At 48.8% G+C, this 70,909-nt stretch overlaps 2 protein-coding genes across 2 annotated transcripts; one reads left to right on the top strand and one right to left on the bottom strand.

Annotated features, from left to right (window-relative positions):
* The first annotated feature begins 15,492 nt into the window (after positions 1-15,492).
* On the top strand, positions 15,493-60,898 carry LOC112105874 (ADAMTS-like protein 2). Its single transcript, XM_026655599.1, has 19 exons — positions 15,493-15,576; positions 27,828-27,920; positions 28,601-28,743; positions 35,858-35,933; positions 36,886-36,988; positions 38,729-38,874; positions 39,614-39,737; positions 47,643-47,723; positions 48,984-49,159; positions 49,486-49,915; positions 50,127-50,562; positions 50,996-51,102; positions 52,412-52,538; positions 54,149-54,362; positions 55,125-55,280; positions 55,804-55,974; positions 58,262-58,438; positions 60,548-60,692; positions 60,780-60,898. The coding sequence occupies exons 1-19, from the start codon at positions 15,493-15,495 to the stop codon at positions 60,896-60,898; spliced, it is 3,108 nt and encodes a 1,035-aa protein (XP_026511384.1).
* Positions 60,899-64,211: 3,313 nt separating this feature from the next.
* Positions 64,212-66,264, bottom strand: LOC112105857 (protein FAM163A). Its single transcript, XM_024198841.1, has 2 exons — positions 66,172-66,264; positions 64,212-64,607 (listed from the first exon to the last, which is right to left on the bottom strand). Exons 1-2 carry the CDS (start codon positions 66,262-66,264, stop codon positions 64,212-64,214), a joined length of 489 nt encoding a protein of 162 aa, XP_024054609.1.
* Between the last annotated feature and the right edge of the window lie 4,645 nt (positions 66,265-70,909).

The following is a 70,909-nucleotide window of genomic DNA, read 5'->3' as shown; positions in this document are numbered from 1 at the left end:
AAAGCACGGACTCATCACCCCACACAGCGATGAGATCCAAGACTTCCCGATCAGTCCATGCTGGGGCCCTCTTTCTATTCTGAGATTGCATGGCCATCTCTGCTGGAGAGCTCTGCATCGTTGCCAGTGCTGCTGAGCTCGCCACGATGTCCAAACAGGAAATGAGATTCAAACTGCCCAGACAGGAAAAGGAATTCAAATTTTCCCGGGGCTTTTCCTGTGTGGCTGGTCAGAGCATCCGAGCTCGGACTGCTGTCCAGAGCGTCAACAGAGTGGTGCACTGTGGGATAGCTCCCGGAGCTATTAGCGTCGATTTCCATCCACACCTAGCCTAATTCGATATGGCCATGTCGAATTTAGCGCTACTCCCCTCGTTGGGGAGGAGTACAGAAGTCGAATTTAAGAGACCTCTATGTCGAACTAAATAGCTTCGTGGTGTGGACGGGTGCAGGGTTTATTCGATGTAACGGCGCTAAATTCGACATAAACGCCTAGTGTAGACCAGGCCTCACACACACACACAAAGTACTACACAGTAAAACACAATGGTATGTGTGTTTATCCAAGGCTCTATAAAAGTTGTATTGTATTCTAGTGTAATAACTGAGGTGATTCTATATGATCATACAGAATTGCTGAACGCTAATGTATACACAATAAGGACCAAGGTCCAGGATCAGAAAAGCACTGGAGCAAGTGTTTTCCTGAAAAGGGATGCTTTACTTAATGGGGGCCAAACTGTGCCCTGACTTGCACCCCGTGAAACCCCATAGGAGTCAATGGGGGAGCATGGAGAGTTACTGAATCTGGTTAAAGCCATGGTTAAACTGTGTCCATACGGCACAGCCCCTCATTGGTTGCAGTGCAGAACTTCCATTAGTAGGTAAGTGCAATCTTGCTGGGTGTTTCTAGTTTTCAGTTTCTTTGCTGGAGGAGGCATCACTGCAGGTTTGGCCATGCAGTTTCTTATAAGAAATCACTGGAGCAGGTTGAAAAAATGACAATTATTTTTCACAGGAAACTATGATTTAAAAAATTCTGCTATGCATGGTAAATAATGTTACTATTTGCATGGAAATTCTTTAGCTTTTTTGCAAGTGTAGGCAGTCTGGGTGTTCTGCTGTTGAGCATACCTACATTAGTTGCAAACAAAACTGAAGAATTTCCATGAAAATCTACTTGCATAGACACAAGGTGCCCATAGTGATGACCTAGGGGTAGGACACACATGGGAGGGACTGTCACACCATAGCATATCCTGAAAATGATAAACTGACAGAACACACGACCAAGGGGACATTCAATGAAATTGAAAGGTGCTAGAAAAGGAAACACCTTTACAGAATGTGTCATTATACTGTGGAACTCACTGTCACAGGATGTCATTGAGAGCAAGAACTTGACAAGATTCAAAGTGGGATTGGATGATTATATAGAACTCAGTATCCAGAGTTGCAATAGTTAATGCCATTTAAAGAGAATTTTGGGAGGGTATAAAACTGCATGTTTCAGGGCTTGAGCAAATCTCTATTAGGAATGGGAGGAGACTTCTCCCATAACTGCCCACTGAGAGAGTTCTTACATCTTCCTCTGAAGCAGGTGGTACCGGCTACTGTCAGAGACAGGATGTTGAACTAGATGGACCATGAGTTTGATCTAATATGGCAAGTCATATATTACTGTGTGTGACACCCTGGCACCCCAATATTCACCACTGTCATGTAATTAGGACATGTTTTGTACAAAGTATGCCTTGTGAGGTATCATTCTAAAAGTCTCGATCTGTTAGACAGTAATATCTCATTGGATTGTATATGCTATCATTGTATGTGAAGTTATGAAGTTTGGCTATGTATGTGTTACTGAAACATGTTGTGAGGTTGAAAAAACACCCACAAGCAGGCTTTCAGATACAACAGTAAAAAGGCCAAACAATGTTAATGGCTTATTGAGGAAATGCACACAAGCACAAGGATTACCCCAGGAACTGTGTACAATAGAAACCTCTCAGAGATAACACTATACAATGGGGACTGTTTGACCCAGGTCACAGCAAAAGAGCTTTCCAGCAACTGGAAAGAAGATATAAAAGGGGGACAATGACATCATGAGGGTGCCTCATTCTCCCTACAACAACACACCTGGAAACAGCCGAGGAATAAAGACGGAACGGGGGGAAGTGATGGTCCCAGGCTAGAGGGATTTCTAGCCTGTGTATGAAAACTGGGAAACCCAAGCTGCAAAGCCAAAACAGCTTGTGCCTTAAGAATCTGCCAGCCTGTTTATCACCCAGGGTGAGAATTTGATAATTCATATCCTACCTATCTAGTATGTTAAGCTCAGTTTGCGGTTTTGTTTATTTACTAGGTAATCTGCTTTGATCTGTTTGCTATCACTTATAATCACTTAAAATCTATCCTTTTGTAGTTAATAAACTTATTTTATATTTTAATCCAAACCGGTGTGCGTTTGACTAAGGTGCCTGGGGAAAATCTCAGCTTGGTTACCACAAGTGTGCATGGTCCTCTTCAGATTGAGGGAGAGGCGTAGGGGGTGTTAAACCCATATACTGGCCAGATTTGAGCAGGGCAGGACAGTACTGCTCTGGGGTCGGAGACTGGGAGGCTGGTGGTTAGAGAGCCTGCATGTGACTGCAGCTGGGTGTGTCCCTACCTGAGTGAATGCTGGTGAAAGTGCAAGCTTGGAGGGCTTTGCAATTTGTCACAGCAGCACAGTGTGAGAGGGAGCCCAGGCTGGTGGGTCAGAGGGCTCAGTGGCACTCTGGGGGGAACCCATCACACTGTGTTCCTGTGAAAGATGCAGTTTCAGCTGGCCAAGTTGCCTAGTGGTAACATGCCGCAATGCTAGGCAGGAGATCCAGATTCAGTCCTTGCAGTGCTTTCTTGCAGCCCAGGAAGGATGGCCCTGTAGTTAAGGCCCTAGCCAAGGAGTTGGGAGACCTGCATTCAATTCCCTGCTCCGCCACCAACTTCCTGTATGATCTTGGGTGAGTCACTGAAACTATGGATCAGTTCTCCACTTGTACAATAGGGATAATAGCACTGCCCTACCTCAGAGGAGTGTTGTGAGAATAAATACATTAAAGACTGTGAGATACCCTGATGATTGGGTCCATATAAATACTTGAGCTAGGTAGATATTGCTGCAGGGATGCTGCTAAGGTACCACATTCATGCCCTGGGGAAGGAGCACCTTGCATTGGTTAATGTGAACCCCTTCACCAAATAAAGGGGTGCTGTTGACAAGAGGATTCTAGTAAAGGATGTGGAGAAGCTCCCAAAATAATGTGATTTCTAAAGTTGGAAAATTTTCCACAAAAATTTCCATTTTGGTTGGAAAAAAAATGTTGATGAAAATTTTTGACCGTTTTCGCTGTAATGTTCCAATTTTCTTTGAAAATCCAAAAATTGAAAACGGCCTCTCTTTTTGGTAAAAATCTTTGATTTTTGAACCAGAAAGTGAACATTTTCACTGGAAACCAAAACACATTTAGCTTTTAATTAAAAATAATGTCTTTTTTTTCTCCCAGAAAATAAAAATTCCTGAGTAAAACAATTGCCATTTTTTCCCAACCATCTCCAGTAACTTGTTATAAGAGACGACACTGCCAAAGCTGCAACGAGGCCTTGTCCAGCAAAGAAAATGAGGACAGGTCTACACCAAAAACACTGCATTGGCACAGCTGCGCTTAAGTGAGACGCTCGTAGGCCAATGGGAGAGAGCTCTCCCCTTGGCGCAGTAGCTATGCCAATGGGAGAAGCTCTCGCCAACATAGTGCTGTCTACACGGGGAGTTAAGGTCGGTATCATTGCGTCGCTTAGGGGTGTGAATTGTTCACATCCAAGCCAATGTAGTTATACCGATATAGGTCTGAAGTGTAAACCTAGCCTGAGACTCTCAGCCACATCCTCATTATTGAACAATGTCGAATGCAGAAGGACAGAGGCATTTCCAAGAAAGACTGAACCATATTTGAAACCAAGAGGAGACTATTTTACTAAGAAAGTCACTTTGGGCAATAGATTCCCTGGGCCTGATTCCCTCCTCTCCTGTCTTGGTGTGAATGTGGTGTGACTCATTCAGTGTAGAAGAGCCTGATCCAAAGCCTAGTGAAGTCAGTAGAAAGATTCCCATTGACTTCAATGGGCTTTAGATCAGGCCTCCTTCCTCTACTCATCTTACCAATAGGCTCCTGATAACATGTCCTTTCTTGAGATCCCTGCTTTAGGCAGCATCTGCTAGCACTGCCCATCTCCCCAAGTGGAGAGGAGTCTCAGTTTGGTATTGATCCAGCCCATCTCAGGCTGCAGGCATGCAGAGCCAGCCCTTCTCCTCCCCTTCCCCCCCCCTCCCCCGCTCTCCAGTTTTTGGCATGTTCTTTCCCCACTGGCTTTTGATTGCTGTTACCATCTTCCTCTTCCCACCCCTAACCCCACCTAGGCAAAGTGGGGACTGCAATGGCCCTGCATTGTGTAGCATGGATTATGGTTTCAGAACACACGTGTCCAGAGGAAAGGGGGAGCAGAGAGTTACAGAAGCTGTAAGGAAATGAAGAGTGGAAAGTTACAGAAGCTACAAAAGAGAGACCTCTGCCCCAATGGGGTAGTAAATTGGAGGCTGATGCTTTGAAAATATGAAAAGATATGGCCAGAGAACTTTATCATCCAGACCATTTGAATTCTCTTGTGTAGCTTTCCAAGCCCTTAGCCCCTTTAACTATGATCCCAGGACTTGGTCTCTTGAAGACTGTTTCCATCTGTGAATTTGCAGATTGGTTGTGGTGGGGAAAGGAAATTCCATCAGGCCTCATTAGAAGACACTCTGTTCCAGTCCTGGAGAACCCACAGTGACGGCAGCCATAAGCATTGCCCCCAGCTGCTGTCAGATCCAGTCGATAATGCAGCTGGGGATTCCATTCCCTGTCTGGCTGCACTGGGGAAGCTGATTCAGCTCCTGAGCCTTTATGAGAAAGCCAGTTGTGTGATACATTTCCCAATCCAATGGCCAAAAGACAAAATGTAAATCTTGGGGGCTTCCGAGGACAATACCTCATACAGAAACCTTTCACCTCCAGCAACCCTGATTTAAATGTGCCCTGAATTTCCACAGTGCATGGAGGTTGGTGGCCCCAGCTAACCTCTGATGGGGACACTATCAAAGTACAAGCTGTATATGAAAAAGCTCCTTGATTGTGGGTTAACAACAGCACCTTAGATTATGATTGCTATCAAAACTGAAAGAATTAAAATCCCTAATGTCCCTTTTATCATTTCTGTTCTTTGTTTACTCTCTACCCTTCACTCAGCTTGGGCACTGAATGAAATAAGTTCATTATTATTTACACAGCATCCAAAACACGCTTGGCCCTTTATTGACAAACAAAAGCCACAGTTTCTGCCTCAAGCACTTAGGCTAAGAATTTAAAAGCTTCTCAAAAATGTTGGAAACCAAATTTCCATTAACTGGGCACCCAAATCCAGGAGGCAGCTGTGAAAATCTCAGATTTACAGTGTAAATAAAGACCCTTTATTTCTCTGAAAATGCTGAAAAAAAGGAGGACAGGAGATGCAATTACAAGAAGATAAAGATAAACATTTTTTGACAATTTCTTTTTTCACTGACAAAAAGCATTTTTCAGGGCCCCAAAACATTCATTGAATTCAGGTTGAATTCGATAAATGGCTTTCGTTGAAAAAATTTTTTTTTTAAAGAGTTGAAACATTTTGTTTGAACCATTTTGTTCTGAAACATTTCATTTAAAAAAAGTCAAAATATTTTGATGTTTTGAAATACATTTTGGTCAATATTTAAAAAAAGAAGTGAAAAACACCACAAACAGCTAACTCATCATAAAAAACTTGGGGGGGGGGGAATTATTTCAAGTCAACAGAAAACATTTCAGTTGATTCAAAGTGTAATTTCTTCAAGTTTTCAATTTGATGAAATCTTTTAGGAAAATCCAATTTCGGTTTGAATCAAATTGGAATTTTTTCAAAATTTTCAGTTTGGGCCTCTGAGCAGAAAAATCCATTATTTGCTCAGCCCTATTTACGAGAACGAGAGTTGGTTTTGGTGGCTCTGAATAGGTCTTGGCAGTTTATTATTTTTACTAGACTGGTCAATTTCACATTCAGATTCTTATGCACTAGTTGTGTGGGTTTCCCAACATAGCAGGGAAATCTTTAAATAATAAAACAATATTTTACCATTGAATCATTTTTTAAAAAGTGATGAAAATGTTTGGCTTTATACTAGGTTTTGTAATCCCTTTTAAAAAACACAACCTAAACTTGAGACCCACACAGCTTGGAAGTGTTCTTTTAACATTTGTCAATAGATACACCACCACACATCATCTCTGTCTCTGATCAGGAGAGGCCCAGGAACTTCAGCTCATGACTGCATTGGAAAACCTGGTGGGGGGATCAGGACTGGAATAGCAGAGGGTGTTGCAGGTCATGAATGAGGGCATGTTGAACGGCATGTGGAGAAAGCTTTGCATAACACCTGGACATGCTCTGCCTGGTCCCTGATGTGCACAAGTGTAAAATCCTCCAAATCCCCTCCCCTTCTAAAATGCCATTCATCAGCCTGTTTGTTTTTATTGCTTCCCTCCACCAAGATAACTTCTTTATCTTTTCTCTTCAAGCTGTTTCTTTGAATGAGTCAGGTGCTGGGACATATTTTTGGAAGCCTCTGGGTCATTCTGTTCAAATGAAAACTGTGTCCTTTGTGCTTCTCAGAAGCTTTTCTCATTCTCGCTTGTTGGTAGCCCATGAGCTGGCTTTATAAGGTACTATGCCTCGCTGAAACAGCAAGAGAACTCCCTACATGAAACTGCATTCATCAGTGATCAGTTGGCTTTTCCCTTCATCGGACTGGCTAATCAAACAGACTGTCTGCTGAGCTCTGACTGTATTCTCTCTGTTTGTCTCATCACACGGCCGGTTTATTTCAGCTTGGAAGCAATGTTTGGCCATTGTAGAAGTCAGTTAATAGAACTGCTGTATGATTTTTAAACAATCATCCCCTTGTTTTCTCTGGGCGAGTATGAATTAGGTGTCCTTGACTTCCCCCCAGTTCCAGCAAACTGCTTTAATCTTGGGTTCCCAGTACCGCCTCCATCACTAGGATCCCAGCTGACATCCTTCAGTAATTTCTCTTTTCTCACTCCGTCCTGAGGCCGAGACCCTCAGTGGGGGAGAAATGCTGAGGCTCAGATCAGCTTCCCACACTAATTGTACCACATCTGGCATGCAGATCCACCCTTCGCTCCAGACCCCAATCCCCTTGCTCCGGAACACCTGATTCCATTTTGCACTGCCTCAGCCCTCGCTCTGGCGCTGGTGTGACAGCAAGCTGGCTACCGGGGAAGGCGCAGAATGGCGCACAAGCATACAGAGGCATAAAGGATCACCTGAATGGTTGTGATGGTATCACAACTGCTCTCCAAGTCGATGGGGAAAGTTCATATAAGAAAGATTTGTTACAGGATAAATATTCAGCTTGATTCATTGAGCCACACAATTTCTGTTAACTGGAAGTGCTCAATAACCCAGCGCATTGTGCAGAAAATATATTCTTAGGAGGAAGATTTAGCTGGTTCTAGAGTTTGCATTTAGTGGAGATTGATACATTGAGAGATGGCAAGACCAGAAGACATCATTGTGATCATCTTGTCTGAGCTCCTGTATAACACAGGCCACAGAACTTCCCCAAAATAATTCCTAGAGCAGATCTTTTAGAAAAACATCCACTCTTGGTGTAAAAGTTGTCAATGATGGAGAATCCACCACAACCTTTGGAAAATTGTTCCAGTGGTTAATTACCCTCACTGTTAAAAATGTACGCCTTATTTCCAGTCTGAATTGGTCTAGCATCATTGGCTACATTGTAGAAATAATTGGATACAGGACAGAAACCAACATTTAAAATGGTCTCATAGAAAACTGAGTATGTTACTGCCTGATGATTAGGGCCCTACCAAATTCACGGTCCATTTTGGTCAATTTCACGGTCATAGGATTTAAAAAATTAGAAATTTCATGATTTCAGCTATTTGAATCTGAAATTTTATGGTGTTGTAATTGTAGGGGCCCTGACCCAATAAGGAGGGGAGGGTCACAAGGCTATTGTAGGGAAGGTTGCAGTACTGCTACCTTTACTTCTGCATTGCTACTGGCGATGGCTCTGCCTTCAGAGCTGGGCAGCTGGAGAGTGGTAGCTGCTGGCCTGGAGCCCAGCTCTGAAGGCAGAGCTGCCAGCAGCAGCGCAGAAGTAAGGATGGCATGGTATGGTGCTTCCACCTTACTTCTGCGCTGGGCCCTCAGTCAGCCGCGGCCACTCTCTGGTCACCCAGCTTTGAAGGCAGCAGCACAGAAGTAAGGGTGGTATGGTATGGTATTGCCAACCTTCTGCGCTGCTGCTGCTGGGGTGCTGCCTTCAGAGATGGGCACCCGACCAGCCAGCCGCCCAGCTCTGAAGGCAGCACAGAAGTAAGAGTGGCAATACAGCAACCCCCCTAAAATAACCTTGCAACCCCCTGCAACTTCCTTTGGGGTCAGGACCCCCAATTTGAGAAACGCTGGTCTCCCCAATGAAATCTGTATAGTATAGGGTAAAAGCACACAAAAGACCAGATTTCACAGGGGGAGACCAGATTTCATGGTCTGTGATGCGTTTTTCATGGCCGTGAATTTGGTAGGGCCCTATTGATAATGAGATTTAGCTGGTAACCACTCTGGGGTTCAAATAGCTTTATTTCCCTTGAGCAGGGCTGGGAAGTGCTTTTATTACTAGACAGTAAACTCCAAGTGGCATGAAATGTCTGACTTTGCCAACCAAGGAGCGCTATGTCACTGCATTAACTGATCAGGTATTGAAATGGAATAGGCAAGGGTGGTGATTCATCAGAATCTGGCATTCCATTCCTCAGCTGGTTAAGCAGAAGAGTTAAAACCCCCAAACCCAATTATAAACCCAAGAGATTGGTTTCCAAGCTGAAATGTACACAAAACCCACCCCTCTATGTCATGCACATGTACACCTCTACCTCGATAATGCTGTCCTCGGGAGCCAAAAAATCTTACCGCTTTATAGGTGAAACCGTGTTATATCGAACTTGCTTTGATCCGCCGGAGCGCGCAGCCCCACCCCCCCGGAGCACTGCTTTACCGCGTTATATCCGAATTCGTGTTATATTGGGTAGCGTTATATCGAGGTAGAGGTGTATTTGAGCAAAGAAAACTCCAGCCTAAGTAGCAACATTCAAAGCATTCCCTACAGACGGAGAAACACTGTGAAATTGCAGGGGGCTCCTTGCCTCTTGTTATGAACTCAAACAGGCTCACTTTACCAAATTCATTATCTTCTGTCATTTTTTCCCTTGAAAATGGACACGCTGTGAGAGGCAGGTGGCTGCGAAATAGAATTTGATATTATTAATGATTATATTGATGTATTTCTGGGTACTGCTCTAGTTCCTAAGCATTCCAGTCATGGAGCAGGACCCTATTGTGCTAGGTGCTGGACAAACCCAGTACCAAGAAACAATCCCTGCCCTGAAGAGCCTGGTGTTGAAGAGGAAATAGCCAGTTTGTACAATTTTGTGGAACATACAAATATTTGAGGAACACAAAATCAAATGGCAACGTTTGCCCCCAGTTTCATGCAGCTCTCATCTTGAGGAAGCTCTCAGGAAAAGCCCTTGGAGTGGGGAGAGCTGGCCTGTTAATCAGGGAGGGTCGCTTCTGCCTTTGTTGTGTTGCCGTCTGGCGGTCAGTGAAACCTATTTCAAGGCCTGGTGGTTAAAGCCAAATGTCTCAAAAACAGTAGTTTCAGCTTTCCATTTGAACAATGCCCAGGCCAAGAAGACAAGTAGATCCAGGTGAAATTAAACATCAATTTTGGTGGGTCACCACTGATGCCCAATCATAATCCACAGGACCTAGGGATACCCCTGGGCTGCACGCTCAGCTTCCATCGCCACCTTGAACAAACCAAAAGGAAAACAAACCCCAGGGGCAACATCATACAGAAGCTTGCGGGAACATCATGGGGAAGCGACGCCCACACGCTCCAAATACTTTCACCTGCCTTGGTCCATTCCACAGCAGGATACCGTGCCCCAGTTTGGAATGGAAGCCCACACACCATCTTAGTGGACATCGAAATTAATGCCGCTCTTCATGTAATTAGCGGCACCCTCCTAACAATGCCACTTCCATAGCTATCAGTATTGGCTGACATTGCGCTGGCAAATATTTGTCAAGATGCTGTGACAGTTCGGGCGTACATAAAGACCATGGCAAATACCACAGTACTGCTCCACCATGACCTAGATCATCCCCCTCGCCACCGACTAAAATCAAGAAAACCCTTCCGGTCTCACTTCTCCTTGCAGAAGATAAGGACGTTCACAGAAGATGGTCTGAAGCCTGAGCAGCTGCCGATGTACCAAGCAAAAATCTAATTGACAACCCAACTGTGCAAGTGCCGGGCTTCCCCTCCCCATGGCGCATATGGACAGCTCTAAACTGTAACTGCCCCCGACATGGAAGATGCGCACACGTACTCCATAGATGGAAAGTGAGGGAATCGCTGAACTGTGTCTGTGGCATGGTGCAAACTATCGGACACATCACGGAGGGTTGCCCAATTTATGCTCATCCTAGAAGTGCAGCAGCCATTCATATGGCTGCACCCTCTGCTCTGGACTGGATGAGAGACCTTAAGATCCAACTGTTGCCATATGAAAGAGAAGTGTCAGCATCCAGCCCATCTCACTTTGTGAGCCAGATCTTTCAACTGCTATGACTCAGCCCTCTGTGAGCACTGTCAGAAGCACAACAAACAGAGGCGTTCTCCCTGGGCTCTGTGATGCTCACATGGTGCTCCTGCTGAAGTCAACAGGCATGCTCCTGAGGGCAGTATTGAGCCATTGGCTGTTTATGGGCTGCCCAAAGGCCACCTGACCGGACAGCTGTTTGTCTTCAAAAACCTTGATGTGTGACCCTCAGAAACATTTTACAATAATAGCCTTCTTATGCCATTGGAAGAAGAGCAATAAAAGATGGGGTTTGGAAAAGTAATATGCATCTGTGATGTTAATAATCCCATATTTCCCAAAATGGTAGTGCCAGGATCTTGGCTCCTAGCCACTGAATGTAGACCCAGTAATGCCAGCATTGCAGTGCAGTTAAATCCACGTGTTCATGCCATAATTCTTAGTCCCACTTTCTAAGACCCCAACTCAGCCAAGCACTTAAGCATTTGCTTCATACGATGGGATTGCTACCATACTTAAAGTTAAACCATTCTTTGCTGAATCAGGGCCTAAGGCATCAGATCTGGAGACTATGTCCCATCCCTCAAGTGCCAGGATTCAAACTCCCAGGAGCCGAGTTCGGTCCAGTTCCATCACTTCAGGAAAGCAAATAATCCTCTAGCAAGAATGTTTCTGTACAGGCCTTAGGAACACACAATCCACTCTCATGTAGGGTGTGTGCGAGGGGAGCCCCATTTACCATGTGAGATTTTAGCAATGCCGCAGCATATGATTCCAGTTATAAAGGGGCTGATAATCTGTGTAGGCATGCAGTTAATCTCTGTTCCTTTATAAGAACAGATTTACTAGGTGATCCCAGCTGTGATGTTAGAGCTTCTTTCATTCATAACGTGCTCACGTGCCACCTACCAACCACCCAACCTTATAGGAAGTGTTGTAATGCCATTCTTCACATTCTGGGCATGGGGCCATTTCCCTGCTACCTCATCTGATAGTGGAAGTGCACTGTCTTTTGGCCTGGACATGAGCCATCAATAACCCTCCAAGCTGCAATGTATTATTATCCAGTTGCTGCTACATGGTTCAGTGGACAGGTCACTGTACGGGGACTCTGCAGATTGAGTTCTATTCCCAACTCTGCCACTGACCTGCTGAGTGACCTTGGGCAAGTCACCTCACCTCTCTGTGCCTCAGTTTCCTCTCCAACCCTTTGTCTATCTTTTCTATTTAAGATTGTAAGGTTTCTGGAGCAGAGACTGTCTCTTATTATGTGCTTGTACAGTGCCTAGCAGAACAGGGCTGCAAACTCAGTCAGAGCCACAATACAAATAATTAACAAACAATCATTAATCAATAACACTCTTATATAGTAGATTTGAAAGAGCTTCTCAATCTTTAACGTATTTACCCTCACAATGCCACAGGAAGGCATAGCACTGCTATTATCCCCATGGTACAGACAGGGATCTGAGGCACAGAAAGACTTTCCCAAAGCCACACAGGAAGTCATCGGTGGAGCAAGGATTTGAACACAGGTCTCCCAAATCCTAAAGTAGCGCCCAAACCACTGAACCAACCTATCTCTATAAAATTACATAATAAAATAAAAATAATCAAAGCCTATTAAAAACTCACCAGGTTGCAGAAAGTGCTGTCCACCATCTGGGTTTGCTCCCTATAGCAATGTCCCGGCCTTTAGGAGATGTTATCCTTTATCACTTGGGCATGCTCAATCTACCAATATCATACTCCACTTGTCAATAACCTCACTAAGGCATTAGAAGGTGACGTGCTGCTGAAAAACCTTATGTTAACTAACCTAGATATTAAGTCTACGTCTGCATGTTACAGCTACAGACATGGTCATCCTTTCATCCCCATAAGACATAACCCACAGTGAACTGTGGGAAGAATTGTCCTCAAAATCTGGGCAAACCTGATTTACCACAATCCCACAATCTGGCATTAGGGGACACAGTGCCTGTTTGGATAAGGGTATGAACTACAGATGAGTGAAGCATGGAAAAAACATCTGTGACTGTTTTATTTCAGCCATGTCTGTGACCTATTCTGGTCCACACACCAGCAACAAGCAAATGGTTGAGCTTTGTTAGCATGAATAATTGCACAAAATTGAAAGACTGAACAGAAACTGAAAGCAAACTTCAAATTGCATATTTCAGTGCAAATCCTTATTTTGTGCTGTTAGAGTGATCTAATCAGAGACCAGAAACAATACCACCAGATTGCTGTAGCTAACCAGCACGCAGCAAGTTTCTAAGTTGGAGCATTTGCAAGAACTGCTTGCAAACTGTTCATGGAGAAAAAAGGATTTTAAGGAAGAAATTGACATACAATTTAGAATAATGAATACATTAAAAAATCTGCCTGTGAACATTCTGTAAGGAGAAAAAGAGGGAACATTCAGGAAATAAATATGCTTTAAGACTTATCTGCTTCACTCTGGGAAAAAACATGTTCCTGTATTTTGACAGATTCAGTGACCATATTCTATGGAAGTAGTGAAAATAGCCATCAAAGTTCAAGCACCCACTCTTTGCCACCCCACTCTCTGCTTATGTGGCTTTTTCTTCAGATAAATTAATGGCAGGAAGCCTTTCAAATCAATGGGAAATTTTCTGGACACCTAAAATATCCAGTTTTTCATTTCATTAGTCAAAACATTTGTTTTTTCAGCCTCCTCCTTCTTGGATGCCCGTATCGCCCCGCATGACTGTAGATATATGGGCAGCAGCCTGTTTATATTAAGAACCATCAGGACTGCAGGAGTGCAGTGGTTCCTTCATGCTGCCTGACAGCTCTTTGAAAATGGGGCTGGCTCATAAAAGCCAGATGAATGATGGGATGACAGGAGAGAAATCATGGGAATTAGTTTGACCCCGAGTCTCAGAATTCCAGTGCCTTCCAGCAAGTATTGCACAGTGACAAAAATCCCACAGCACAGAGCCTAGCAGTGGAGCATTGCACCATAGGATTTCTGCAAAGAATGCTGAATGCTTAATTCAAAACAACACAGTTCTGGGCACGATGATCTCAAAGGGAAGCATCTTAACCCAGGATAACAAGGTGGTGTGGGCGCATTGTTGGTCTGTATCATTTAACGTGGATGAAAATAATTCCAAACAACTTTCACACATGGACAAGTTCTAACTACAAAGGGCCTGTCTACACTACAAAGTGAAGTCAATCTAACTTATGTCGGCATACAGCCGCTGCAGTAATTACATAGCTTGTTCATGTCTACACTTTGCTCCTTGTGTCGGCAGTGCGCATCCTTGCCAGGAGTGCTTGTATTGGTTGTACTGTCAGTGTGGAAAGGCTCCTGAAAGCCACTATTAGTTGGCATAAGCAACGCAGTGTCTACACTGACAGTGTTGACCTAACTACATTGACCCTGACTTTACACCGCTCATGGAGTTGGACTTATTAAGTCAGCGAAAGCAAAATTTAAGTGCAGACACTTTCATAGTTAGGTCAACGTAAGCTGCCTTGTATTGACCTAACTCTGTAGTGTAGACCAGACCAAAGTGTTTGTTTGAGACAAGTGAATAGAAATTCCTCTATGTTGACCTGGAACAAACAGTTCAGTGGAAGAAGTGTTCAGTGTGATGATCAGTGTCTGGAGTGAAAGGACAAATCAGAGGAGACATGATCAAAGCTTTGCTCAAAGTGAATGTTCATGCCACTTGTTCAATGTTTCAAGATAAATTCATTCAGGTCTTGTCTACACTCTTTATCCATGCTACTATGCAGTACAACAGCACCCAACTATAGGGGTTTAAGGGTGCCTATACTACTATATACCTTATTCCTGTATGAGAAGGGGAATAAGCTATGCTGATACAAGACACCTTATAACTGCATCCAGACTAGGTGCAGACCAGTTTCAATTACCAGGAAAAAGCCTTTATGCACAGAAATATGCCTGTGGTGCTCTGAGTCCAGACACCAGCACCAGAATGCCCTTTGATCATCAGAGGGACCATTTCACAATCTTCAAGCACTGTCACCACCGAAGTGACCCTTCTTTTAAGTGTGAACAATATGGTCACTGGACCAGGATTCTCTTCCCAGCCCTGCCCAGACTTAATTGTCTCGTGCCTCAGTTTCCCTAGCTGCAAAGTGGGGCTATAACTATCACACTTGCCTACTTCATTCAGGGCCATCTGCCAGCGGGTGCCGGGCTGTCCTGGGTGGAAGGGGTCACGGCAATGCGGAGTGGCTTGATCCGATGTGGATCCGGATTCTCAGACACACAGCCTGGGGAAGGGGTGATGGTCCTGGCTCCTCTGCCAGGTCCTGTCCCCAAGCCCTGGCTGGAGGGAGCCCCTTCCCCCCCACCCCAAGGGAGCCGGGGCTGCGGAGGGGAGAGGCAGGGATCCTGCTGCGCTGGGTTTGGCTTCCTTTGTCTGCGTCCCAAACCTCCCCGGGCCCGGGCGGAATGCGGGGCAGGGGCAGGCGCACGCGGCCCCCGCCCTCCGCGGGCTGCGGGTGGCTCAGGTCGGCTTGTGTCAATCAGGGCCCCGCGGAGCTGCGGGCGCCCAGCCACCAAACAGGTTGGAAAGTCATTAATTACCCAGCCATGCAGGGCTGCGCTCAGGCGACTGCGGCTGCCTCCGGGCTGCCGCCGCCGCTGCCTTGTTCCCATGGAGCAGGAGCGCAGGATGGCCGCCCTGCGCGGCTCTCCCGGCCGGCGGCTGGCCCCGCTGCTCCTGCTGCTGCTGATCGCCTCCACCCCGGGCGCTAAGGTAAGGGACAGGCGGGCTGGGTGCCAAGCCCCAGGGCAGGGCAGGGCGGCTCTTACTCCGAGCTCCACCGGGATCCGATCTGCCGGCACCAGTCTGTCCTGAGCCCCTGCGGAGCGCTGGAGCCAGAGCCGAGAAGTAAAGGTATCCTGCCACTGGTGGGGCGTCTCTCCACCAGCCCTGCCCTAGGCGCTTGGAGCAGGCATCCCCTGCCTGGCTGCACACGGCTTGCCTAGATGGCCCTCCTTAACCTGCCCTGCTCCCAGGATTAACCCCCTCCCCCCCACCCCACTCCATAGTAACAGATCGGATCTTTTCCTGTCTTGTCTATTTTCCCCATGTCCCTTCCCCCCTTCAAGCTCCACCAGCCAAGCTGCCCAGGAGGAGGCGATAAGACCCTGGTGGAGACATGTCCAGCTGCTCCAATGAAATCAGGAAGGGCAAGCTGCTTCCAAAGCCTCCTAGGAGGAGCTCCACAAACTCACATGCGGTGCAAAAAGGCAACCTCTGTCCCCCCTCTAACTCAGCAGTGTCTAGAGTCCAGGTGTGGGGCAAGACTCAGCCCTGGTGGGCATGGGGTGGCTCTTATTGCGTTGGGTGTGACAGCACTATCAGAACCAGTGCTAAATTCCTAGAAATGCCTTTGGCGAAGTGAGGAGGGGTCAGGCAGGGGTACCCATGGGCTGCCCTACGGTGACCGGACAGCAAGTGTGAAAAATCGGGACAGGGGGTGGGGGTGGGGTAATAGGAGCGTATATAAGAAAAAGACCCCAAAATCGGGACTGTCCCTAAAAAATCAGGACATATGGTCACCCTAGGCTGCCCACATGAGTAAGGTGAGTGGATCTGGAAGAAAGATTGCAGTTCCATGACTGTAAACAGACAGAACCCAGCCAACCCCATATGGTGCCTAGGCTTTCTTTGATTTTTGCTGATGCTTGGCTTCTGTTTTCACCCACATCCCAATGGAAAGGCTTGAAAATCTTCTGGGTGGTTCAATGGGACAAGTATGTTGTGCATTTGATTTTCCCTAGCATTGTGCTTCAAGGCTGGTTGGGAAAGGGATTTTGTGCTGCTTGCCCTAGAGTTCCCTCCAAGGATTGGGTCCCTCAGACTCTGCAGTGACTCTGGCACTGAAAGGAGTGGTGTAGGTGAAATGGCACCTTTTGGCAATGCAGGAGTGCAGATCAGCACCATCAGAATTCTGTACGCACAGGGCCCTTCCCCTGAGAAGTGCGTAAAACTGGTTGAGAATTAGCCCACAATTGTCCAGGGGAATAACTACCCTCACCCATCAAATTATGGACCCCTTCCTTTAAAGCTGGGGAATTGTGAAAGAATATTGTTGTGTTATTCTTTTATAGGCAGTAGAGAAGCCATGCCCTTTGTACCACAGCTAACCAGTGCTCACAAGCCTGTGGATGGAGATGAAAACAGATCCATTCCCTCCTTCCCCCTCCCCCAGTATGTGTGAAGTAGGCTCCTGGCTTAGCCAGCCCCATTTCATCATTATCTGTAGCTGTGTGAGCACTGGAGCCCTCAAGCCATTCATTTTGTCCTTTATGGAAGGGCAGAGACACACCCTCTGACCCAGCAGCCAGGCTCTTATTAGAGCTCTGTCCCCTTTAATATCACTTGTCTCCTAGCAGCTGTAAAGCCCCTTCTGTGAAATTCCCTTATTATAGGGCACTCACTCAAAGGCCTGGCCTGTAAGAACCACCTCCGTTATTATGACTGGAGGAGGCAAAATTCTAACTTCAATCATTCCACTGAACAGTGCCGCGACCTCCTCTCGGCTTCCATGGGTCGCTGAGCACAATGTAGCTCTGTGCTTAATGTCTCTGAAGGAACTCCATATAGTTTCTTTATTGCAGATGGTTGATTCAGTGCTCCTTGCCCTGTTTGACTTCCATCTATGGCCTTGTCTTCACTGCTAAAAAGAAGGTATATTTATTACCTCAGGGTAAATAATGTGCGTGAGCTGTCCTGAGGTAAAAACACAGTGAAGACCAGCCCCTTTAGTTTTACTATGAGGTCAACAAAGTGAGGTCAACCCCAGGTGGTGGTATAGTGCTGACCTCACCTAATTTACCTTGTGGTAGAATGAAAGTCCCTTGTCTTCACTGTGTTTTTACCTTGAGATAACTCAAGTACCTTAGTTACCCTGAAATATACACCCTATATATGAGCTATCCCAAGGTAAAACACACTGAAGACAAGACACTTTAGTTTTACCATGTGGTAAATTGGGTGAGGTCACCACTAACCCGAGACCTGGGATTGACTTTGACTTGTTTACCTCACAGTAAAACTAAAGTGGTTGATCTTCACTGTTTTGAGCTCCCATTTGAACCTGTTGGGGGTTGCCTGGATGGTTTTTATACCAAGTTATACCTTGGACATCTCCTTGGTTGTCCATGGCCTCTCTCTCCATGCGCTCTTCCTTACAAAACAATTGTAGGCAGTTGGTATGGGGTCATTCTGGCAACATGGCCAAGCCATGTTGGTGCATTTTGAGGATTGTGGTCATACCGCACTTTTAATCTATGGATGTCATCCATTCTAGTCTATCTAACCTTGTCACACCTAGGATTTGGCACAGGGACCTTGTTTCAAATGTTTGCAGCTTTTGCTCTATAAGTTTTGCCAGTACCCATAATTCTCAACCATAAAGCAATGTGGATATAATAAGCATTGTATATAAACTAGGGCTGTTGATTAATCACAGTTAACTCATGCGATTAACTAAAAAAAATTAATTGTGATTAATCACAGTTTTAATTGCACTATTAAACAATAGAATACCAACTGAAATTTATTAAATATTTTGGATGTTTTTCTACATTTTCATATATATTGTATTGTGTTATAATTGAAATCAAAGTGTATATTATTTTTGATTACAAATATTTGCACTGTAAAAATTATAAAAGAAATAGTATTTTTCAATTCACCTCATACAAGTATTGTAGTGCTATCTCTGTTGTGAAAGTGCAATTTACAAATGTAGATTTTTTTGTTACATAACTGCACTCAAAAACAAAACAATGTAAAACTTCAGAGTCTACAGGTCCACTCAGTCCTACTTCTTGTTCAGCCAATCGCTAAGACAAACAAGTTTGTTTACATTTATGGGAGATAATGCTGCCCTCTTCTTATTTTCAATGTCAGCAGAAAGTGAGAACAGGCATTTGCATGGCACTTTTGTAGCCAGCATTGCAAGGTATTTACGTGCCAGATATGTTAAACAGTCGTATGCCCCTTCGTGCTTCGGCCACCATTCCAGAGGACATGCTTCCAAGCTGATGATGCTCATTAAAAAAATAATGCATTAATTAAATTTGTGATTGAATTCCTTGGGGGAGAATTGTATATCCCCTGCTCTGTTTTACCTGCATTCTGCCATATATTTCATATTATAGCAGTCTCGGATGGTGACCCAGCACATGTTGTTCATTTTAAGAACACTTTCACTGCAGATTTGACAAAACGCAAAGAAGGTACCAATGTGAGATTTCTAAAGATAGCTGCAGCACTCAACCCAAGGTTTAAGAATCTGAAGCGCCTTCCTAAATCTGAGAGATACAAGGTGTGAAGCATGCTTTCAGAAGTCTTAAAAGAGCAACACTCCGATGCGGAAACTACAGAACCCAAACCACCAAAAAAGAAAATCAACCTTCTGCTGGTGGCGTCTGACTCAGATAATGAAAATGAACATGTGTTGGTCTGCACTGCTTTGGATTGTTATTGAGTCGAACGCATCATCAGCATGGAAGCACGTCCCCTGGAAGGGTGTTTGAAATATGAAGGGACATATGAATCTTTAGCGAATCTGGCAGGTAAATATCTTGCGACCCCGGCTACAGTAGTGCCATGAGAATGCCTGTTCTCAATTTCAGGTGACATTGTAAACAAGAAGCAGGCAGTATTATCTCCTGCAAATGTAAATAAGCTTGTTTGACTGAGTGATTGGCTGAACAAGAAGTAGGTGGGGGGGAGGGGTTTGGGGTGCAGGAGGGTGCTCCAGGCTGGGACTGAGGTGTTTGGAGGGTGGGAGGAGGATCAGGCCTGGGGCAGGGGGTTGGGGTGTGGGGGGAGGCTCAGGGGTGCAGGGTCCAGGCGGTGCTTACCTCAAGCAGCTCCTGGAAGCAGCGGCATGTCCCTTCTCCAGCTCCTACGCGGAGGTGTAGCCAGGTGGCTCTGCACACTACCCCGTCCACAGAAACCGCCCCTGCAGCTCCCATTGGCAGCAGTGCCAGGCCAATGGGAGCTGGGGGCAGGGCCGGCGCAACCCATTAGGCTACCTAGGCGGTCGCCTAGGGCGCTGCGATTTGGGGGGCGGTGAACGCAGCGGTATTTCCGCGGCGGGACCTTCCGCCGCCTCTGTGGGGGGGTGGCATTTTGGGGTGGGACCTTCCGCCGCCTAGGGCGGCGGAAAAGCTGGCAGCACTCCTGGCTGGGGGGCAGCACTTGGGGTGGGGGCAGCATGCAGAGTGGAGCCCCCTGGCTGCCCCTACATGTAGGAGCCGGAGGGGGCCATGCCACTGCTTCTGGGAGCCACGTGGAGCAGCCCCCGATCCTGCTGCCCAGTTAGAGCGCTGGAGCAGGGAAGCCCCAGACCCCGCTCCCCAGCGGGAGCTCGAGGGCCAGATTAAACGGCTGGTGGGCTGGATCTGGCCCGCAGGCCATAGTTTGCCCATCCCTGCTCTAAAATTTTACATTGTTTTATTTTTTAATGCAGTTTTTTTTTAACGTAATTCTACATTTGTAAGTTCAACTTTCATGATAAAAAGATTGCACTACAGTACTTGTATTAGGTGAACTGAAAAATACTATTTCTTTTGGGGGGGTTTTTTCAGTGCAAATACTTGTAATCAAAAATAAATATAAAGTGAGCACTGTACATATTGTATTCTGTGTTGTAATTGAAATCAATATATTTGAATATATAGAAAACATCCAAAAATATTTAAATAAATGGCATTCTATTATTGTTTAACACTGCGATTAATCACGTGATTAATCACAATTAATTTTTTAAATCGCTTGATAGCCCTCATATAAACTGGATTTAGCTATCATGGACCCTGAGTGAAAGTTCCTCAAGGTAAAAAATACACCTTATTTAACAGTGAAGGCAAAGCTGATGCTACAGCAGGGCAGCTAAACTCTTTTATACATATACTTCATAGTGCATCCATGTTAATGCATTTGTGTAGAGCAAAGCTCTGTGGGGCAAGGACTGTCTTTTTGTTCTGTGTTTGTACTGTACCTAGCACAATGGGGTCCTGCCCTAGGGCTAGGGCTCCCAGGTGCTATGGGAAATACAAATAATAAATAATAACACCAATGCTGCTCCTTCAGGGCCCCATTCTGCTACACTTAAGTCAAATAGTCCCTTACTCTGTAAGCAGCCCCAAAAGAACTAGTGTCTGAGTAGTGAATATTTAACGTGAATAAGGGTGACAGAATCAGGCCCTTAAATAAACAACATCGTGGCACTAAATTGACCAGCAACGTCTCTTTCTTACTGTGCACAAAATAGTCATTTAGGGGCTGATCCTGCATTTCTCATGTACCCCAAACTCCCAGTGACTTGGTTGCACAAGACAATCAGGTTAGGCCTGTTTTTAGGAGTGTTTTAACTTTCCCTGAGAAGTGCGTAAAACTGGTTGAGAATTAGCCCACAATTGTCCAGGGGAATAACTACCCTCACCCACCAAATTATGGACCCCTTCCTTTAAAGCTGGGGTATTGTGAAAGAATATTGTTGTGTTATTCTTTTAACTTTCCATGTCTCTATGATTAGAAATAAATGCAACTTTGCAGTTCTCATTCTGGGCTGCTGCTAGCCTGCTTTCTAATGTACTTCTTATTTGTACCTTATTACAGATCAAAATTCCCTCTTTTCGCACACAAATCTGCTGTAATATTGCTCCATAGAGAACCTGTCTGATAATTTTGTTCTTTACTACAGTTGCCTGGTACTGTACTGAAGTTAGGCTTACTGGTCTATAATTGCCAGAATTGCCTCTGGAGCCTTTTTAAAAAATTGGTGTCACATTAGCTATCCTCCAGGCATCTGGTACAGAAGCTGGTTTAAATGATAGGTTACATACCACAGTTAGTAGTTCTGCAATTTCATATCTGAGTTCCTTCAGAACTCTTGGGTGAATACCTTCTAGTTCTGGTGACTTGTTACTGTTTAATTTATCAATTTGTTCCAAAACCTCAACTGACCCATCAATCTGGGACAGTTCCCCAGATTTGTCACCTAAAAAGAATGACTCAGGTGTGGGAATCTCCCTCACATCCTCTGCAGTGAAGATCAATGCAAAGAATTCATTTAGCTTCTCTGCAATGGCCCTATCTTCCCTGAGTGCTCCTTAGCACCTCAATCAACCAGTGGCCCCACTGATGGTTTGGCAGGCTTCCTGCTATTGATGTATTTAAACTTTTTGCTGTTCGTTTTTAAGTCTTTGGCTAGTTGATCTTCAAAATCTTTTTCGGCCTGTTGTCTCCTGTCTTAGGGCATGTCTACACTTACTGTGGTGATCAATGCACCGGGGGTCAATTTAGTGGGTCTAGTGAAGACCCACTAAATCAACTGCAGATCACTCACCCGTCGACTCCGGTACTCCACCGGAATGAGAAGCGTAAGGTAAGTCGACAGGAGAGTGTCTCCTGTTGACCCAGTGTGATGTAGACACCACAGTAAGTCGACCTAAGCTATGTCGACTCCTGCTATGTTATTCACATAGCTGGAGTTGCGTAACTTAGATTGACTTACCCCCATAGTGTAGACAAGGCCTCCAGTCTTTTCCTGAAACTCCTGACTTTAATGAGCCATGAAGTCAGGATGTGGCAATAGAGCATGATATGCACCATATAAAAGGCTATGATCCTGCCACATTATCTTTACCATAACTAGAAAAATTCATTCCAGTTACATCTGAGGCCAGGTCTACACTACCGCGGTAGTTCGACGGCTGGCAATCGAACTTCCAGGTTCGATTTATCGCGTCTGGTCTGGACGCGATAAGTCGAACCAGGAAGTGCTCGCCGTCGACTGCGGTACTCCACCTCAGCGAGAGGAGTACCGCGGAGTCGACGGGGGAGCCTGCCTGCCGCGTGTGGACCGCGTCTGAACCGCGGTAAATTCGAACTAAGGTATGTCGACTTCAGCTACGTTATTCACATAGCTGAAGTTGCATACCTTAGATCGAATTGGGGTGTTAGTGTAGACCAGGCCTGAGTTTCCAGAAGTTGGGGAAGAATGGCATAAACAGTGGCCTAAATTAATCCTGAGCGTGACAAAGAATCATTCTTGGGTATTTATATTGCTCGCAGTTCTCAGAAAGATTGCCCTGAACATTTTATACCACATCGATTGGAAACGGTCTTGCTCTGCAAGGTTGGGATAGTTTGTTTGGGGCTGTCTTTGCTGCTGAAGAGCTACGGCTGCATTGTTAATTGGAATTAAGGACAGAGCAGGGAGGATGCTGGCGCTGTTATAGGTGCTGGATTTTCCTTTGCTAATATTGACTAATCTGAAGACTGCCACCTGGCTTTTTATAACACAGTCTGCAGAGCTTCTGGGACAAAGGCCCAGGTACTTTTGCTGCATCAGCACAGCTGGGATGGAGCAGCTCCCTGCTCCTATGTTAGCCCTGATAAAGAGAGGAGCTAGAGCAAAGTTTCTGCACGTGCCAGGTCCAGAATACACTCCTGGCAGAGCTACAAAAGGGTATTAGGAAGTGGTAAAGATTTGGCTGGCAAGTTTAGTTTATACTGATGCTGTAGGAAAACGAGGAAGAACTCCTAGATTCTCTCCCTGCCCTGGAAGCCTAGGACAGTGGTTCTCAACCTTTTCAGACTACTGTACCCCTTTCAGGAAGTTGATTTGTCTTGTGTACCCCAAGTTTCACCTCACTTAACTACTTGCTCACAAAATCAGACATAAAAATACAGAAGTGTCACAGCACACTATTGGTGAAAAATTGCTTACTTTCTCATTTTTCTCATATAATTATAAATTGCGACCTCCAAAGGTTGAGAAACACTGATATAGTAGATCGAGCAGTATAAACAAGTAATCGTATGAAATTTTAGTTTGTGCTTTTCACATAGTCCATTGTAAAACTAGGCAAATATCTAGATGAGTTGACGTACCCTCTGGAAGACCTCCGCGTACCTCCAGGAGTATGTGTATCCCTCTTTGAGAACCACTGGCCTAGGTTGACCCACCAGAAATTGTAGTAGAGAGCATCTGTGTGAGTTTGAGTGTGGCCCATCTGTTTAATGATTTAATTCCTGCCCCTCTATTTCTTTTTCTAATAAAGTCACTCAGAAATTGCATCGGACCATCATATTTTTCCTTAACCAGATCCATCAGCACAGATACATGCATCCTTATCAACAACAGCCCTGCACTACATCCCCATCTCTAGCCTTCCCCTAGCATGTCCCTATGCTTGTAGCCCCCAACTGTGGAATGGCTCTTCAGGGCTTGTTACAGCAGAGCATAATTTAGAGCAGCTTCAGTAGTTCCCCAGATTGGGGAAATGCAAAGGGTGGCTTAAAGCCAACCTGGATCCCTTTCCCCAAGTTGTGTCAGGTCTCTGCTTAATGTGGTGTTCTTCTCCCAGATCTTCTGGGCCTGGGCTGATGTCTGAGAATTCTGGAATGCCGAATTCACTCACCTGATAGGCAGTTCTTGGAATCTGTCAATGCAGCCAGGAAACATGGAGAAAATGAACCACAGAAGCAGATGTAATCTGGGATCTAGCCAACATCCCTCAATTTATTGTTTGGAAATTTGGAAGATGCCTAATGCTAGCACCGTAATTAAAATTAGGAAGTGCAATTATGTCACAATTATTTAATGAAGTCTTATTTCTGTCAAAGCAACAAATTCAACAGAAAATTGGAAGCAGCTGCCCAGTCTCCCAGTACCTGCAGTCCCACCATCACACCGGAAAGTTAGACATAGTGGTGTAGTAAACCCATAGTGAGAGAGAAAAATGATACTTGAGGGTCATCTGCAGGCAGGTCTAATCACTCACAGATACAAAATAACCATGTTTCTTTCTGATCTGACAATGAAAATATTTGGTTTCACTTGCAAAAAAAATCTTTATAGTGTCCTTACTTACATGGGTAAATACTTATAGGCACAGAATCTCAGATCAGTTCAGATCAGTATGGTTCTCAGATCTACCATGGGCCTAGAGGAAATTAACCATTTATCAGATAGCAAATCCCTATAGTACAGGAGAGGAAATTGTGGGGGAGGGCATGTGACCTCCTGAGCCTGCAGTGGGATAGTCCACATAGTCAAACATTTTAACCCAATATTAGTATTGCTAATTATTTGTATTACAGTAGCACCTACAGGCCCCACAAAGAGGAAGTAAGAGGGAGTCTCTGCACCACAGAAGTTATCACCTAAATAGACAAAAGCTGGGAGGGGAAACTGAGGCACAGAGAGGGGCAGTAACTTGCCCAAGGTCACTCAGTAGGTTAGTGGCAGAGCCAGGAATGGGATTCTATTCTTCTGATCCTCAGTCCAGTACCCTAAGCCCTAGATCACAAAATTACTCAACTGCTTCTCCTTTTTAAACCTGACTTCTTCTTTGGCCAGTATCTCTCAAATGAGGCTTCATTCTGACTTCTGTGGCCATCTGACATGTCTGAGTGTTGTAGCAGAGAGATGGAAGTGTGCTACTCTAAATGAGCAAGCAGGGGCACAAGGTAGCATGGAGATGGATAAGCTCCACTATCTATTAGCTATTTAAGCCAAAGGACAATGTTGGCACAAGAACAAATGGGAATAAATTGGCCATGAATGAATTGAGGCTGGAAATTTGAAGAAGGTTTCTAATCCTCAGAGGAGGGAGGTCCTGGAAAAGCCTCCCAATAGGAACAGTGGGTGAAAACTGTCTAACTAGTTTTAAGATGGAGACTGATACGTTTATAACAGGATTCTGATGACGGAGTTGTTTACGATGGCAGGGGACTGGAGATGGCAACCCAGGAGGTCCTGTGCCATTTCTTCAGAAATAAGAGAAGGAAAACTCAAGGAAAGCATTACAAGTTCTTACCTGCTGGATGGGAGAAAGGTGCAGCCGGCAGCAGCCTGTTGCAAAATGGTGACTCTAGGGCTGCAACTGCTTGGCTCTGCTCAATTTAAAGGGACAGCACCAGAAACAACGATCCTGTAAGAGACCAACCCAGCACTGGGGAAAGTTACTAGGGGTCAGAAAGGGGCCAAATTAATTCACAGAATAAAGGTAGAGTACAACAGTGACTCCCCTACAGAGCCCCCGTTGTTAAGTTACAGCTGCCATCCAGTTAGTGTGAGACATGGCAGGTAAACATAAGCAGAATTCAATCTGACGGCCATATGCAGGTGAGCAGCAGTGAAGGACCTGATCCCACAATGAGCATCACGGGTGAACCCCTGCACCTGTGTGGGGCCCTATCAACGCCAGTGTGTGGGGATGACCTGCACAGAGCTCACTGCAGGGGCAGGGCTTAAACCATTACAGATGATGGGCTTGATTCAGCCCTGCTGACACAAGGGTGTGCTGCAGTGAGGGAGAATTTTCCCCCTAGAGGAAGACAGGGTGGGATGCAGCTGCCACGTGCCCTCAGAAGATTTGATGGTCCCGACAGGGTTCCATAAGAGCCCTGCTTGAGCAGGACCTAGCTCCCAATTCGGAGTCTGCCAACTAGAAAAGGAGGAAACTGAAGGAGATGAAACCTTTCCTCCATGCTGCCGAGAGGAAAACTCTAAGGAAAATGTACTTGGCAGCTCGGAGTGTAAGAGGTTAGAAACACATGGCAGTGTCCAACATGCTGCCAGAGGGAGGCCCTCAGAACCTCAGCCCCTTTTCTGAAAGGATTCTGGAGGCACTTGCTTTCTGGGTTGCTGGTCACTCAGCGTATCACAGGGGTTTGGAGTTGGTCTTCAAGAGCCAGATTGTTCAGTGCTCACCACCCCCAATTAGAGGCAGCTTTTCAAAAGTGCTCAGCATCCAGCAGATCCCATTGTGCCAATTAAGACCAGATTCTCATCAGAGCTCTGCACCCAACATGTCCCCACTGGGCTCTTTTGCAAATCTGGCCCCAAGAGACTGTCTTCAACGCACTCTCTGGGACCCTGTCTGCCATTTACCAACATCTGAAGTGACACTGACATGCAAGCCAAGATTGAACACAAGCCACTCCTTAAGGCCTCATTTTTGGAGGAGGCAGTTGGATTTGTGATCAAGAACTAAGTGTTTGCATATCCATTGAGTCTCAGCAAATCACAGCTCGCTCTCCCTTCTCCCCCATTAACAGACAAAAAATATTAATGATCTCATATTGCTCAAAGGACCCAAGGCTTTGGCTTTCATTGTACGTCTCCATCCTTATGAATTCTGCAGTCTTTGCTTAGTTCCTCATATATATATATATATATATATATAGAGAGAGAGAGAGAGAGAGAGAGAGAGACCAGCCCCGATTGGCACCGTAGAAAGACTCAATCCCAGTGGATGCAAAGAACTTGAGCAGGGAATGGTATTTTCAAGGAAGCTAGTGGTGGGAGAGTTGGGAATTCAGTTGGAGAAGTCAGGTGAAATAATGCAATAGCAATTTCAAGAGGGTCAGGCGAAACATCGCTTCTCAGTTAAAATGTTGGGGCTTTTGTGTGAAAGATCATGAATTTATCATTTGTGGAGAGACGTTAAAAATACATTTGTAACTCCAATGAGTTGATGTGTACCATCGGCTGTGCCTGCAGTGCAAACTCCATTGCATTCCCTCATTCAGAGTGGATGCTGAACAGTACAGGAATGGGGTCCCTACTGGCGCCTTGCCGTGATGATAGGCACTCAGCTGGGGGACCACCCAGCCTCTGTTTTACGGGGAGTCCATTACTGGGTGCAGGGGCCCATCGAAAGCTGTTTTGGAGCTCAGAAGCCAATGCCAAAATCCAAAGATCTGCATCCGATAAAGGGCTGCTAAGAAGTATTTGATCAGATAACTATGCCCCACTCTTGAAACTAGAGCTATGTGGATAAACCTTTGTGGGCTTGGGGTGTCTCTGTGCAGATCCAGCTGAAAGGCTGCAGCTGAGGTTATCAAGCAAGAATCATGCAAATCATCATACGCTGCAATATAAACACGTACACTGTTAAACCTTGAGCAGACCATTGTTGGCTGTGGCCCCTTCGTATTCAGCATCCTCCTGCATTCTCCTACAGCTCTCCTTCATTCCCTTGAAATATGGGAGGGAGGGGGCGTTGAAGCTCCGTCAGCCCCGTTCCTGTTGCAGGGGAACTTCTCCAGGGGCTGAAGTTGCAGGAGCTCAAGCAGCTCCCTCGTGGTAACAGTGACTACTCAGTGGGCAAAGGAAGGCCTTGCTGAAGTCACTGGCTTGCTGATGGCCCAATGTCAGCACACAGCCCGTCCGATCTCGACGTGGGGGGAGAAGGGGATTTTGAAGATGCTGGGATGTTGGAGTTTAAACCTAATAGTGAAAGTTGGATTCAGGGAATAGAAACTGGGAGCCTGATTCACAGTCCCCTGTTTCTGTGCTTGGAGCCAGGATGCAGTAGGGTTCAAGGTAGCTTTAAGCCACCTCTGTGCGCTCAGTGTCCTGGGACCATGCAGAGGCTGGCCTAGCATCCAGTGTAAGTTAGAGCCGCCCTGTGCTCTGCTTTCCACGTCCCCCACTGGGCCACTGGAAGCAGAGAATAGCCGTGGTGTAGTGCACTCCTTATAAGAGATGGGAATCAGCCTGAATGACCCAGGAATCCTGTGCTTGAGAAGGGGCAGATACGGGGGCTTGTACGATAGGATCCATGTAGTTTAGACTCTACCATGGCTGGCCTACCCACCCTCTCCAAACTAGAAGACTTAAGGTTTTCACTCTTGTGGCACCCCACCAAAGATCCACGTAGGGGAGGACTGATCCCCTCCCAAGGGCAGCTGCAGAGCCGGAGTTCTCAAGCTAACCATCCTCTGTTTTTGTCAGGACAGTAGTGAGGCAGCAGAAGGAGCAGGCCCCTGGGATGAAGAGGTCACCAAGTGGTGGGGGGAATGGAGCTCCTGGTCCACGTGCTCCCGTACCTGTGGGGGAGGAGTGATGTCCCGGGAGAGGCACTGCTTGCGGCAAAGGTAAGCAATAGAGCAGCACCAGCTAACGCCAGACTCATGGACACTCATAAAACCTTTACCGATAAGGTGCCCAGATGCTGGATGCACCAGCGGGCGGGTGGGGTGGGGAGAAACACCCAGCTAAGAGTGTCTCTCCTTTCCTGCAGAGCCTTTCACATGCCCTGAAGCCAGACTCAGCCTTTCTTACTAGCTGCAGGGAGGGGTGACCCAAAGTGCATCCTTCTCCCTCCTCCCGCACCCCTCCTAGGGTACGTCTTCACTACCCGCCGTATCGGCGGGTAGCAATCGATTTATCCGGGATCGATATATCGCGTCTCGTTAAGACGCGATATATCGATCCCTGAATGCGCTCACCGTCAACTCCGGAACTCCACCAGAGCGAGCGGCGGTAGCGCAGTCGACGGGGGAGCTGCGTCTGTCGATCCCGCGCCATGTGGACCCCAGGTAATTCGATCCAAGATACTTCGACTTCAGCTACGCTATTCACGTAGCTGAAGTTGCGTATCTTGGATCGATCCCCCCCCAAGTGTAGACCAGCACTCATGGTGATCCGCTGCCTTCCGAGTAGTGCAGCAGTATTAGCTCTGTATCTGAAACATTTCAAATTCTAGTGTGGTGACCTCCATTTTGGTCGTGACTGGGGACTGAGCAGAGATTTCAGAGCTAAAAGCATGAGCTTCTACCGCTGGAGGTGAAAGATGCTTGGAACTGTAATAGACTCACATCCTCTATGACGCAGGCACAAAGGAGACCCATGGGTTACACTAGGCAACTGTGCTCTGCAATGTACATATCTTGGAATAATGAAGCATGCTGGGCCGGGCAGCTGGGCCACTTTTCTCGTTTTCTTTGTGTGACGGGTTGGATCACAGAAACCCCCTTGGGAGCTGCCACCCGATGTGCCAAGACTACCCCTGCTTCTGTTTTCCCTGCCAGCTCAGGACTCCAGCCCCCTGTCTTGCTGAGCCAGCCACTCCTGTCTGGCTCCAACACAGACTCAGGGTCTGAATCACTTGTCCCAAAGCTACAAGTTTACCCAAAAACAGCTCACAGGAGTGTGCTTGTCTTTAGCACTCAGATGCCCAACTCCCAATGGGGTCTAAACCCAGATAAATCCGTTTTACCCTGCATAAAACTTATGCAGGGCAAACTCATAAATTGTTCGCCCTCTATAACACTGATAGAGAGATATGCACAGCTGTTTGCTCCCCCAGGTATTAATACATACTCTGAGTAAATTACTAAATAAAAAGTGATTTTATTAAATACAGACAGTAGGATTTAAGTGGTTCAAAGTAGTAACAGACAGAACAAAGTAAGTCACAAGCAAAATAAAATAAAATGCGCAAATCTATGCCTAATCAAACTAAATACAGATAATCTCACCCTCAGAGATGTTTCAGTAAGTTTTTCTCAGACTGGACACCTTCCAGGCCTGGCACAATTCTTTCCCCTGGTACAGCTCTTGTTCCAGCTTAGGTGTTAGCTAGGGGCTTCTCCATGATGGCTCCTCTCTCTCTCTGTTCTCTTCCACCCCTTTATATATCTTTTGCATAAGGCGGGAACTCTTTGTCCCTCTGGGTTTTCACCCCCCCTCACTGGAAAAGCACCAGGTTAAAGATGGATTCCAGTTCAGGTGACATGATCACATGTCACTGCAAGACTTCATTACTCACTTGCCAGCACACACATATACAGGAAGACTCACAGGTAAACACAGTCATCTGCAGACAATGGTCCTTGTTAATGGGAGTCATCAAGATTCCAAACCATCATTAATGGCCCACACTTTACATAATTACAATAGGACCTCAGAGTTATGTTTTATATTTCTAGTTTTAGATACAAGAGTGGTACATTTCTACAAATAGGATGATCACACTCAGTAGATTATGAGCTTTGTAATGATACCTTACAAGAGACCTTTTGCATGAAGCATATCCCAATTACCTTACATTCACTTATATTTTTATAAAACCATATAGACTGCACAACGTCACACTTTGTCTGTTTGCACCTGGCTGCTGTAGAGGACGGGATGTATTGCACATGTGGTGTACGTTGCTCAGAAAGCAGGTGGAAAAGTAAAGTGCCCTGCTTTGACATCCAGCGGGCCTGTGAAATGTGCATAATTTACACTGATTTGGTAATTCCTTAGGGACCATTTTCAGCCCTGGCATAAGCAGGTGCAACTCATATTGGCCTACAGGGAAGTTGCACCCACTTACAGGTGAGGGCATTGGTGATGGTGGGACGTAGGTAGCTGCCTTTATCTCACATCCCCCTGACAGTTGCTTTTATTGCTATGGCCCCCATCTCCCTGCCACGCGCCTTCAGCAGGTAAGCTCTGCTTGCTTGGCAAACCCACCACGGCATTGCCAGTTACACTGTGCTAGAGCCACTTACACTGACCTACCCTCCATACGCAACTGACTCTGGTGCTTCTGACACTGCCCAGTTAGTCCCAGAGCATTGGGCCCAGTCATGTCTCTGGGACTTCCTCGTCTTTTTCATTGTGTGCCCCCTCTCGTTCAGATCTTTTGTTTTCCCAGATCCCCCCCTCATTCCCTCACACCACAGCAGCTGATGGCCTGTGGCACTTGCCAGTGAACTCCTGCTGCTCTCTCTCAGCCCGGCTATATTGCTAGTGCCTGTCAAATCCGCCACCGAGGGCGGCGCAGGGGACTGGAGCGGAAGCCCCTACCTCCACTAAAGAGATGAATGAGACCCCTGGAGAGCATCTCTTTAACCTGCTACTCCAGACTCCCTGGATGCTAATGAGAGCTGGCATCCGAGAGTGCAGAGCGCTCGCTGTGCCTGCCCCTCTCCTCTGCTCCTTTCCATTCTGCATGAACGCACTTCTAAGCAGAGGAAGCCCAGGCATGGCCCCCTCCCTCTTTCCTTCCTTCAAAAGAAAAAAACCCCTTCTTTTATGTGGGCTGGCTGGCTGCATAATTAGGATCCGGATGTGCAGAGGTGCCTTCCATCTGGAGATGGCCGTGATTCTCAAATAACCTCGCCACTAACAAGGCATGCCAGTGTCTGTGTCCCTCCTCTGCCTAGTGAGCATAGACACTGCCATCATGGGAGAAAGATGGGGAAAGGAAATGGGAAAGGGGCCCTGAGTGCCCCCAAAGTGTTTCCTGTGCCCTCCTAGTCAGAGCTCTGTGTCCTCCAGGCCTGATCCAAAGCCCACTGAATCTTTCCACTGACATCAATGGGCTTTGGAACCGGCCCTCTGTGATTCCACAGCCAGGGAATTTGCTGCAGAATCTACCCCTCACTGCAGGGTTTTGCTCCAGAATTCAAGCTTGCATTTAAAAACAAAAATATAGAAAGCTTTCTGTGGCTGCAAAGAAAACCTTCCAAGCCTCAGCCAAGTGTACACAGTGCTGCAATATCTGCCTGAGTCTGCAGACAGCCTGAAATAATGCTGCCCTGTTTCATCCCAAGGGGATGATAACTGTGAAGTCTCAGGCTGCAAACTTTGTTTCCAGCAGTGTTTAACACTTTCACTGCTGATGCTCTGCAGAGTGAGCCAATATGCTTATTCCATGGTCTCAAACCGCACCCGCAGCTACTAAAAGATTGTCCCCTTCTCAACTGTCAAGAACTCCAGCTCCCCCCTGACAATGTCTGCTGCAGGCCAGGACGAAGGCACACTGGTGGTGCTGTGCTGGGAAATTTGCACAGCATTTGGATTATTTTGACATCACAAGCACCAAATTCATGCAGCCATTTTTAGGTAACTGCCGGGCAACAGATTGTGCCATCACCGCACAACGGCCCAGTGAATCCTGAAACTAACCAACTTGGTCACAGTGCTTCTGTTTCATTAGAGTCTGTTAGGAGCATAGGATTTGCTCAGGAAAGGAGCTGAGTGTTGCTCTTTCAAGTGGGGTATCCTGTCTCTGGCAGTGGCTAAAACTGGAGGCAAAAAAACAAAACAACCCCCAGGGTGTACCACTGTACGGTCCTATCCCTGCAGGAAGATTTCCCTTCTATGCCCTGACAAGTGAGATTTGTTAACCCTATCATTATTTTAGCAAATGCAGTTAGCAGTCATCAATCGACATACCTAACCTGCTCCAGGCATTCTTAACCTGGGAGGTGCAAGCAGGTCTCAGAAGATTGCAAATGTGACACCCATTGTTTTAATTGACACAGAGAGGATTGAACCAGGGATATCCCGTGTTAAAAAGCATAAGATGCCACAGCTTGAGCTAGGATCAGGCCTCTATAGTGAGGGCTCTAACAGTTCCATATCCTCTGTAGATCAGGCACGGAGGGGTATCTGTAACACACTCACCAGTGGCTTATACAAACACCGTCTCTTTCTTTATGGCTAGATGGGAGAGGAGCCCAGCATCTTTTTGCTCCAGTAACATGGCACAGCTGGCACTGTAGTAGCAACGTGCTATACAAAACAATGAGTTTCACATAGCTTCTGCCCAGACTCTTCCCAGGCCCCTCTATTTCTTTGCCATCCTGAGCAGGCTCAATATATTGGTGGTTGGCTTCCAAAAGCATCCTGCCACTCAATCTGCCTGGCAGTGACTGGGTGGTGGTTGCACATAGAGACAAGTCTGTACCATGCCCTTACAAGGTATGTCTACACAGCAACAAAAAGCCCACTGCTGTCCGGCAGGGCTCAGGGGAAGGGGTTGTTTCATTCAGTGTAGGCTTCCAGGATCAGGCTGGAGCTGAGTTCTGGGACCCTCCCACCTCACAGGGTCCTAGAACCCAGGCTCCTGCCCAAGTCTAGATGTCTACATAGCAGTGAAACAGCCCCTCAGCCCAAGCCCTGCAAGCCCAAGTTGGCTGACACAGGCCAGCTGTGGGTGTCTAATTGTTGAGTCGACATACCCAAAGCGACAAGTGTCTGAGTCAGCCCAATCACTGGTGCTATGGAATTCCACTCTTTTTAAAATCCCAGCCATGGTGTTTGACTTGCTTGTTATTTGCCACCTAGACTGCTGTGGGAATCGGGTTATCTGTTTTACAGGAAATTCCGCTGCTGTGTATTTCTTTGCCGCTCTGACACGAACCTAAACCAAAAAATTGCAACAGTTCCCTTCAGCCAAAATAAAATAAAATTGTGTGGGGTTGATCATAACGTTTGGATAACATTCATACATTTTGTTCTGATTTAGACTTTATCATATAAAATATTAAAAAATGGAAGAAGTCATTTTGAAACAGAAAATTGAAACGTTACATTCACAAAGCAGTCCATTTGGACTTTATTGGAATGCTCCAGGCCCATTTTTTTCTAAACAAAATTTTGTTGAAGTCAACACATTTCCACAGAACATGGCGATATTGACAAAATGGCATTATCTGTGTGTGAGATGTTTCAAACAGCTCTAATTATTATTATTATTGCCAATAATCATTTTTGTGTACAGTAGTACCCAGAGACCACTTGAGTCAGGGCTCCACTGGGCTAGGGACTGTACATATGCCTGATAAGAGACTGTTCCTGCCCCAAAGAGTCTGAACAGGCAGGAGACGAGAAGTGATGTACCCAGCATCAAAGTCAGGAATAGAACCCAGGACTCTTAAATTCTAACTCTAGTGTGCGATGGACTGGATCACACTGTCTGTCATGGCCCTGGTAAAGCTCCCCTGCTAAACACTCACCACTGTAGCCTGATTCTTTAATGGGGGAAGTAAGTAACATCCCCCCTCCCTTGTAACTCAGATTGCCCAGGGATTAGAAGATGCAGCATCTCAAGCAGCTGGTGCATGTGAAGCAGTGATTTCTCAATTCAAACCAGGAGTATTGATTAACCAGGTTCAGTTTATGCATATGAAGTCAGCTCGCTCGCAGCCTGAAAGTGTGGGTTGCCGGGCCCGATGCTACTGCTGATTCAACTTTAGGTACCTTTAATATTACAACACCAAGCTGCTGTGTTTGGGTCCCAGGCACGCACCCGTGTGCTTTTAAACTTCCCTTGGTCTGGGTAGGCTCCAGCCTCTCTCTTTCTTTGGCCTCTGGCACATTTCCTGAGCACAGACTCTGTCTGGGAAGGGTGACCAGTAGGCCTCCAGGACCAGTGCTGACCTCCCAAGATATCCAAGTTGCTTAAGCATATCACTTCCCAGAGCTTCAACCTTGCGGCCACTCTGTTTTACTGTTTACCTCTTCAGAGACAAATGATAGCACGTAACTCACAGAATAAAACACCTATACATCCTTCCCTGCCTCAGTGTCCTCACTGCTCTTGAGCATTCTTCGGGCCTAGGTCAAACTCTTTTAAGAAGTCTAGGATCCTTCCTCTCCTCTTTCCCTCCTGCACAAGGCTTCTCCTCTCACTCCTGCCTCTGGTCTCGTCTCCCTCTCCCCAAAATGGCTAGCAGTGACATCACTTCTCTTTCATAACTTCTAGTCCCCTTTGTCAGTCTGTTTCATCAGGTGAGCAAAGTCCCACACCAGGTGATGCATAGCTTAGTGACCAACCCACCTGGGCAGCCTAGTTCTTCTGTGTGGCAGCCAACTCTTTGTCCAAGGGGGCTGACATGTGAATAGAGGACTATCAAGGTTTAATGACCTGCCATTGTTAACCCTGTGCCACTAGCCCTTGGGATTTCATCCTAAGATGGAGGTAAAAGACAAAAGAGAGGGCAGACAAGCCCCACATTCAACACGGAGTCCGAGGTCTGATAGAGGTACACACAGAGAGTCCCCACTATCAAACAGAATTCATAAGTTAACATAGTTTCCCCAAACTGTCACACTGTCTCATCAGTCATTCTACCTGGACAGAGGGAGAGAAAACGGCATAGCCTGGAGGAAGGTGGCAGTTCTCTGATGCTGCCATTCTGTCCAATCTAATAGCCCCGCTGCCATCACGAAGTGAGAGCATCCCACCCTAAAATTGGAGCTATTGGAAATACATTTTTTACGCACTGTTACATAGTCTGTGTGTGACAACCTGGATGCAAAACCGGCTGTTCTAATACACACTCCTGTCAAATTATCGCCTGACTTCTGCTTCTCTGTGCTAAGCTACAGGCCACAACTGTCTTACAGCCTCTGTGTTTTAGCACCTCATAGTCCTCCAAACCACTGGTCACTCCTCCCACAGCGTAGTTCTTCTCTGCCTTGCAGGCTCCACCTATCCCAGGGCACAAACAGCACCATGTGTGGGGGCCAATCCAAGCGCTACCAGCTGTGCCAGCAACAGGTAAGAACCACTCCCAGGGCTGTCCATTTACTCCTAGGGAAATAACGTGGCCTCAGCGGGTGCTCACAGGGCTGCTGTGCCAGCGCAAGCCTGCCGGCTGTGCCTGAGATTTGGCACGGCAATGGCAAGCAGATTAAGGGTCTGAGCGGGACACACAGTGACGTGGACACGGGTCACTCCAGAATTGAGACAGTCACAGGTGTGACTAAAGCTCTCTGTTTTATAGATAAGAACAAGGCTAATGCTGAGAACAGCAGCAATCTTGACTCAGTGCCGCTAGCCTCTGTGAAACACTGATGGGCATTTTATTAATATTAATACAGCAATAAGAAGAATACTTAGCTCCTTCCATCCATAGATCTCAGAATGCTTTACAAAGGAGGTCACTATCCCCATTTTACAGATGGGGAAACTGAGGCACAGAGACGGCAGTAATTTGCCCAAGGTCAGCCAGCAAAGCGGTGGCAGAGCCAGGAACTGAATCCAGGTCTCCTGAAGCCCAGTCCACTGCCCTATCCACTAGGGGAGTCAGCAAGGAGTAAACTGTCACAGTAACCCTCATCTGAGGATCTCAAAGTGCTTTACAATTATCTCCATTTTACAGAGGAGAAAAGTGACTTGCTGAAGCTCCTAGAGCAAGCCAGTGGCAGAGGGGAATAGAACCAAGGAGTCCTGACTCTCAGCCTCTGCTCTGTCCACTAGATCCACTAGCCCCTTTTGTAACTTGCCATCCAAGTGTCTGCCCACAGCTTTGAGAGGAGAAGGGCCTGCAGGCTGTACTAACATCATGTGGAGCTTTCTTGCGTTGCTCTACCAGTGGATCCTAGCCTTGACCTAAGGGGCCACGCTGCTCTGGGACAAGAGAGGAATTCCGATCCCTTGGAAGTTTTCCCTTTCCGTAGTGGGCTGGTTTTGATCTAGGAGGCTAATGTTAGCTTTGCTTTCTCTGCAGCCTTGCCCAGCCAATTCGGCCAGCTTCAAACAACAGCAGTGCGCCACCTTCAATGCCAAGGCCTTTGGGAAGCACTATTATCACTGGACGCCTCTCTACCCAGGTCTGTCCATGGCTGACCAGCTCAGCATGAGAGACGGGGGAGGGGAAGTGGGAAACCTGGTCAATGCGGGTAGGAGAAGGAGAGTTTCCTTCAGGGGTGAGTGGGTGTGTAAACTTTCCGCGTCTCTGGGCCAGGGCGCCCCTGGGGGCAGTGTCAGGGGATTGGTACCCCTGCCAGGTGAAGTCGTTGGCAACCTGGCTTGTGGTTGTGCAACTTCACGCTTGACTGTTCAGACCTGCTGGGTGAGGATCCAGCAAGTTAACAGGCAGTCTGTATCTCAGGCCTCCAAGGGGGAGGGCTGAGCACTTAAACCAGCTCTGGTTCCCACCTCCTGGCTGGAGTGAACAGTAATAGTCTATTGCTCAGGCCTTCTAAGATGAGGGCTGAGCATTTAAACAGTCTCGGGCTCTGGCCACTTGGTTGAGGGCCAAGCAAACAAACAGTCCCTATTTCCGGCCTTCTGGCTTAAAGGTTAGTGCACATCCAGCCCTGTGTATGGGGTCGTGTGTAGGGGTACCCAGGCCTACCCTACTCCACAGGGTCCCAGGGCCCTAGAAGTGACAGGCGATCCTGCCCCGGGGCCAGCAGGGAAACGTGCGTCACTGCCTTGCCTCCCGGCAGCACAACAGGACCAAAGTCGTGTCTCCCTGAGCTACTTCCTTCTGGCTCCTGGAGGCACTGCTCCATCGCTGCTGGGACCAGGCTCTCCATCTCGCAGCCCTTCCTCCACTCTCTCCTCAGGGTCCTCCAGCTCCTGGGGCCCTGGGTTGCCTTTTCTCCCCACTGCTGGTCGTGGGCTCAGCTCCCCCGGGGGGATGTCTCCTTCCTTCCCAGGTCCGGACCCAACTGAACCGCAGGGCCCTGCTTTTATACTTACTGCCCCGCCCCTGCCCTTCCTGTGGAGGGGGCGGGGTTAGCTGCGCCCCACAGGATGAATTAACACCCTCTGCACTGGAGGGAGGCCACTCTGCTCACTACTGGGTGTCTCCGTTTAGTCCCTCTGAAGGAATTCTCCTGCTTGGCAGCTGCCTGTTCTCTATGGTGCAGGCGTTTCTCTCCGCCCCTCTCAAGAGCCAGCCCTGCGTTCTCTTTGCCTTCCCTACCCCTGGTTCAGCGCAGTGTCCTGCTTTGGCTGCTGCCTAAATATGGATATAGAGCCCTAGTGATCTCAGTTACCTCCGTTTTCAAGTGCCCAACTTGAGACACCATAAAGGGGCCTGGCTTTCCAAGGGTGGGTGTTCAGCACCTCACTCCAGGTTCCCCTGAAATCACCCGTCAGTTTTGAACATTTTGGCCAAGGTGCTTAACTCCAGGCACCCGTGTTTGAAAATGCTGGTGGTAAGGGTGGTGAAAGCTGCTGAATCACGAGCCCTGGAGTCCTCCATTTATCCAGCAGGGCCGGCAACAGTGTAAGCTCCCACGTAGGCTGTAAGTTGAGGGGTGGGGGGGATTCAGTCTCCAGGCCCATTCAGCCAGCTGATTTTGCCTACACCATTGCTGGTTGTAGTGGTGGGTTTTATAAGCTGGACACCAGTCCACTTCCTAGGAGTGGAGAGAAACCATCAAATTGTTTCACCTAAGCCACCAAAGGGACTCTAAGTGGTGATGACACTCCATTGATACTGACCTGGGTAGCTGTAAACCAGTGACCTAAAGGAGAAGACTGTCTCACTGTCAGTCCTGGAGCCATCCTGTGCCCCCGCTGCTCTGCCCATTGCTATCTCACCTCTCTCCCTTCAGATGATTACACCAGTATCTCCAACAAGCCTTGTGACCTCCAGTGCACCACCAGGAGTGGAGAGAGACAGCTGATGGCCCACGCACAGGACGGCACATCCTGCAAAGACAGGACGTACCAGGGGGTCTGCATCAATGGCAAGTGTGAGGTGAGGCGCTGGGAGGAAGGGCCGTGTATCGGGGGCTGAAGGCTTGGTTTTAAATCATTGTCCTCAAGCACCACAAGTATGGGCAGTAAAGTGAAACTGAACAGCTGCTATAGGGTTCTTGTAAATGTCACACTAATACCTATGTAGAATGGAGCAGCCAGGTTTGGGCTGGGGAGATCATTATGTGCAGCCATGTACTTGCACTAGGTGGATACATTCTCCCTTGAGCCTGGAGAAAAGCAGCAGCCTTGGCTTGGTTTTGAAGGATCACCCAACAGTGCAAGAAGTTTTAATCTGTTAGCGAAGGCCCCCTTTCATTGCAATGGTACTTTTTATTTTTAAAACCTCAAGGCTCCATAGGACAGTGATTTGGCGGGTTGGCATTGCCACTGCTGGATGTGCTGCCTTCTGGAGATGGTCATTCTCAAAATGACATTGCCCCACTAAAAACAGCCGCCTGCTGGCTCAGCAAGGCCATTCTTGGATGCAGACCCTTCTGGGGGAAGGACATTCCAAACCAATGTCCCAGCAAGGTGGGTCGGTTAAACGTAGGTGCATTATGAGCTAAAACAGCCCCTCACCCCTGCCTCAGAGTTCTTACTTCTGTGTGCCCTAGACATGTAAACTCTCACTCCAGGGATTTCCCCCAGTTTAGAATCTCACCTACCCAGTAGGTCTGTGGTGGACACCCCTTGCTCCAGAGCAGGATTGAAGACCTTTTCTTTTGTATTCCTTGCAGCCGGTTGGGTGCGACGGGAGTCTCTACTCATCCCGGACGATGGACAGATGCAGGGTGTGCGGAGGGGACGGCAGCACTTGCTACCGGGTTTCAGGCAGCTTCCGAAAGGGGATCTCACAGTTAGGTACACCCTGTTAAGTGATGCCCATCAAACGATTTCACAGGTTGCTTCTTGCTAACACGGACTGCCAACTAGGGCAGAGTCTGAACGTCCCAGCTGAAGGAGCTGAATAATACCTTGCCTTTCTTTCCGCATGTAAACCAAAATGATGGTATTTTGTCTGATCAGCTTAATCAGCAGAGGAAACTGGTTTGGTTTGCTGTATGGTAAGTTAGTGAGGTTTTCCTCCATCTCTTTATGATATGAAGCGGCTGGGCTCCTATATATGTCTATTGATCTCAGCATCTTGCCCAAGCCAGATGATGTTAGGAGTTCAATGCACTTTCTTTTATCTCTGCTCTGAGTTGATTTTGCATTTGGATGTTAATCTTGTACGAGGAGGGCAGGGCCGGCCCACAACATTTTGGCACCTGAGGCAGGGAGCTCAAATGATGCCCCCATGTCCCCTCGCTTGGGGCAAAACTTTGAAAGGTCTCAATTCTGCCGTCTTTCTGTTCTACTCCTCTCATGGTACTGCTCTGCTACCTACCCCAATAAAGGAGAACTAACAACTTAAAATGCCTTGTTCAAAAATTTTAAGTAACACTTAACTTTCAAACGCCTGAACAGCAAATATAACTTTTCTTGTCTGCATAGTAAACACTGGCATTTTTATCTGTTTGAATAATCAAAGTGGTGCTTTCCGTGCCTTCTTGGTTGCAAAGATTTGAACTGCTTCCTGTTGAAGGTCCACAGTCTGGGCCAGCTCATGCTCTATTGAGATGGTTGCAAGGCCGACAAGCCTCTCCTGTGTCATTGTGGAGTGTAGATGTGTTATTAACTTCAGCTTGGAGAAGCTTCGTTCTCCACTGGCAACTGTTACAGGAAGTGTTAGAAGTATGCGCAGAGCAACAAAAGCATTTGGAAAGAGGGTGGTCATCTTATTTTGCACATATATTCCAGAACAGCCTTTGGAGTTGATCCTGCTGAAATGTATCTTGAAAGGGCTTTCAGTTCATCACCTAAATCGCTCGCATCAATATCGCGCATGTCAACATGTGTCAACACTGTCTCTAGTGCCCTGCATTGCTGGTGTAGGTCTTCTTCAGGTATAGTCAGGAGTTTTGGAATATCATATAACATCCCAAATATACTGCTGTGTTTCTTGAGCTGCATGAAACATTCTTCAGCTGACTGTATTGCACAATCTAACACCTGATTAAAGAATTCAACTTTGAATTGTTGTTTGGGTGTCTCTCATGGGATTATCCCGTGCCTCATAATCAAAATGTCTTCTTCTTCGGTGACTCTTATATTCTTGAATGGGTGGGAAAATAGCTTCAGTGTGAACTTCCTCTGTCAACTTCTGTGCACTCTTCAGACCATTTTGAAATTCCTCATCTGACCGGTAAGACTGTAGGTATGACTTTGCTTTGTCCAGTTGTTCCATTACTCCAGATATATCAAGGTCAATACCTTGGAGTCTCATGCTTACAACATTTATTTCAAACAGTATGTCATGCCACAACACTAAACCACACAGAAATTTGAAGTTATGTATGTTTCTGGTGATTCCATTTCCCTCTGCCACTGTTCTCCCATGAACCATTCCTGTCATAGCATTATCTTCTATAATGGCAACTATGGCATCATCTATCTCCCCAATTTGGTGTTTGACAGGCTTTATCGCCTCCACTCGACTTTCCCATCATGTGGCACTCAATGGTTTCAGTGTCAGAGAGGATGTTCCCAGACGTTGCGTCAAAATTTGCCATCGATGAGTTGATGCAGAGAAAAATACATAGATGCTTTGAATTACATTAAAAAATTCAGCAGTCTCACTAGAAGCTGGTGCTGCATCACTGACCACGAAGTTCAATGAATGAGAACTGCATGGGACAAAAAAAGCTGGAGGGTTTAACTCTCGGATCCATGTCTGCACTCCTCTGTTCTTTCCTCTCATGTTGGCACCATTATCGTAGCGCTGGCCTCTCATGTCAGCTATCGCAATTCCCGTATCTTCCAGCTTTTTAAGAAGCACATTTGTCATACCAGCTCCTGTAGTATCATCAGTGTCAATAAATTCTAGAAAATGCGCTCTGACAGTCACCATTGCAGTGACATTTTCACTAGGTTCTGTTGTTACAAAACAGCCCCATTAAAGTCATGTGTTCCATATGGCTGATGTCAGGTGTGCAGTCCAGAATAACAGAGTAATATCTTGCTGACTTCAGATCTGCCACAATCTTCTGTTTGACTTTTGTTGCCAGTAACTGTATGATCTCATTTTTAATTGTTTTTCCAAAGTAGTGTGTGTACATTTCTTGGGTGGTGACTCTTCTTAGATGCTCCTGGAGTACAGCATCAAACTCAGCCATCAGCTCCACAATTTTAAGGAAGTTTCCATTGTTTGGCACATACAGCTGATCTGAAGTGCCACGCAGTGCTAGGTTTTGGGTAGCAAGCATTCTCACTATGGAAATGAGCCTTTTCAGAACATTTTGCCAGTAAAGAGACTCTGATGCAATCTTCTCTTGATGCTGATCATCTATGGTGGCCTTTAACCTTAATCTCATCTCAAGCTCTTTCCACCTATGGAATGCTCTCTGGTGATTTGCTGCCTTCTCATGGCATGATTTTTCCAGGCCTTTTTTCCTGTAGAACGCAATATGGCTGGAACATTAGATTGGAAGAGTTTGCAACAAAAACAGTATGCAGCATTCTGGGTTTTTGAGTACATAAGCCATGGCCTCTCCACTTTGTCACCACTACTGTCACGCCAATAATGTGTTGGATGGAAACTTCTATTTTCATTGTCTTTGGGGAACATGAAGTTTTTCACTTGCTGTGGCCCATGCAGTACAAGGAAGTCCCTCAGGCTACTGCTCAAGTGGGTCCACAGTCCTGGATCATCTAGATTTAAGGAACTAAACTCAGCAGCAGCTGTTTCTTGTGCCTCCACCCCACTCTTCTCTGATTTACACTTTTCTTCAGGAATGTGCATGGTTACATCCATTTGAGATGGAGATATGGATGCTGCAGTAGCTGCCAGGTCACCTGCACTCTGACTAACTGGAAGACCAGGCCTCTCCTCACCACTCACATCCTCACTGGGCTCACCATGAACATTTGTGTCTATGTATCTCAGGAGAGCTCCTTCTGGCTTAGATAGAAAAGCTTCCTTTGCTTTCTTTCTTTTTCTGAATGCTGCCCCAGAGGGGCTGTGACGGGTTGGATCACAGAAACCCCCTTGGGAGCTGCCACCTAATGTGCAAAGACTACCTCTGCTCCTGTTTTCCCTGCCAGCTCAGGACTCCAGCACCCTGTCTGGCTGAGCCAGACATGCCCATCTGCTCCAACAAAGACCCAGGGTCTGAATCACTTGCCCCAAAGCTGCAAGTTTACCTGAAAACAGCTCACAGTAGTGTGCTTGTCTTTAGCACTCAGATGCCCAACTCCCAATGGGGTCTAAACCCAGATAAATCCGTTTTACCCTGCATAAAGCTTATGCAGGGCAAACTCATAAATTGTTCGCCCTCTATAACACTGATAGAGAGATATGCACAGTTGTTTGCTCCCCCAGGTATTAATACATACTCTGAGTAAATTACTAAATAAAAAGTGATTTTATTAAATAGAGACAGTAGGATTTAAGTGGTTCAAAGTAGTAACAGACAGAACAAAGTAAGTCACAAGCAAAATAAAATAAAATGCGCAAATCTATGCCTAATCAAACTGAATACAGATAATCTCACCCTCAGAGATGCTTCAGTAAGTTTTTCTCAGATTGGACACCTTCCAGGCCTGGGCACAATTCTTTCCCCTGGTACAGCTCTTGTTCCAGCTCAGGTGATAGCTAGGGGATTCTTCATGATGGCTCCTCTCCCCCTCTGTTCTCTTCCACCCCTTTCTATATCTTTTGCATAAGGCGGGAACCCTTTGTCCCTCTGGGTTTCCACCCCCCCCTCACTGGAAAAGCACCAGGTTAAAGATGGATTCCAGTTCAGGTGACATGATCACATGTCACTGCAAAACTTCATTACTCACTTGCCAGCACACACATATACAGGAAGACTCACAGGTAAACACAACCATCTGCAGACAATGGGAGTCATCAAGATTCCAAACCATCATTAATGGCCCACACTTTACATAATTACAATAGGCCCTCAGAGTTATATTTTATATTTCTAGTTTTAGATACAAGAGTGGTACATTTATACAAATCAGATGATCACACTCAGTAGATTATAAGCTTTGTAATGATACCTTACAAGAGACCTTTTGCATGAAGCATATCCCAGTTACGTTATATTCACTTATTACCATATTTTTCTAAAACTATCCCAGTTACATTATATTCACTTATTATCATGTTTTTATAAAACCATATAGACTGCACAACGTCACAGGGGCATTTTCTTCTTTCACTCATGACTACTGTTCTGTGCCAGCTATAGTGGCTCTCAACACTCAATTGAAGGGGACAAATAAGCAGGCTGGTAGCAGGGCCTGAGTGAGGGAAAATATCAGCGTCTTAAGGGCCTAACTGGCTCCTACTTCAGTTGACTGCCTGTTCTCCTCAAGTGGGTTCAGGGAAGCAGCAGGAAACAGGAAGCTCCCTGAGAAGCTGGTGTTAATCAGTCCAGGCTCCTGGGGGTGCTAGAGAGGTACATAAGAGGCTCCTCCTCCTCTCTCTCCCTGTAGCTCCTGCTGCTTTCTGTTATTCCCTCTCACCTTTTCTCCTGCCTGCCTGTTATGTCTCTTGTGCCCTCCTTCCTCTAGCACAGCACTCCACCATCTCTGTGCATCTAGAGCAGAGAGAATACATATGCACCAACAGCAGACACAATTTTCTACACTCTGGGTCCTAGTGGCGCCCCCCCACAGTCTGGCACCTGAGGCGGCCGCCTCAGTTCACCTCATGGTAAGGCCAGCCCTGGAGGAGGGTCACTACATTTGTAAATGTGTGCTGCTGTTCTTGATGACAGCAATCGTTCTCCTGTACTCTCCAGGCCGATGGGCTGCAGAGGGGGTAAGTGTTCTCTGAAACGTGGTCCTCCCTCAGGCCCTACAACTCCCCTCACTTCTACCCCTCTCCATACTCCCAGTCTTCCCCCCTCACAGAATGATGGGATTGTTGAGTGGTAGAGCAACACTGTGACGCACTGATAACCAGAGAATACTGATTGTAGGACATTCTGGGACACCTACTCACTCTACTTGATGGTAATTCCACTAGACTGCAGCACCCCCTACTGGATACAGCCCTGTTGTAACTGCACCCAGTGCTCTTCACAGCTCTGGCAGTTTGTTCTCCTTTTCTGTGGGAAGAGGAAAAAATTGAACAAGGAGTATTTTTTGTTTGGTGGTTTTCCTTTCCCAGGAACAACTGCCAGCTCTGAATAAATCCAACTCCAAAATGCACTTCATTGCTTTTAAATGTGACCTCCAGAGGATTAGGTTTATGTCCATTTGTGCTGCTTTAGGATGGATAAAGAAAGCCTGAAACAGTTTTCAAAAATAAGTATTACTTTCTCGGTTTGGTTGTGGTTTTTTTAAATATCAGGATTGTCACATCTGGTCCTCCGCGCGTCTTGGGGACTCTGAGATTTGTATGGTGAGCTCTCACATGTTAACTGAAGGGGCAAGGTAGAACAAGGTGGGGGAGGTAATATCTTTTATTGGACCAACTTCTATTGGTGAGAGAGACAAGCTTTTGACCTTACACAGAGCTCTTCTTCAGGTCTGGGAAACTTAATTAGGCCATGTCTACATTAGCAAACTTACAGCCAGGGCCGGCTTTAGCAGGTGCGGGGACCCCCGCCCCGACTCCGCCCCCTCCCTGCCCCATTGGATCCCTCCCCAAATCCCCGCCGTGGCCCTGCCCCTCCCTGCCCCATTGGATCCCTCCCCAAATCCCCGCCCTGGCCCCACCCCCTCACTGCCCCATTGGATCCCTCCCCAAATCCCTGCCCTGGCCCCGCGTCTTCCCCAAGCACGCCGCATTCCTCCTCCTCACCCCTCCCTCCCAGGCTTGCGCTGATCAGCTGTATGGTGGCGCAAGCGCTGGAGGGAGGGGGGAGAAGCGGCTTTTTTTTTCCCCCACTCCACCGGCAGCCCCGGACGTTGCGGGGCCCTCTTAGGCGCGGGGCCCCATTCCGGGGAATCGGCCGAATCGGCTTAAAGCCGGCCCTGCTTACAGCAGCACAGCTGCACCGCTGTAAGATCTCTCATTAGCCGCTCTGTGCCGACGGGCAAGAGCTCTCCACTTGACATAATTAAACCGTCCCCAACGAGCGGCTGTAGCTATATTGGCTGGAGAAGCTCTCCCGCTGACACAGCGCTGTGCACATAAGCGCTTATGCTGGCAAAATTTATGTCACTCGGGAGGGGGGGGGTTCACACCCCTGAGCAACATAAGCCAACTTAAGTGGTAGTGTAGACATAGCCTTAGAGTGTGTCAGCTAAATACGAGTGGAACCGATTGTTTAGCATGAGTAGTTAACACATATTTCAAGGGGCCCTTCAAGATGAAGTGGCCTGGTAACATCTCTTCAGTCATAGGGAGGAAGGGTGGGGGGGAGAAAGCAACTGTGGGGGTTGTTAGTGGATTATAGTGTATTGTAATAAGCCATAGATCCATTGTCTCTATGGGGCGAGGTGGAAGCAGGAAATTGATTTTTAACAAAAGTGTGTCTTAGACATCTGAGTTCAAAAGGTGTTAACAACAACAAAAAAACAGGCCAAAAAATGTGACTAAAACTCTCTTCCCCACACAATTGCTCATCTTGCATTTGTCGTTATTTTTACTATTTAGACTGCAGTAGCAAAGATGCTGCTGCTGCCCATAGAGTGAGATGTATACAATCTTTTGTCTTTTGTGATACCATCATTTCACTAGGTCTCCAGTCACCATAGAGTTTTGCATGGTAGAGAAGACCCACATTTCTAATGTCAAATACAAGCTGATAAAACCCTTCTTTACCCAGCATTAAAAAATTGGCTTGTGCGTTTGCTTGTTGTTTTCCCCTCCCTTTGCAGCTCACCTTTCACTCTCCTTCAAGGGGAAACTATCAGGTTGAGCGGATGAGCTCTGCAGCCCTTGATCTCTAGGTTGCTAGTTCAGCTCCAACCGTGGGCAGTAGTCGGGCCTTTATCTTTTTGGGTTTGTGGATCTAGTGGGTGGCATGACTCCCTCATGCACCCAAAGCCGATACCTTCTTCCTGCCCTCGAATTTGACTCGGGACTCAGATGAACTCCTGAGGTCTGCAGCAGCTCAACCTCAACAAACCAGGCAGGGATTTTTTAAAAAAATAAAGACTCCTTGACTGCAAACAAACACACCCAAAGGGGGAGCTGGGACAAGACCCCTTCTCCTGGAGCTAAAAGAGTAATTCTGCAGTGTGCCCGGTGCTGCAGGGCACCATCCCCCTCCTGCATGGACACAGAGCCAACTTGCTGCCGCTGGCTACTCCAGTTGGAACATAATAAAAGCCCATCGACCACTCCCAGGCTTGCCAACCCCTAATGTTCAAAAAATCATGAGTCAGGCTCACCAAAAATCATGAGATTGGCTTTAAAATCCTGGGATTATGTAAAAATCATAGATGTGGCGTTCTTTTTATTTGCCTTCTGCTTTTTGAGCCTTTAGGATGCACCAGGGTCACATGTTGAAGCTTTCTCCACAGCCACAAGGGCTGGAAACATACTTTTTCTTTAAGAATGAAGGCAGAGCTCATCCCATCTCCACTTGACTCCAGGAGCTGGGGCTTTAAGGACAACAACAATATCATGAGACTCATGACAAAACCATGAGAGTTGGCAGCACTGCAATGCCCTCACTGAGCCACCTGTGAGGCTGGAGCAGCCTGAGTCTCTCTCCCGCGTTGGGTTTCCCAACCCTTTGTTCTGTTCCCACTCCCCAGGCTACGTGTTCGTCACAAACATCCCTGCCGGCGCCACGGACATTCTCATCATCGAGCGCCGGAAGACTGAGAACATCCTGGGTAAGCCGCAGAAAAGCACGGTGTGGATAGCACGTCACCACCACCAGAAGTTGGGGCATGGGCTGTGCTCCTGGGAATGGTGCAGAGAGGACACGCCCTGACAGCAAAGGAAGGCAGGAGCAAAAGCTCAAAGGGAGCCTGCAGGAGGCCCTGTGCATGACCACAGCCAGGCTGGAGCGGGTAAAGTCACACCGGAGCAGGGAAGGTGCTGGGGAGCAGCTTTAAGTGGGTGTGAGCCCCACAGAAATGGGCAGATCTGGAAACAGGAACCCCCAGCACCTTGCTGCATTGACTCCTGCCCTGCCATTTCTGACCCTCTCGGAGAGGAGGGTGCAGGCGACTGTGGGGGGGAGCCAAAGGCAGCATGGCTCCTGAGTGAGTGGGAAGCAGCTGGGCGGGGCCAGCACACTGGGCAGCTGAACCAGGATTCTCAGGGTGTCCACCTGACTTCCCTGCACCCCTTCTAGCTGCACCGAGGGATTCCTCTAGAACCCCTGCCCTGCCCCTTAGGTGATAACTGTACCCCTCTGGCAGGTGTTTCCGTAGGAGGGAAGGATACAGGCTTTAGGAAATAAACGATGGACAAGATCATCTGTGATCCTCTCTCACCTGGAACGATCCATTCAGCTTAGGGGGTCACACGATCCTTTGTGTTGGATCTTTGCTTTCTGGATGGGTCGCAGCTGATGTGTTATTCTTGGTGCTTTCAGAAAGCAAAGGGCTGAGAGAGCTAGCTGGAATGAGGCTGTTAGGGGACCACAGATAACATGACCAGCCCTGCCTCCATTGTAATTCACTTGACTAAAGCCAGGCTCACACTGCAACACTGGAGCCAAACAGCCCTGAATTTGTGGGGTGAGGGTTAGAAAGCTAGAGGGTCAGAATCGTGGGTTTCTCTTGACTTTTTAGCTAAACAAATCTAGCTCTCTGGAGGTGAAATTTCTATATATTTAGCTGCTGTGCCATTGAACCGCCATTTTTTCTTTAATGTTGCACGTTCACCCTGCCTCACACATTGCTGTGGTTCAAGGGTTCTGGACTAGAAACGTGACATACTGTAGTGTGAGCTCAGGCCACCCCCAACTTGGTATCCTGTCCCTCAGGGCACCGACACATGGAGCACAAGACAGTGTCTCCCCCCAGGTGATTTTCCTTGGCCAAGGATTACTTCTCCATACAAGTCAGCATGGGCTGCTGTTGGCCTCTTTTCCTTGACGTCTGCTTGCAGTTAAGTCTCCTGTCCCTCGCCTCTGTTTGCAGCACTGGCGGATGAATCTGGGCACTTCTTCTTCAACGGGAACTCAGCCATTGACAATCCCCAGAACTTCCGGGTGGCTGGCACAGTGTTCAAGTACCGCCGCCCTTCCAACCTGCACGTGGACGGCCTGGAGTACATCATTGCCCAGGGCCCCACCAATCAGTCTCTGAATGCCATGGTACGTAAGGAGCTAAAGATCGGGGTGCTTCCCTGGCGGTCTCCTTTCCGAGCCCCAAGACCACAGGTGCCCTGCAGGCAAAGGAATTTTGAGCTTTCCCACGGCTGGGGCTCCTGCCTCATTCCCTGTAGCAATGCCTTCTGGGAGAGACTGAGCTGTGCCATTCCTGGGGGGTCCTGTCTGGCCATCATGGGTACACTGTCTCTTCTGTGTTCATCACAAAGCACTTACTGTCCAGGTCAGGTTTCAGGGTGTGGTCACGTGTTTCTGATCCATTAGACACGATACATGCAAATGAGCTAACAGGGTTTTTGTTTTCTCCCCAGTACTATAACTTCAATGGGAAAATGCCCCATATAACGTATGACTACACTGTGCCACATGTGCCCTTGGCAGCTCTCCGAACAGCTGCCCCTGCTCTCGAGGCACCTCTCTACCTTCATCTACCGGACTCCAGCCCCAAACATCCAGCCCCAGTCCCAGCAGACTCTGGGACTGTGCATGATTTCAATGCCACTTGGCTCTCTCTCGCCCCGGACGATGTCAGTGACCGGTTCCCACCTGGAGAAGAGCATGGAGACCTGAGCTTCAACAGCCAGGACTTCTTCCAGAGTAACTCCACCGCTCAGGCCGGGCCCTGGGGCTGGGAACAGAGGGAAGAGGAAGAAGAGAAGTTTGGCTTCCAGATCAGACAAGTCTACCATGCAAATGGAGCGGACGAGGAGGCGGCGGCAGTAGGTGGAGAAACAGATTTGGGTTTGTTTGTTTTCTTGGCTACCTCGTGGTTGGGTAATTGAGGTGCTTGTTAAGGGTGGGACTTACAGAAGCACTCAGCATTGGCCCACCTCTGCTTTCATCGAAAGCAGTGGGCGCTGTACCAGCTGGGTAGATGGGGGAGGTGGCGATCCAGAGGGGGAGGTTACTTTAGCCTCTATGGGCTCATTAACACCCCTGCATTTTCCTTTAGCCCCCAGCTTAAATCAGATTTCCATCAGCACAGCCATGCCCTACAGCGTGATGAGGCCCGAGCTGCCGGAGAGCAGTGGGATTGGGGCAGCCAGGCTCCGGCTCTTCAGGAGATTGTGTCACCGGGACCCACAAAACGCTGCCTTTTGCAAGGAACTGCAGTACCTGGCTGCCAAGCTGGGCTGGAAGAACTCAACCACGGGGCTGTGGAACGAGCTGGTGGCCGGATGGCCAGTAGGGCTGCGCAAAGGGCCTGCCAATACGAACTTGCTGGAGAACATGAAGGCAGAGGCTTATGCAGAGAGCCAGGAGGAGGCAGCTAACTACAGTGTGATTACAAGCGTGCAGAACCCCCTGCCGGGTTCCAACTCAAGCCTCCACACTGCCCTCGGGAATAGCCACCCGGCAGAACCCCTTCAAGCCCCTGGCCCTGAAAGGTGAGATGCCGCCGGGTTCCTGAGGGAAGACAGGATGCCGTTTATCCTGGGAGGATTGATCATCCCATTCCCATGGTAGCTTCAGGGTTCTCCACTTGGGTTTCCCCTCTCTGACTCCTCTGTTGTTATGGTGATGGGGATGGTAGAACAAAGCCAGCAGCCTGTGTCAGTCCATCTCAGACTCCCAGAACACGTTCGATAGTGCCTCTGCTCCTCCAAAGGGGCTTGGTCACCTCCTACGTGATCACTCACTCACCAAAGTGATCCACCAGCCATAGGAGATCTTCCCATGCAAGCCTGCGGGGGAACAGTAAGCAAAAGAAGCAGAGCCACTGGGTTCCCTCTCCATCCCCTGGAGTACCTGAGGAAGGCTTTCACTATCTGTTACTCGTCGCATCCCAAACTAAGTTCATTTCTGCTCCTCTCTCTGCAGCAACGAGTTTGATGTGAGCCCCCTGGGCCATGATGACATCAGCCTGGCCGACATGTACCGGTGGAAGGTCTCTGCCTATGCTCCCTGCAGCTCCACATGCACTTCAGGTAGGTTTGGTCTGGGAGACTGGATGGCTTCGCAGGACTGGGAATGAAATGTAGAGCACTTCACCTGAAGGTCCCCAGGTATAGTTCAGCCCAGCAACCAGAAGCTGTTATTATTTGAAAGTGGTTTGGTGGCCTCTGTGAAATAACTTGGTGTCTTCAAGCCAGTTCCTAGTGGAGAAGCATCCACATCCCTAAAGCCCCCGCACCTGTTGGCACTAGTTCACACCCCTGTGGGCAATCTCAGCCACTGGGAATGGCAAGTGAGCTCTCCTTCCCTGTCTGGGCCAGAGCTGAGGCACATGGCTAGGGCAGGGTGGTGAAAGCTTGCACTGCTGCTGCCTGTGCTGTCCTTTGTGCGTGGGTCAATAGAGGAATCCATTCTCCAGGGCTGGCAAGTGCCTTTCACCAGCACTAAATCCTCTTCAAATGTAAATGAGGGATCCGGCTACACCACGAACAAGGGTTAACTTTTACACACAGGCACAGCTCCTGTACCCCAGCCGAAGGTGCACGAGAGAGAGCTGCAGGGGAAGAACCTGGGCATGTAGTATGTGATCTTATGTGTCACGGGGGCTCCTGTTTCATTGAGGAGCTATATAATTACCCTAACTGGGAGGTGGATGAATGTTTCTGTGCTTGGGCTGAGCCTTTTAAAACTTGTAATAAGCCAACGAGAAGAACCTGAGCCCAGCTGAATAGTAGGTTCACACTTGGAAATAGTGACATCCCTTGATGTGAATAGCTCAAAGCTGGGCTCCAACTCTTGCCAGTTGGTTTCATGCTGGTGGGGTGACTGGAGGGGCTGAAGTATATTTGGTGGGGGAAGGGAGCTGGTACATTCAAGACCTGGTAGTCTGCAGAGGACTTCTTGACACAGCTGAAGCTCCTGGAGAGTGGTGTCAGAGTAAGTGTTGATACTTCAGCCCCTCCAGTCACCCCACCAGCATGAAACCAACTGGTTTATTTTATTTAAGTTTCAGCATCCTTTTGCCTTAATGAAGTGAGGCTAGGAGTAAAGGATCTGGGAAGAGGTGGGTGGGTGGAAAGCAACCTATTAGTAGCATCGGACTGTCTTTGGCACCGGTAAACTGTGCTGTGGAGTGTCTAGTTCTGGTCTTGGCTGGTGTCCTGCCGGCCTCATCATGTCGGGTTTGATCTTTGCAGTTCTCTTCTGGATAATGATCCAGTCGAATATTTGTATTTTTATCATGGCACCAGAGGCTCAGATACATAGGTACCATGTAATAGATGGAGCGAGTAGTGGTTTGTTGGATAGCAGGCACTAAGAGAGATTCCTGGTTCCCAGCAGGCATCAGCACCTCCTATGCCATGTGTGTCCGGTACGATGGAGTGGAAGTAGAGGAAGCGTACTGTGATGCGCTGACCCGCCCAGAACCCACTCATGAGTTCTGCACAGGGAGAGAATGCCAGCCCAGGTAAGTGACGATATTTACTTGACCTCTCTCTCACAAAGACACCCAATCAGCCAAGGATACAGCCATAGATGGGCATGCACAGCAGGAAACCGAGCTAGGTGGGAACTGGCATAGAATGCACAGGCAGAATAATGCACGGGAAGCCAATAACCAACAGAGAAGGAGGCGCCCAATGCACACCCACAGTTTCAGGTGGGTTTGTACCCAGCACGGCTCGGCTATGCTTCCGCTGCTGCTAGTTAGACTCGTGCTAGCTCCATGAGCGCCAGTGTGAGTCTGTGCACATGAGCAGGAGTATCACCCCAGCTCGCAGTGCAGACGGAACCTAAATCAGGGGAAAAGAGATGGAGAAAGCATGAGAGAGAAGAGGGGGTAGGCATAGGTGGGATTTCTGTGTCCTGTAGCTGATCCCACTCAATAGCTCTGACGCTAGTGTCACTTAGCACTCACAATGCAGAGTATTAGAAAGAGGTGGCTGGGGTCTGTCATTTTTTGGTGGCAGTATTGATACAGCAGAGCGAGGAATGACCCTGGAGATGCTTAGGCCATGGGTTTGCGTCAGCTCAAGTTGTTGGGCTGGGTTCACTGCTTTACAGCAGACTGGAATATCCGCCGGTGTCTGTTTAAAGGTGGCCTAACATGTTGTGCAAGTCAGGATAAACCCCCCCAGGACATTTCTATTCATAGGCAGGGCCAGACGCATTAGGTGTAATTTACAAGCTTGGGGCTAGAGAGAGCAATTCAACAACCTACCCTGAGGACGGGGTGGCCCACAGCTGCACTGCCCCAGGAACCCCAGAGACTGAGTGGTATCTCTGTCGCGTTGCCTCCCTGCCCCTCTCCCACCTTACTCTGATGGGGGAATAAGTTACTCCACCCCCTTTTCATGGAGCAACTCACTCCCCCCGGGCACTGGTGCACCTACTCTGACTGGTGGATGCAGAGCCAGGGCTCCCCCCACACCCCATCCTTCTCCCCCTGCTCCTGCCCAGGTGCTCACAATGGGTGAGTAGTCCCTGCGCTCCCCACTAGAGTCAGTCACAGTCTGAGCAAGGGAGTAAGGCCCTTACTCTCCTGCTGACTCAGACAAACACTGTGACCACCCAGCCCTCTGTGTACGGGGATCATGCTGCTCCCGGAAATATGCGGCCACCTCTGCGCTGGAAGGGGGCAGCCTTGAAACAGCACACAGCAGCCCTGTGCAACAGAGTAAGGCATAGGGCAAAGAAGGCCAGAGTACCCAGTTGAAAGGCCTCAGTAATGCTAGGCAGCAGGGCAGTTGGACACTGGGGATACTGGTGTTAACCCCCTTACGCTTGTGAAAGGGCCATGGAGTGTAGTTTTTAAGGCCCATGTGCAATCAGGCCTCTGTGCTGCTTGTGGGAGACCAATGAGCAACTGCTAGTTAATTACAGGGTGGTAATTGTCCTATAGAGTCATCACTTTAATTGGAGACACATGGGCACCGGGAATTCCCATGTACTCTGGAAATTGAAAGGAGCCCACCAGTGATCTGTGTCAGATACCCCCTGTCTCTGATGTCTGTGGTCTCAGGGTGCCTTGTTCTGACCTGTGCTTTGTCTTCTCTACCCTTGCGAACCCACCTGGAGGTGGGAGACCAGCCGTTGGAGCGAGTGCTCCAGGACCTGTGGGGAGGGCTACCAGTACCGGACCGTGCGCTGTTGGAAGATGCTGGCTCCAGGCTTCGACAGCTCTGTTTATGACGAGCTGTGTGAGTCTGCTGGGCTAGCCAGGCCTATGGAGAGGAAAGCGTGCAAGAACAAGGCGTGTGGGCCCCAGTGGGAGCTCTCCGAGTGGTCAGAGGTATGGAGTACAGTGGCCTACCCCATGTGTCAGGGTTAGACTGGGGAGTGGCCCATGACCAGAGGAAAACTGTCCTCAGCAAGTAGACTCGTTCCTATGTGTAGTGCTGAGGAGGTCTCTGGGTAGTTTGAGGCACAGTAATTAGGCATCACGGGGAAGCTAGCATTGTTCTTGCCCATCTTTTTCCTGTTCTAACACAGTCCAGGGGAGTGGAGTCTGCTACCCCTTCTGCTATCTTGTATAACAATTTGCATTTTTATAGGATCATCTCTGTGAGGATCTCAGTGAACTTAGCTACAGAGCACCCCTGCAAGACTAACCCACCCCCCATTTTACAGCTCAGGAAACTGAGGCACCAAGAAGCTAAGCCCCACGCTTTCAGAAGAGGTCACTGATTTTCGGTGGTCAACTCAACACGCCTTGGGCCTGGTTTTCAGACGTGCCAGGCCCCTGCATTTCCGGTTTTCTGGTGGGAGCTGAATGCATTCAGCGGCTCTGAAAATCAAGCCCAAGGTGACTCACGCTGGGCACCCAAAACTTGGGGGCATTGGGGTGAAGTGACTTGCCTGCAGCCACCCAGCAGCAGAGCTGGGACTAGAACCCCAGTATCATGAGTCCCCCGCCACTGCTTTAGCCACAGGACCAGCCTTCCCCTCTCACCTGCACTCACTTCAGTCTAGGGAAGAAAAATGCATCTTTTCCCTCTCCCCCCACCCAATCTCTTGTCCCCTCACCGATGCAGTCTGGTCTCTTGTGCTACAGTGCTCTGCTCGATGCAGCAGTCAGGGGATGATGAAGAGGGAGGTACGCTGCTCAGTAGAGCCAGCCCTCTGTGATGAGGCCCTGAAGCCTGTCAGTGAGAAGGAGTGCACAGGCCCACCCTGTGACCGGCGCTGGATTGCCTCTGACTGGGGACCGGTGAGTCCAGGCTGGCTGCTTTTCCTCTTTCCCTGGCCTGAATGGAGGTGGAGATGGAATCCACCCTGCCCCCCGTTAGAGTGGATTGTGGGACCAGAATCCCCCTCACACCCAGAGCAGATTACGGGTCCGGAATTCCTCCCCCTGGAGCGGATTACGGGATTATCGCCCACGCAGACAGTTTACATTATACACTAACGGCTGAGTTGTTTTTGCTCAGACTTTTAACAAACATTCCCCTCCAGGCACAGATGGGGCCTGGAAAAGGTCAGCTCAAAAGTTTGGGACCATTATGAGTGCCTGTAAACAAGGGATTAGAAAGGAAGCTACTGCATCTCCTGAGCTAAGGAGGCTGTGCTGAGGCCCTAAGCCCTTAACCATGGCGTGTCAGCATCAGAGCTAGGACCAGAACTCCAGTCTCTTGCCGCCCACTCCCATACTCTGGCCACTCAACCATGCTCCCTCCACTCCTGCCAATGCTGTTCAGTGACTGGCACGTTGACATGCCCTTTATTTCTCCAAGTGCTCAGGTTCGTGCGGCAAGGGGCGGATGAGCCGCTTTGTCGTGTGTCGCAACCTGGAGGGGAAGGTGATCTCGGACTCTCAGTGCGACCCGGCCGACAAGCCTCTGGCTGTCTACCCCTGTGGGGACAAGAACTGCCCTGCACACTGGGTGGAGCAGGAATGGGACCAGGTAAGCCTGAAGTGGCCTCACTTCAACCTGCCTGCCGTCTGGAGTGGCTGACTCCAGGCATCCGGCCCCCTCAGGGGGAGGAAAGGGGTCCATGGGCCTTGGTCATCCAACATGTCTGTTCTACAAGCACAGGGGGCCTGTGTGTCAGCACTGAGGGGCTGGGAGAAGGCAGTGAGGCTGGGATGAGCTTCCGGGAGGGAGAGCATTTGGGGCCCAGGGAAGGATCCAAGCCCTGGGGAAGCCGAGAAGCCAGGGGAATGATCCCTGGGGAGGAGAGGGAGCGCTGTCCCCTGGGGAGAGATGGCTGGGGGCAGGAGCAGCACACAGGAGTGGGGGACATAATGAAGCAGTGCCTGGTGGGACTCACCCTCTGCTGCAGGACAGGCAGTTCCTGAGGCAGAGCTCAGCTCCGCTCCCCACCTGAAGTCTGGCTCACCGCGGGGGAGGGCAGTTTCCTCAGCTCCCTGGTTAGCTCCTTCACTCTCTTCTTGCTGCTGTGGCCCTCCTGCTCCCTGGAGCAGATCTCAGCATCCTGCCTGCCATAGCAGAGGCTGGAGGAGGCCATCATTGGTCAGGCTGAATTGGGGCAGGTCTCTTTAGGCCAGACGCTCCATTGGATGGCCTTGGGCTCCCAGTTGTACTGCCAGAGCTGCGGGGCATTGGGCAGCTGTGGCGAGGGGGAGTGAAAAGCAGTGCAAGCACAGAGGTGGCAGTCATGCTGGCAGAGGCAGCTAGGAACACACAGAGGGCGCAGAACAGAGCTGGACTCTTGCTACTGCATGACTGAGTATGTTAGAGCCGTCTTACAAGCTAAAGCGTGTCGATAGAGCTCCACGTCATGCTGCACTGGCATGGCGCCCGTTCCAACTAAGTGTAACTTTAGCACCCTCGTGGCCAAGATGGAGTCTGCTCTGCAGGCAGCTTTGGCCAAGAGATGGCACACATAGGAATGCAGCAGGAGAAATCCCTTCCGCCCTAGGGGCACCTGTTCCAAACCCCCCAGAGTGAACACACCCACCCACAGGAAAAGTACAATGGATATAAGAAAGGGAGATATTTATTTACAGAGGGATGAGAGAAGAAAAACAACAAGGAGAAATATAGGGGGAGCAGTAGAACAGGGGTGCATCCAAACCAAGGCCCCACGGGCCCAGTGGTAGCACAGTCTGACAGGGCAGATACTGAGCAATGTGGCTGCACACAGAGTTCAGGAGTCCTAAGCAAAGTTCCAGTCCAGTGGTGAGTCTTGGGTGCTCCTGGTCGTCTTCGGCGCCAGTGAACTTTCCCCAACAAACAACTCCGGTGCCCTCTTCTGCTGCTCTCTGCAAAGCCACACAGAGCGACCACCTCCCCACTTAACTAGCTAGCAGCCTCCCTCCTTGTTCTCAATGCAGCGTCACAAGCCCCAGTACTCACAGCCCCATGCAGCTCTGGGCAGCAGTGATACTGGGTCCAGTTCCGGCCTGTCCTTCTTGGGCGATTCCTCCCTGGCACAGTGCTCCTCCTGGCTCCTGTCCTGGGGTGTCCCCGATCGGCCGCCCTGTCCTTCCCAGGCTTCAGGCAGGTTCTCTGCTGCTGCACTTTGCGAGGGCCTCTGCGGGCTGCCCCTCTCAGCTTCAGTCACCCCCTGGAGTTTCCCTCCTTTTTTCCTCACTCTCCCCCTCCCCTGCCTGCCTTGTGTTCCTTCAGTCCCGATCCAGGAGTGTGAAATGCATCACCCAGCAAGACTGATGTATTAATGCACTGTAATATCCATCTCTTACATGGCATCTGGGTACAACTACGTACCTAAAGGCTAAATCTACACACTGATCTAGGGGCGTGACTCCCAGTGCATGTAAACATACGCGCAGTAGCTCACATCGGATAGCAGTGCTGCTGTGGTAGCATGGGCTTGCTGCCCCGAGTGCAGATCTGCCTGAACCCCGTGGGTATGTACTTGGGGCAGCCTGCCTGCACCACCACTGCCCATACTACTATGGCTACACTGCTACTTTTAGCCTGGTAGCTCAGATGCTCTTCTGTGTCTAAGGACCTCAAAGCCAGTTACAGACACTAACATCCAGCGTCTCAAAGGTATTGAGGCTGCTAACTTTCATTGGCAACAGCGGCTGGGTCAGTAGCAGCACAAATGTTAAGTGACTTGTTCAAGATTGTACTGTGAATTGCTCTGAGCAAGAATCCCCCCTGATGGAAGGCCAGCACATCTACCAGCCTGAGCCCTATGCCTGGGGTGTAGCAGTCCTTAGCAGCCGTGAATGAGCTGGCTTGCTTTTCGCTTTTCCAGTGTGACGCCAGCTGCGGCCGGGGGGTGAAGACCAGGAGCGTGCTGTGTGCCGGCCTGGAGAACGGCGTGTACAGGGAGTATCCAGAAAAGCGCTGCAATGCCTCCCAGAAACCTGAGGTGCAGGCAGCCTGTTTCAAGAGGCCTTGCTCTACGTGGTTCACGACCTCCTGGTCTCAGGTAGGGAGTGAGAGAGAGGAGGTGGGTGTCGAAGAAGCTGGCAGGAAAATGGAAATGACAAATGCCAAGGGGGAAGGGGTGACAGGCCTACACCCCAGGGTGCTGCAGAGGAAGACAGATGTCAAGGGAGCCTGGAGAATTTCTACTTTCGCGTTGTGCTTGTGGCATAGTTAGGTCTGAATGGAACCACCAAACCGGCTCCTTTCAGGTGCTAGCAGGAGAGGGCTGGACATGCTCACATCCCTGAGGCTCTGAATACAGACCTAGCAGGAGTAGGGACACCAATTACCAGTGTGCTGGGTAAAGGTGACTATCTTGGTGCTGATCTCCCTTGGGTGTCATGCCCCATAGAGTAGAATGCATATCCTTACCCTCCAGGAGTCAACTTTCTTCCTGCCTTTCAATTCAATGTAATCGGTGTGTGTAATGCTAGCGAACGGTGCCAGACTGACCAGGGCCGGCTCCAGCATTTCTGCCGCCCCAAGCAAAAAAAAAAAAAAGCCGCGATCGCAATTGCGACCGGCGGCGGCAATTGGAAAAAAAAAGAAGCCGCGATCGGCGGCGGCAGTTCAGCGGCAGGTCCTTCGCTCCTAGAGGGAGTGAGGGACCTGCCGCCCCCGAATTGCCGCAGGTGCCGCCCTCTCCCTTGGCTGCCCCAAGCACCTGCTTGTTAAGCTGGTGCCTGGAGCCGGCCCTGAGACTGACAGCCCCGGGGATGGGAATCCTTTTTGACCACACGAGGGGCAGCATCAGAGCAAGCTTCCGCCATAGCCCACCCATGTGCCCCAGCCCTGCCTTGCAAGGCCCCTTCTCCAGGGATGAGAAGGGAGCTCAGTTTCTGAAACCATTCTGTGCCTGGAATCTCTGTTGAATCTCCCACCGGGGGCTGATGAGCAAGTACATGGGTGTGGTAGGAGGTATTTTGCAATGCATGCGCCTAAGCAGTGGGTGGTAGATGGAAACCACCACACTTATTACCCGTAGGCCACCAAAGGGTCGTTGGCTGGTAGCCAGTTTCAGTCCCCACCTGCCCTGGGGTGGATTTGAACAAGTTGCTTATGGTGCAGGGAAAGAGTCCATTCCTCCATCACCAGTCCCCCCTGCAGCCTCACTTGTTACTAAGTATAAATTCTAACCTCCTCTGCAGCCCTTTGAGTGCCTGGTGGTCTGAAGGTCTTAGACCAGGGGTGGCCAACCTGTGGCTACGGAGCCACATGCGGCTCTTCAGAAGTTAATCTGCGGCTCCTTGTGTAGGCACTGACTCCAGGGCTGGAGCTACAGGTGCCAACTTTCCAATGTGCCAGGGGTGCTCACTGCTCAACACCTGGCTCTGCCACAGGCCCTGCCCTCACTACCCCCCTTCCTGCCCCCTCCTCTGAGCCTGCCGTGCCATCGCTCCTCCCCCACCCACTCAGAACCTCCTGCCCCCTCCTCTGAGCCTGCCGTGCCATCGCTCCTCCCGCACCCACTCAGAGCCTCCTGCACGCCACAAAATAGCTGATCAGGAGGTGCAGGGAGGGAGGGAGGGGAAGGCACGGATCGGCGGGGCAGCCGGTGGGTGGGAGGCGCTGGGAGCGGGGTGGATGAGCTGATGGGAGGCTGCTGACATATTACTGTGGCTCTTTGGCAATGTACATTGGTAAATTCTGGCTCCTTCTCAGGCTCAGGTTGGCCACCCCTGTCTTAGACTGTCTGCCCCAGAGCATGGGCCAGGTCTCCAGGCACTGTGCAGACATGCATAGCACTGGGAATGCAGGATATGCTAGTTAATGAGGCCAACCCTTTTATTCAGCTTGTACAACTCTCAGCACGGCCTGGGGTATATTTCTGAGCTGCTAGCTCTTATGCTGAGAGCCAGCCGGAAGAGGAAGAGCAAGTGTCTTGGGACCAGTCAGTAATGGGCATAGGGAAATGCAGGAAGAGAACAGTAGTTTTCCCCCAAGCCCCATTACGTGAGAGGCTGGCTGGGGACCCGCTGTGGGGTGAAGTGGGAACTCCCTCTGTGAATATCCCCTGCCTTGGGGTGCCAAGAGGAGTGATGGGGGGCGGGGGGGTGATAGAAAGGCACCATGCTCACAGCCTGCTTCTCCTCCCTCTTGCTTCCGACAGTGCAGTAAGACGTGTGGTGCCGGCCTGCGGCTCCGAGAGGTGAAGTGCTACCAGGGAGATGCCCTGGGACAGGGCTGTGACCCAGCTTTCAAACCCGACGCCAAGCAGACGTGCCAGCTCCAGGTGTGCCCCACAGAGGCACCAGGTAAAGGGGGAGGCTCTTGGGAGGGGAGCTCAGGCCTGGGGGCAAGCCCTTGCTTTAACCGCTGCTGTGGATGCTTTTGCTCCCCAGACGAAGACTGTGAAGACAAAACGACAGCCAACTGCGTGCTGGTGCTGAAGGTGAAGCTGTGCTCCCATTGGTACTACAGGAAGGCCTGCTGCCGGTCGTGTAGGAGTAAGGCGTCGTGATGGCTGCCACACCACACTTCCCTTCCAAGACCAAGGGGCAAGATCCCCTTAGAAATAGACTCCACCATAAACCCCTTTTCTATGTCAGAAACCATTCCGCCTGGGGTGCTCCGTCACGGAGCCAGTCCCTGTAGAACATCCTGCTCAGCTAGGAAGGATTCCTTGGGCACACATAGCAATAACGGTCCCCTCTTCACCTATAGGATTTTATAGAGAGACCAGCAATTCCTACAAAGCAACCAGAGCCTGAGTAGTGTGGGACGTTGGTCCCTGCTGTCCATCACCACCAAGGAGCTGCTCCTCTTCCCCACCACACTGCTAATTCGTGGCCCTACTCCTGCTGGGTCTGCACCCAGAGCTTCAGGGATGTGACAAGGAGTCCCAACAAGAGATGGCCGAGTGTGTACCACAGCTGGCAGCAGCTAGGCCAGCTGCTGTACCCTCCAGCCACAAGGTCAATTTTCAAACAAAAAAGTCATTTGACAGTAAAGCGATAACCCATCCATTTGTATTTCCTGCGCGTGTGTGTTCAGGCATGGAAGGGGGGCAGAGCTGGAATGGATGGGGGGGCCCATGTGCCCCAAGATGGCTTCCAGCACAGCACTGTGTAAAACCTGCCCGGCCCCGATCAAAGAAGAGAGACTGCCCGCTTTATAGTTCAAAGTCCTCATTTATTTCTGACATTCACTCTGTATTCACAGCTGAGCAACAAAGATGTAGAGCAACAAGTAGAAAAGTCTGACTTCCCTGTTCCTTCCCTCACCCCTTAGCAGGTCTGAAGCTACAGTTTGGGCTCCCACTTGAGTTGTGTATATTTTGTACTTATCCACATATTCCAGCACACGTGCAAAATGTGTTTAGTATTTCATGTGTGATGGGGGTCTTCAGCTGCGGTGTACTACCAATCTCAGACCACTGTTCCTCACTCAGAGGCACATCAGCCTGCTAGAAGCCTAAGGGTCACATTTAATGTGTGTACAATGGAGCAAACTACAGCTGTCTTCCCTTTTAACAGAGGGGTGACCCACAGAGCCTACAGCCTGTCATATAATGCACCACCTTGATCCCAGCAACCTTCACTGGGAAGAGGTAGCATAGTCTCCTTGGGCCGTCCCTTCATATTAAAGAGGCAGAGCTTTGTGCTTTGTCTAGCCCATGGGCTGCACTTTGACCACCACAGGCCTTGTGGGGGTTAAATTCAGGCTGGAGAGCTAGCTAAAGCAGGTACTAGCATATGAAAGGATAGGATTTGTTGAGTTAGACCAAGGAAAACCCTGTCAGACACTATCACCAGGGGAGTTTGCTGGTTGGGATAGGAAGCCAATAGGAGCAATGGGCTATTGAACACTTGGGGTCAGAGGCCTTTGTTGCTACTACCGCCCTCCCAACATTAGCTGTTTTTTTCTCCCAGGGTTGTTAAGAAGACACTTAAGAGGCAACTGCCATATGAGGGAGAACTGGAGAATATTCTATTTAGGGGTCGCAGTGAGGACGGGATGGCTTAAGGGCCAGGGAGTATCAGGATGCAAAGTCTTTCAGTTTTAAGGTCTTGGTTCAAATATAGACCAGCAGGCGACCAGTGGCCGTTCAATGGTCTACACCAAACGGGTTGGTTCCTGATGGAGAGACACTCACGTCACATGCACCACCATCACATTTGGCACTAATCTGCTCCCTCACTGGCAGTCTCAGCAGGGACGCCAAAGAGTGAATGGGCCTGAAGACTGAACTCTCCTCTCACCTGCTAATGTGGATCCTGCACCACGTCATGCCTCAGCTGTGGATAAACAGAGAATATAAAGGCTGTCAGTCAGTCCAGCACCTTTCATGGATTTAGACTATTTCCTCTATCACAATTTATAGTTCTAAATAATTCTGCCTAAATATCACGGCCGTGTGTTAAACATACTCTAGCTATCATCACTAAGGAAATTTGTGTGGCAGGAGGAACTTAGCTTTATATGTTCATCTGCAACCAATTTGTACTCTCCACCTGCACTCACGGGACCATGTGTTGGGGACCCTGCAGCTGGCTGCTATGGAAATGGATCAGAATGACAGATGCGCCTTTTTACTAATTTTGACCTAGTTTGGTACTGGAGTAAAAAATAATCTCCAGGTCCATTTTGCAGAGAGGTGGACTGGATGGTTTAGCTCAGTGGCTGTCAACATTTTTCATGCGGTGACCCCGTATTACCCCAGAAAGTAGGCTTGGGCTTCCAATCTAGCCCCAAAGAAAAGAAAGGCAATCATGAGCCCCCTAAAGACCTGTCTGTGTGATTCCCCCCACTGGTGGTCATGACCCCAAGGTCATGGTCTAGTAGGACTTTTCCATCCCTATTGCTATTGTAAGCAGAATTAGTCCTAAACAGACTATTTCTCAGTTTCCCAGAAGATGGCAGTGGGCCTTTCAGGGCTTTGCACACTGCAGAAGATCAAAGCTTTCATTCTTTAATAGTGCAATTTTTCCTTTCAATAAAACCTTGCGCTTTTTATGCCTCTAAATTAAATCACTCCTAAAAAAGCCTGTGAAGATTAAAGGTTTTTTGTTTTTTGGCAGCAGCAGCAGCAGCATCTGCATTGTTAGCATATATCAGTAATTTCACTAGTCCCCTTTTCTCCCCCTCATAATTATCTAAAGTAGCCAGGGAGAGGTTATCCTATTTTACATTCTAACACAGACACTAGCATTCAATTGCAACTAATGTGATACGAAGGGAACAAAATGATCAAACTATTTGTTTATTTGCTTCTCCATTAGCTTCCATCAAGCAAGAGTGGCTGGAGCTTCACCCTCTCTCTCTTCCTCCTTTCTAATGCCGCAGCCATTGCTGGAGCCGACAGCTCCCAGAATGACGTCTTGCTCTTGCTGAATGTGCTCAGTTCATCCATACTGGAGGCCAGTGGTATTGCCTTGGAAAGTGACAAGTAGGATTTGCTTAGTGTAGACACCAAAGACCTCATTAAGGACTCAAGGGAATAAGGAGAGTCACAAGTGTCTTGATAACTAAGTTAGTCCGTACTGTACATAGCCCTCGTTAGACAAGTCCCTTCCGTAGATACAGTGGAATAATAATTACACTTGTGATAGGTTCAGAAATCACCATGTTCAAGCTCTTCATTCAAATGTCCCATGAAAGCTTACAGTGATCTGGACAGATCAACATCAGGACCACGCTGGGTCTCTGACTTAGCTGTTGATGTTCGTTCAAGGGTTCCTCTCCTTTGCAAGAAACCCCACTGAAATAAATGGAGCCCCTACCCCTCGATGGCCATCTCATTGGTGCACCCTGTGAGATAGTGACAATGCTGATTACACGTCTGTACTAATAGCCCTCGGGTTTGGAAAGGTCTCGTGGACGATGCCATGGCGGGTCATCGGGTAACTCTGGAGGGTTGCCATTTTGATGGGTGGCCCCATTTCCTTGTAGCATGCGGGCGTGTAGGTGATCCTCTCACCGCCATTCCGCACCATGTCAGCGGTCCATATGTAAAAGGGCGAGCCGTAGGGGGAACAGGTAGGGCAGTAGTTCCGAGCACCCTGCTGGTTAAATTCGTGGGGGGGTGGTGCTGGGCTGCCCTGCCCATCCACGATGCGAGAGTTGCAGGCATTGCAGGTCGTAAGGTATGAGTGAGTGGGAAGGTCAGGCTCCTCCTCCTCCTCCTCCTCCTCTTCCTCAGCAGATTCATCTTTCTTGCAGCAATAATACTATGCACAAGGGAAAGGCTTTGGTTAGCAAGAGGATGGCATACTATGCAGCTATGCTTGTGCACAAAGGCCCGTAGAGGGTCACACACGGTCTTGGACACAGGCTACGTTTGATGACATTTTTAGGATTCATGGTCATTCTCCCTCCCCTCCCCCCCATGTTTCTTCCTCAATGAAAGTCCTTCAGCAGGGGCTGAAGGATAATGGTCAACTACCGGGAATTCTACATAGAACCATTTGAGAGGAGACGCAAAGAGCTTAAGAACATAAGAACGGCCATACTGAGTCAGACCAAAGGTCCATCTAGCCCAGTATCCTGTCTTCCGACAGTGACCAATACTAGGTGCTTCAGAGGAAATAGAACAGAACAGGTAATCATCAAGTGATCCATCCCCTGTCGCACATTCCCAGCTTCTGGCAAACAGGCTAGGGACACCATCCCTGCTCATCCTGGCTAATAGTAATTGATGGACCTATCCTCCATGAATTTATCTGGTTCTTTTTTGAACCCTGTTATAGTCTTGGCCTTCACAACATCCTCTGGAAAAGAATTCCACGGGTTGACTGTGCATTGTGTGAAGAAATATTTCCTTTTTTTTAAAAAACCTGCTGCCTAGTGCTTGTGTTAGGAGGAGTAAATAACACTTCCTTGTTTACTTTCTCCACACCAGTCATGATTTTATAGACCTCTTTCATATCCCCCTTAGTCATCTCTTTTGCAAGCAGAAAAGTCCCAGTCTTATTAATTTCTCCTCATATGGAAGCCACTCTAGGCAGGCCTGGAGGAGCCACCTTCACTGCTTCTTCCCTGGGGCAGGGTGTGGTAGGACCATGATGCCTCCAGCAGGGGCCTCAAAGGGCCTGATACACTGTCACAGGAACCTTATGTCAGTGGCAATCAGAGTAGCATAGTGGAGCTCCGCCTCGCCCGAACACATATCCCCCTTTCTCCTCAGCATAGCCTCTGCTTTGGGAAGAGGTGGCTGGCACAGGAGCCAGCTTCAGAGGTTTTACAGCAGTGAAGAGACTGCCTCTGCCAAAGGAGGTCTCTGCTGGCCACTTACAGTGAATATTCAGCCACTATGTGCCATGCACATGGTGCAAAGTAGCACAAGAGGAACTGAAAATCTAGTCCAGAAAATTTGAGGCAGCTTAGCCTGGGCATGGTGGGGAACTCTGTCTCTACCCTGAGCACATAGCACCAAGTTCACTTCAATGTATAAAAAGGGGTTTTTAGCTAATCTTAGGGGAAAAAACCCCAGTGGTTTACTTTACTGGAGTAACTGTGAAACCAGCCAATCCCTCCAATTAATCTGGGAGCTCTACAAACCCTCAACCCCCAGGATTTGCATCCAGCACCAGGAAAAAGGAAAATAAATTAAGCCTTCACTCTATGGAGCTCCCTGGGAAAGGGAGAACATCGCAGAGATCTAACAATCACAACACCCGGTGTCCTGCTGCAGTGGGGTATAAAGCAATGCACAGCAGCATTCCTGAAACTCACCTGCATTGTCCAGGTAAGTGCAAAGCACAGGGACCGCACCCCAGAAGTGTAGTTACATACCTGTAGCCTACAATAACAGAGCACCGCAATAATACACAGTAGGATCACGGTTGCTAGTATTCCGCCGGTGATAACAACAGTTCCTGCTGTCATCCGACCGATTCTCCATCAAACTCTGAAAGGCAGTGCAAGGAAAGGAGTGGGTTAAAGTCAAGGGAGCTAAGAGCAGTGGTCAGTTACTGTGGTTCGAGTTAGGGGATCTGATTCTGCTACTGCTGCATCCGTGCAACCACCGCTGACTTTACATAGGGGTAGCTCAGTGGCTGCAGAATCAATCCCAGGGAGTTCTCTGTGCATGTGGGAGAATGAATGGCGTTAGTCAAAGAAACCCCTGAAAAACAGAAGGGTGGAGAGCACTGTGACCAATTAAATGCAACTCTCCAGGACTAGGCGAGGAGGGTAGCAGAAGGCCCTTCTCTTGTACCTTGCATACATATCCCTTTTCACACAGGTGTCTCAAAGTGCTTAAGGAACAGTAATTAACCCTTGCAGCCCACTGCCTCATGTTCTAGCTCGGGGAACTGAGCTGGAAGGATTTGCCCAAGGGCACTCAGCAAGTCAAGGCTCCATGCTCCCAACATAGCCACTAGGTGGCACTAATTCAACAGCACACAAGCTGGGAGACTGTAGTTAAGCTTGGAAGGAGTAGATTTTGGCTGCTCTGACAGCTACATGGGCAGCTCTTCCATATACCCAGGGGAGGGCAGGCTCAAGCTACTGCCTGCTGCCTCTAGTTGGTGAGCAAGTTTCCAGCTGAAAAATACAGGGCTGACCCTCAAGAAGCAGGTCCCTGTGCAGTGTGACCAGTCTCGTCCAACTGCAGGTGGCTCTGGACCAGAGGCTATTTCTGAAGCTTAACTGCATGAAGAATTTCTGATAAGGACTAAGGACAAAGATCCCTCCAAACTGAGCATCAATTGTGATCTGAGGAGCATGAAGCCAGATTCGAACCCAGAGCTCCAGCAGGGAAAGTCAAAAGGTACAGCCTGACTTGGTCACGGAGCCTTTGCAAACCCAAACGCCAGAGCACAGCAGGCTCCAAGGCATCAGCAGGTCTGGGGAAGCCCTTAGCCTCTCTGCAACAGCCCAGCACCATCCAGCATTAACAGTGTCGTAGAGAAGGGAAGTCAGTGCAAAGAGGGCATGAAGTGGGTGACAGGGCTGAAAGAGTTAACATAGGGTACTTACGTTCACTGAAGGGTGCGTTGGACCTGCAAGGGATGGGGGGGAAAGAGAGAGAGAGAGATTAGACCATGTTTGTTCATTATGCAATATCTGACCAGCCACCAGGGGGCAGTGATTCAAACCTGGATAGGCAGGTGTTGGGCATTTCGGGCCTGATTTCTAGAGGTGCTGAGCACCAACAACTCCAGTTGATGTCAGTGGTAACTGGAGGTGCTAAGCGCCTCTGAGAATCAGGACCCTCATTAGTTTAATCCCACTGCTGGGTCTACGAATGAATGGTCAGTGATGGTGCTATGCTGTAGAGTCTAGGGACCCAGGATCTACGCGAGTTGAGCTGTGCACATTGCATAACATTTACTCTGCAGTAATTTGCAAGGGCAAAAAAACCCCTGGCTGTTTCCTGCAATTCCATTGCCCATCAGATCACTCTGTGATGGCCGTGGCGACAGCACACCACACAGCCACTTGCTCTGGTTCTTCACACGGGCTGCCCCCTTCACCTCAGTGCGGGCAAGACTGGCCAATCCTTCATCAAACCCCACAGTGGGCTGGGGGCAAGGGCAGCTGCAGGGGCTGCTGAAAGCCTGATGGCTCTGCTGCTGCTCCATGCCTTGGGGAGAGGATTCCCCTTCCTTCTGCTCCATGGGAACTCCCCCCTCCTCCTTTGGCATATCTGGGCTTCATGCAAGGGCCAGGATCTGGCTCAGCACACATGAGCAGTGCACTTTTCAGTACATTGCTGGGCATACGATGCAAGTGCGGGTAGCCCTGCCCCAGCGGGTCTGGCAGTGCCCACCCCCCTCCGTCAGTCCAGCCATGCAGCCTGGTGCATAAAGCTCCCAAGGCACTAGTGAATGGCATTGCTGCTCAGTCTGTCTCACTGCCACTCCCACACAATGGCTGCCCTGGTGCAACTGACAGCGCTGCAGCCCCTGGCTCTCTAAGTGCCTCAGCAGGTCAGATGAATTCAGCCAAGCAGCACCTCTAGGACGCAAGTATTAATACCCCCATTGTACCGAAGGGGGACAGGCTCAGAGTCACACACAGCGAGTCAGCAGCAGAGCCAGTTCCCCTGCCCACTAGCTGCTTTGCCACTTTTATCATATTTTAATTAGAAGCACAGAGAAGTGGATGTTTTTAAAAGACCAACCACCCCAAGGAAATCAGCAAGCAAGGCATGAATTGGTGAGTGGCGTCTCGGAGCCAAACACACCCCTACACTGCATGTGAATGGCTCTACTGAAGTCAGCAGGAGCCCTGGGCACAGAATGGGGCTTTTAGCATTGTTGTTAGGGGCATTTGGCCTCCAGGATTACAAAAAACGTTACCTTCTCCCCTCCCAGCCCCCCAAAAGAGCAACCTTTTAAGGACATGGTGGCTATCATGAGATTGCAAATAATTCAGTGTTGCTTCTTGGGGGAAAAGCACAGCTTTGTTAAGTATTATTTAGTCTTACAATCTTTACAACTGATTGCACGGCATGCTATTGGATAGCCTCAAAACTGGCCCACACAAACCGTTTATGTATGATTGTTACAGCAGCACTTAGGGTTGGCATACTCTGCCTGTGGCAGCGAGCCTCCTAGCCTGGCTCAACAGACTCAGGCTAGCGGGGTTCACGCGCCTGCTCTACAATAGGACATGCAGAGATTGTGACTTGGGCTCTGAAGCCTAGGAATGGGGGTGGGCTTTAGAGTCCGAGTCACAACTTCCAAGCAGTCTATACAGCTATTTTTAGAGCACTGGCACGAGGCCCACTAGCCCAAGTCTCTCTCGATCTGGGCTGGGAGGCTCGCTTCCACAGCCAGTAGATGCACTCTCTAAAAGCTCCAACCAGTGGCAGGGCCCCACTTTGCTAGAGGCAGTATAGGGACAGCTCCTAACTCAAAGGTTGTGGCTTCACTGCAGAGTTAACTACACTCAAGTGAGCCTAGCTTGAGTGAGAGCAGCCAGCCTGTCAAACAACATTGCAGCTGCACACAGAGCGGCCATGTTAGCAGCTGATGAGTTGGGCTGACTTGAGCTAGCCTATCCCACTTGGTGGGCCGGCAAACTGGAGTTAAAAGGACCACCGTGCTCAAGTGAAGGGCTTGTGGGGGGGTCAGCCAGGACTGCAGTTCGGGGCCTCACTTAAGTTGTAACGTGAGTTAACTCTGCAGGGAAGACGAGTCCTAAGTGACTGGCCCAAGGTCACACAGGCAGTCTGTAGCAGAGCCAGGAATCAAACCCAGCTCTCCTGAATTCCAGTCGAGTGCCTTAGCCACCAGATCAGCCTCCTGTGTACTTGGTATATTGTTCCACGTAGTGTAAATCCACAGTCACCACACTACATCAAACAGACGAGCAGTGCACGAGGAGCATGTCTTCTCTTCCCCACAGGGCTCAGATGGGCCTCAGCACCTACACAGATGTCTAACCTTGAACAAGTGGGTTGTCATGGGTAGCTTAGCTGGACACTTACACTGAAAATGGCTGAAATGGTGCCAGTCACATGGGCCTGAGAGGAGACGACTGGAGCAGGAAGTTCCACATGACCACACGTGGGTTGTCCCTGAGGGGGAGAAATCAGAGAGGAAAACAACATAGGAAGCAGTACAGTTGTTTACTTATATTACAGTAGCACCTGTCAACCACACATGAGATCAGGACTCCACTGTGCTAGGCCCTGTACATATGTACGTACACACAGAAAGAGACAGTGCCTGCCCTGCAGAGCTCACCATCTGACTAAACAAGATGGACACAGGGTGTGAGAGGAGACAGAGAGGTGAAGTGACTTGCTCAGGATCACACATCAGTCATGTGTCAGAGCTAGGAACAGAGCCCAGGCCCCCAGAGTCCTAGTCCTTAGACCCCATCTCTCTGAGGAACTTTGAGTAGTTCCCATTATAATGCTGTTCCCCGCCTCTGCTGGAACATAGGATTTGCCCTACCTGCCTCCTACAGTGACCCAGTCCTTGCTGCTTCAAAGGGAAGACAGAAAACCCACTCACTGTAAGGCCCTTGGGCCAATGGACCCAGTTTCCAGGCAGCCTGTCCACCTGAGACATCCCTGCTCGGTGTCTGTCAGTTTCACTTTTCCCCAGGGCAGCACTGATTCCGTAACTTGGGAAAACACTGGCTGCAGCTGGCGTGATCACATTTAATTAACGATCCCCATCTCCCTTTGAGTCACAGCCCCCTCAGGCGCATGCTCGTTGGGAGGGACCTGTACCCCAGCCCATTTCCAGCCAAGCCAATCTAATTAAGCCCTCAAGAGATATTAATTAACTCATGAAATTGATCAAGCGAGGTGGCAGCCCGGATAAGAAAAGTGTCTAATTGGCCCCTTAACTCACCCACTGCTAAGCAGCGCATGGATATGGACCAGAACCAACCGAGCCCTTCCAGGTTCTCCGCAGTGCCAGGAGAGTTGCAGTGCAAAATGAAGGCCTATTTTCCCTTGTAACGCCTCGCTCACCATGTCTCTGCATGTCCCACCCCAGGGTAACATGCACACTGGCAATGTAGTCTGCATCTCAGCAATGGAACTGCAGGGCACGGCCGTATGATG

The sequence above is a fragment of the Terrapene carolina genome, unplaced genomic scaffold (genome assembly GCF_002925995.2).
Source record: "Terrapene carolina triunguis isolate 2854851 unplaced genomic scaffold, T_m_triunguis-2.0 Scaffold210, whole genome shotgun sequence".
Taxonomy (NCBI): Eukaryota; Metazoa; Chordata; order Testudines; family Emydidae; genus Terrapene; species Terrapene triunguis.
Note: the sequence above shows the minus strand (reverse complement) of the source record. Positions and strands in the feature narration are given on the sequence as shown.

Excerpts from the sequence above, each read along its gene's own strand:
- LOC112105874 (XM_026655599.1), top strand. The coding sequence starts at position 15,493 with ATGGCCGCCCTGCGCGGCTCTCCCGGCCGGCGGCTGGCCCCGCTGCTC. Across the intron at positions 27,921-28,600 it reads GAACTTCTCCAGGGGCTGAA|GACAGTAGTGAGGCAGCAGA; the intron begins GTTGCAGGAGCT and ends TGTTTTTGTCAG. Across the intron at positions 51,103-52,411 it reads CAGCTCCACATGCACTTCAG|GCATCAGCACCTCCTATGCC; the intron begins GTAGGTTTGGTC and ends GGTTCCCAGCAG.
- LOC112105857 (XM_024198841.1), bottom strand. The coding sequence starts at position 66,264 with ATGACAGCAGGAACTGTTGTTATCACCGGCGGAATACTAGCAACCGTG. Across the intron at positions 64,608-66,171 it reads TCTGTTATTGTAGGCTACAG|TATTATTGCTGCAAGAAAGA; the intron begins GTATGTAACTAC and ends CCTTGTGCATAG.